The sequence below is a fragment of the Scyliorhinus torazame genome, chromosome 23 (assembly GCF_047496885.1).
Source record: "Scyliorhinus torazame isolate Kashiwa2021f chromosome 23, sScyTor2.1, whole genome shotgun sequence".
NCBI lineage: Eukaryota > Metazoa > Chordata > Chondrichthyes > Carcharhiniformes > Scyliorhinidae > Scyliorhinus > Scyliorhinus torazame.
This window is the reverse complement of record NC_092729.1, coordinates 29,325,346-29,397,434: the sequence shown is the minus strand read 5'-3', so window position 1 is coordinate 29,397,434 and position 72,089 is coordinate 29,325,346. Positions and strand designations below refer to the sequence as shown.

General features: G+C 45.8%; 1 protein-coding gene across 2 annotated transcripts; it reads right to left on the bottom strand.

Annotated features, from left to right (window-relative positions):
* Window positions 1-46,159: 46,159 nt before the first annotated feature.
* Window positions 46,160-53,554, bottom strand: LOC140399575 (G-protein coupled receptor 84-like). Of its 2 annotated transcripts, none has more exons than XM_072489112.1 (2): window positions 51,880-53,554; window positions 46,160-46,393 (listed from the first exon to the last, which is right to left on the bottom strand). In XM_072489112.1, the coding sequence occupies exon 1, from the start codon at window positions 53,505-53,507 to the stop codon at window positions 52,377-52,379; it is 1,131 nt and encodes a 376-aa protein (XP_072345213.1). In that variant the 5' UTR covers window positions 53,508-53,554; the 3' UTR covers window positions 46,160-46,393; window positions 51,880-52,376. The 2 variants fall into 2 exon arrangements, with proteins under 2 accessions (XP_072345213.1, XP_072345212.1); XM_072489111.1 differs by lacking the exon at window positions 46,160-46,393 and adding an exon at window positions 49,285-49,555.
* Between the last annotated feature and the right edge of the window lie 18,535 nt (window positions 53,555-72,089).

Genomic DNA, 72,089 nt, shown 5'->3' with positions numbered 1-72,089 from the left:
TTACTCATGCGGATAAAGCCTGGCATTTGTAAGAACCCAAGACAATTGGGAAGAGTCAGCATGATGTTTGAAAGGTAAACATGTTTCACCAATTGGCTGGAGGTATTTCCTGCAGTGGGTAAAACAGTGGGAACGGGCTGGAATTTGAATTCCAGATGATGTTTCATAATATGCTGCAGCAAACTTTATTAACGGAAATATACGCTGATGGTTTAATGGGTAAAGTAATAACAGGGATTAATGTATGGCTGGCTGGCTGAAAGCAGGCAGAATGAGAAATGTGTCTTTTCTTTCTGGCTGGCGCAATATGACGAGTGTATCTCTGCAGGTAGCCGTGCTGTAGCCTTAATATTTTACAATTAAGTTAGATTTGGATTTGGATTTTTGTTTATTGTCACTTGTACCAAGGTACAGTGAAAAGTATTTTTCTGGGAGAAGCTCAACACATCATTAAGTATATGAAACGTGAAGGAAATAAGAGAAAATACATCATAAAAGAAAATACATAAAAGGGCAATACAAGGTACACAATGTAACTACATAGCACCGGCATCGGGTGAAGCATACAGATGTGTAGTGATAATGTGGTCAGACTATAAGAGGGTCGTTTAGGAGTCTGGTAGCAGCGGAAAAGAAGCTGTTTTTGAGTCTGTTCGTGCGTGTTCTCAGACTACTGTAACCTCTGCCCGATGGAAGAAGTTGGAAGAGTGATTCAGCCGGGTGGGAGGTAATGCAGCCCGCTTTCCCCAGGCACCGGGGAATTAATATCCATGACTATAATAAAATGAGTGAAGGTATGTTGGCTGAATTTACAGACTGCACAAACAAAAGTAGGAATGTATGCTCAGAGGACCTGCACGTAGCACAGTGGTTAGCAAAGTTTCTTCGCAGCACCAGGGTCCAGGTTCGATTTCCGGCTTGGGTCAATGTCTGTGAGGAGTCTGCACTTCCTTCGTGTCCGCGTGGTTTTCCATAGGGTTCTCCGGTTTCCTCCCACAGTCCAAAGATGTGCAGGTTAGGTGGATTGGCAATGATAAATTGCCCTTAGTGTATAAAACCTTTGCGTGGGATTACTGGATTATGGGGATAGGGTGGATGTGTGGCCTTAAGTAGGATTATCTTCCCAGAGACGGCGCAGACACTATGAGCCGAATGGCCTCCTTCTGCACTGTAAATTATATGATTCTATGATGCTATGATACAATGAACAGCAGAGCTTGTAGATGGACGTGGATGTGTTGAGTGACTAATCACAAATCCGCAAGACGGTGCATAAAATGGGAAAATGTGCAGTGGGCCCCTTTGTAGGACGAATCAAAAAGCAGAGTAGTCCTGAAATGGAGAAAGACTACAACATTTTTGTGAGGTAGGGATCGTGCTCCCCTCGTCCATGATAGATTGTTACTATGTAGGTGATACAAATAATTCAGTGGCGTGCTGGTTTGCCATCCTTTACTGAAAGATAAATTGGACAATGTAATAAGGATATATAGGCATATGATGAGAACACATCCAGAATAATGTAGGAAGACTCGGTCTCATTCAAGCAAGATTATAAATTCATCGGAGATGGTTCAGATAAGGTTCACTTTACTGATACCTGGAATGAGCCTTATGAGGAAATGTTAGACAACATTGGTTTGCTTTCGCTGGAGCCCAGGTGTGACTTGACTGATGTATGAAACATCCTCTACCAGACTGATTACTGGGATGGCAGCATTGACGTTTGAGGAGAGATTAAATCGGGTAGGATTATATTAGCTGGAGTTTCGTAGAATGAGCGGTGATCTCTGATAAACCTATACAATTCTAATACGTCTGGACCAGGTAGATGCCGGAAGGATGTGTTCAAAGGTGGGTGTGTCCAGAACCAAGGGTCACAGTCTGAGCATACGGGATGGACCATTTAGAAAAGAGATGCGTAGAGATTTATTCCCGCAGAGAGTGGCCGGTCTGTGGAATCCATTAGCAGAGGAAGTACTTGAGGCTAAAAGACATTGTCTGTTTTCATGAAGCAGTTCTGTAAAGCACTTCGCGCAAAGGGGAATCAATAGAAATGGGGAGATAGCGGGATGAGGTTATTGAGTTGGATGATCAGCTATGTCATAATGAATTGCGAATCAGGCTGGAAGGGCGGAACGGCCTCGTCAGGCTCTTATGTTTTATTATTCTCCATGTCCCAGATAATAACAATTCTCTGTTAGTATTTATCAAGTTCCAGTGTGAAAATTACAGTTGAATCTGCTCGCACCGTGTCTTCAGACAGCGTTTTCCTGATGATAACAATCCCGTTTCAGCACTTGTCCATTTCCATTGTCAAACTTGATACTGACGGTCACCGAATAGATTAACCAGTAAATAATTTCGTAAAGTTATTAAATTAACTGGATTTACTTATAATTAGTGAAGGCCTCCTGAATGACGGAACAAGAATATGACATTGTTTTCTAAAATGAAGTAGGCAGGATACACGGCCTTCAGCAAAGATTTATGTGCGCCAGGAGGTCACATCCAAGTTTTACACCCATAACCTATGCCTTAAGCGAAAATATTGATGCTCAGTTTAAGCCAAGAGAAACTTAGGTCCCATTTATCTTGTTCAGTTTTCAAATTGGGTGGTTCCATTCATGCCGGTGGCAGATGGAGCCCTCAGAATACATGGAGTCGACAAACAAACAGTTAATCAGGCAGCCAGATTAGACCAATACCGAAAACGAAGAATTGAAGAATTAGGGCAGCACGGTGGCACAGCGGGTAGCAATGCTGCCTCACATTTCCAGGGCTACGGGCTCGATTCCGCCTACGACTTTGGGTGAGTGTCTGTATTGAATTTGCACATTCGCTGACGGTGCTCCGGCTTCCCCATTCAAAGGTGTGCAGATTAGGTCGTCTGGTTCGGATAAATTGCCTCTTGTCCAAAGGATTAGGTGGGGTTACAGGCAGAGTTTGGGGGCGTGGACCTCTGTACGATGCTCTTTTGGAAGGTTGCTTCCAAATCAATGGTCCGAACAGCTCCACATGTACTGTAGGGATCCAATGATTACTATTCTATGATTTCTGATTTTTAAGCAAAAATGGCAGGAGGCGTAACTTACCTCAAGCTTCATATGATACATGCAGGCCAATAAATAAAGTTAGGTGCAAGGTCCAGGAAATGTGTTACTATAAACGCCAACGGGCGTGTCTGCTGAATGGCTAGTTTAGCGACGCTGCAGCTGCCGAGAAATACCCAGATGTACAAATGCACGTTGCCATTTTTCTTATCCTCAGGTAGATTCTACTCGCCAAGGCTGCACGCAGAGGGATTTCTGCAAGGCGTTAAGCACATCGGGGCGCCATTCTAACCGCCTACCCCGAACCTCCCCTCCTCTTTCAATCCCTCTGCTTTTTGGTTTGATCCTCCTCAACCCCACAAGCATATGGAGGCACCCGGACAATCTTTCTCGTCCCCCTCTAGCTGGCAAGGCTTCCCCAGACACGAACACTGGCAGCGCCAACCTAGCACGCGGCGCCCTGTCACTGCCAGCCTCGCATCCTTTTACTGCTCCTGGCACCCTGGCAGTGCCAGCCGAGCACGCTATCCGGCCAAGTTAGCCGGATGCCAAAATCTTATACGACCCTGTCCCAGGCCACTCCGTGGTCTTCAAAGGCCCCCGAAGCAGTCTCATCTTCATGTATGATATTTCAGCGCTCGATGGAAAGTTTGCCTCAGGACTTTCGCAGGGTGCGTGTCTATCTAGACGATCTACTAATGGCAGGAGCACCTGTCGAGGTGTACCCAGCAAAGCCTGAAGATGTCTTAAAGTGGTTCAAGAAGGCTAGAGCAATTGAAAAGTAAAAATGGTACATTCCAATCTCAGGAAGTGATGTACTTGGGATCCAGCGATAACACTAAAGTGTTGACTCCATTGTATGAGAAGATCAAAGTGAGTAAGGATGGACCTGCCGCCAATAAAACAGAAGAATTTAAGTTATTTTGAATAACGGTGAACTATTACATCTGATTTCTTCAGAGCCTGTCCACATTTTCGAAACCCTTACACGGAGTACTCAAGAAGGACCGGAGGTGGTCTTGTAAATAGAATCAGAAAGAAGGTTTTGAACAGGCTAAATGATCTGGGAAATCATCCAGTCTTTTGTTTCAGTTTGACCAATCAAAACAGATAATCATTACTTGTGACCTTTCCCTTTCATGGACTAGGCGCTGTTTTGGCCCAGGAGGTGGAAGATGGTGCAGAATGCCCTTTTACAGATTCCTCGAGGACTTTGACCAGTGCTGAACAAGCCTACGTCTAGGGACTGGCCGTGCTATTCGGAGTGGAGAAGTTCCAACAATACTTCCCAGGACGACATGACATAGCTGCTACGTTCCACAAACATCTGTTTGGAATTGTTTAGGTAGGAAAACGTCATTCCCCCAAAGCTTCAGTCAACGTCCCACGCTAGGTTCCAATCTAAGGAGCATCCGAATATACATTTCAATATAAGTCTGACACCGCCATTGCTAGTCTCAAATAACGGGACTGGTTTTACACGTGAATATTTCAAATCAGTCATGAGGACCAATGGCATCCAACATGTCTTAACAGCTCTCATACCAGCGTGCATCACATGGACTTGCTAATAGAGACGTCCAAACGTTCAAGTCCATTATGTAACAGCAATTATCAGCCACTTTGCAACTCAGATTGACCTGACCCTTACTCACATATTGCATAGTTATGCAGGGCCTTATTGAAGCCACATCTTCAGTATTGTGTGTAGTTTTGGTCTCCTAGTTTGAGGAAGGACATTCTTGCTTTTGAGGGTGCCCAGAAAGGTTGACGAGGCAAATTCCCGCAATGGCAGGGCTGCCATATGAAGAAGGACAGGATCAATGGGGCTTGTACGCACTGTATTTTAGAAGAACGAGAGAGGATCTCATAGAAACATATAAAATCCTGATGAGACCAGACAGGCTTGATGCGGAAAGAATGCTCCTGATGTTGGGGACGTCCAGAACTTGGGGTCACATTCTAAGAATAAGGGGTAAGCCATTCAGGACTGAAATGAGCAAGAACTTCTGCTCCCAGAGAGTTATGAAATTGAAGGCTTGTGTTTTGGTAGATTTAATCTCATTTACTGTCTATGGTGTTTACTAAAAATAAAAGTTCATTCATTGATCCATCTGGTGACCACCCGTCTATCAGGATACCGCAATAGACAAAGAAAGATCAGTTCCCTTATCAATCCTCCAGATATTGTAAAACATAACTACATCATGAACACGATATGTGGATTTTTACAAAGATAGCCCAGTTTCAGACCACTGATAACACGATTTCCTCTCTAAGAAACAATATTCCCATTGTGACCTCCATAAATGTTCGCATGACTAAAATTGTACTGACTGCTCTGTCACTCCAGCGTTTTTCTCTATCTCCTTGTATAATCAGGACGTGCCAATAATAATCCTCCAGTCACCTGGAATATTATGGTCAGAGTTTGCACAATTTCCAACAATCCATCCCTCAGGCACTCTCATCCAGCCAATCTCGACCCAGTTAATCTTTAACTTCATTGTTATATAAAATGTGTCGGTTTGAAAAGGGGTTAACTGAACCTGTTTGTTCAGTGACTGTAATTAATGTCAGTCTCCATGGAACCTAATTGGATCACTGCAGTTTTCCGCTAATTTACTGATAAAGGTTTCCTTTCAATGTGTTATCCCATACTGTCAGTGGGAGCATAGACTCCAACACTAACAGAGGTCAGCGGCTCCCACAAAGACAGAGAGAAAAGGATCATAATCTGAGAACCACAGATTGGAACGTTACAACAGTGGAACAGAATCTGAGAACAGTCGACTGGAACGTTTCAACAATGGACAGCAGTTTATTACGGGGTCTTTACCATTTTTCTTACAATTATTTACCATTTCGGATCTTACGCGCACTTAAGGTTATTCAAATGGGTTATTATCCCATCCTGGCGATTATTGGTGTCCCCGGTAAGTCTCCCTGTCCCTTTATTTGTCGTATAAAGTACGCTATGTGTATTATTGCTTTAAGGATTTAAATATTGGAAAGATTGAATCTATATTCTTCAGTTCCAGTCATTGATATCATGCCCTATCTAATGACTGCACTCCGCTGTCTGGTTGATATCAGAGGTTCTTCACAATTTCCACACTCCGTTTGACACTGCAATGATTTATACACCGACGTTCTCTCCATTCCCAATCCTGCCCGCTTGCCATTGCCAGCTCTGCCTCATCGAAGCTGCAGAATATACCAGCATCTGTGTCTTTGTCAAATCCAGACTCGAATATTCCAGTGGAATTTTAGTCACGGAATTCCTGTTACAAATCGGCATGAAACACAGCTCTTTCAGTGCTGGCTACATACTAACGCTCACTCAATCTCGTTCCGCACTGATCTACCGGCTCCTCCAACAGTGAGATAGATAGTGCGGCTTTTAGCAATACGAGGGTGCCTCGAGGATTCGACCGCGACTTCGGCGACATCTCCCCCCCCCCCCCCTCCCCACCCCAGCCCACCTCCCTCAGATGTCATGGGTGGATCCTCCACAAAACTCCCAGGTTCCCTTCGTTCCAGTCCGAGCGCGTGGTCACTGGTTCTCACTGTTCAGCCACTGGGTATGTGGCCTCTTCGCTCCTTATGTGGTCAAATACTTCCTCGCTTGGCTGCACGTGGCGCAGTGGTTCACACTGGGACTGCGGCGCTGATGATCCGGGTTCGAATCCCGGTCCTGGGTCACTGTCCTTGTAAATGTTGCACATTCGCCCCGTGGCTGCGTCGGTTTCACACCCTCAACCAAAAGATCGGCAGGTTAGGTGGCTTCGCCACGCTAAATTGCCCCTTAATTGGAAAAAAATGAATTGGGTACTCTAAATTTAATTTAAAATAAAATACTTCCTCGATGGTTTCACTTGCAAGTCCACCAAGAATGACAGTAGAACAACTGTAGAATCAATACTGGTGAAACGACAGACATCCTTCCCCAAACACAGGCCAGACTTCACCAGAATACTGCTGGGTAACCAAAGTGGGACTGAAGCAAAGTGTCTTACAAAGACCCGATCGCCACCTTTAAATGACCTGTCTCCTTTTACCGAGTCCGGCTGCTTCTTTTACGAGGTCTGCTGTACCTGCGGTTTGCCCATGAAATCGGGGAAAACGAGGTCTAATCGAGTCTGGGAAAGGTGAACAGTTCATAACTCAGTCGGCGTAACTCCAGTGGTGGGAACTGAAAGACGCGGGCAGTGTGTGTGGGTGTGTGTGTGGGGGGGGGGCGGTTGGGGGGAGGGGGGGTAGTGATATACGAGAGAAATAAGTGAGGAAACGTAAGGTGTAATGGTCTGACGGGTTACTTCTTCACTGTTGGCTGAACGTCTGAACTGCTCTCTGCCAATCCGCCCGAGGCCTGGTGTCCCGGGGCTGTTGCAATGTGGCGGATGCCGTTTGCTTTGACAAACTGCTGACATTCCTCCCCGGTAAACGCAGTAACATTGTGAGCAACAATACTTCGCGCAGACCGTGGTTAGCAAATGTTCAACGTAAAGTGTCTATGGTGCCTGCTAGGATTGAGGTCCACATCCCCAGAATATCCTATAGCCCGTTGGACCTGGTTCACTAGGATAAGGAACATTATTTCCAGGAATGGGCCTGAAAATGAAAACATTAACTCCTCCACGCTTAACCAAGCTATTTCCTTGGATTCAGGTGGGCCGTGGGTGGCAATGTTTCCTGTGCCTGGCATGAAACTGGTGCAGCAGTTGCTAAATATCCTTAACGATGCCGGTACACCTTATGGAGCTCCTGGTCAATATTCCCCTCTTCGTTTAGCCGGTACATGCCATGGGCCGCTGTGACTGGGCCACGCTCAAGAAACCCGCTGCAATGTCCAAATGGCTCAAGGACATGGCTAACTGTGAGGCAGAACCCCTGTCCTGGGCCTCAGCCAGCGCCTGTACAGAATGCACCAGGCCTGTACATCCTGGTCCACTGTTAAAACTACCGCCCCCAAGGACTCCAACCGCGGAAGCCACCCGTGCAGTGTTGGCCTGGAATGCAACCATGGTCGGTGCTACCACCTGCTCATGCGCGCGGATGGCCTGCTTCAACTTCACCTGCCGGTGCTGGGTGCTCGCTGACAACCCCTCATGTAGTCCCTGACTCTGTGTCTGCACCTTGAGCTGCACCTCCAGGTGCTGGATGCTCACTGACAACCCCTCATGTAGTCCCTGGCTCTGCGACTCCATCTCCACAATTGATGGAACCATCTGTTCAGGAAGCCAAAAGCCTCTCTGGACGGCAACTCGTCCCTGGGACGGGCCGCCCTCGGACAGCCCACCCCTCTCCTGTTTCTACCTGCAACTGATTTACCGCAGTCTGTGTGGGTGCGTACTCGATAGTGCCCCAGGAACCTCTTCACTAAGGTTCCCAATCGAGATGAAAAAAATGACTTATAGATCAAAGCCAAAGGCTCACCAATCTCTGTTCTCTAGCTTCCCAGAGAATCCTAGGATAAATCACATACGGCCCTGGGGACTTATCTAATTTCACACTTTCCAGAATTGCTAACACCTCTTCCTGATGAACCTCAAGCCCTTCTCGTCTAGTAGCCTGTATCTCAGTATTCTCCTCGACAACATTGTCCTTTTCCTGTGTGAATACAAACGACAAATATTCATTTAGCACCTCTCCTATCTCCTCGGACTCCACGCACAACTTCCCACTATTGTCCTTGACTGGCCCTACTCATATCCTAGTCATTCTTTTATTCTTGACATATCTACAGAAATCTTTAGGATTATCCATGATCGACTTGCCAAAGACTTCTCATGTTCCCTCCTGGCTCTTCTTAGCTCTCTCTTTAGGTCCTTCCTAGCTAACTTGTAACTCTCGAGCGCCCTTACTGAACCTCCACGTCTCATCGTTACAAAAGCCTCCTTCGTCCTCTTGACAAGTATTTCAACTGCTTTATCAAACCACGGTTCCCTCACTCGACCACTTCTTCCCTGCCTGACAGGTACATACTTATCAAGGACATGCAGTAGCTGTTCCTTGAACAATCTCCACATTTCCATTGTGCCGATCCCCTGCAGTTTTCCTCTCCATCCGATGCATCCTTAGTCTTGCCTCATCGCATCATAATTGCCTTTCCCCCAGATATAACTCTTGCACTGCCGTATATACCTACCCCTCTCAATCACTAAAGTAAATGTAATCGAATTGGGGTCACTATCACCAAAGGGCTCACCTATCTCCAAATGTAACACCTGTCCTGGTTCATTACCCAGTACCAAATCCAATATGGCCTCGCCTATCGTTGGCCTATCTACATACTGCGGTAGGAAGCCCTCCTGCACACATTGGATAAAAACGGACCCATCTAAAGTACTCGAACTGTAGCGTTCCCATTCAATATTTGGAAAGTTAAAGTCCCCCTTAACAACTACCCTGTTACTTTCGCTCCTATCCAGAATCACCTTTGCAATCCTTTCCTCTGCATCTCTGGAACCTTTCGGAGGCTTATAGAAAACCCCTAACAGGCTTACCTCACCTTTCCTGTTTCTAAGCTCAGCCCATACCATCTCAGTAGACGAGTCCTCATCAAACGTTCTTTCTGCCACCGTAATACTGTCCTTGACTATCAATGCCACCCTCCCCTTCTTTTACCACCTCCCTGAGCTTACTGAAAGATCTAAACCCCGGCACCTGCCATAACCATTCCTGTCCCTGCTCTATCCATGTCTCCGAGATGACCACAGCATCGAAGTCCCAGGTACCAACCCATGCCGCAAGTTCACCCACCTTATTCCGGATGCTCCTGGCATTGAAGTAGACACACTTTAAACCACCTTCCTGCCTGCCGGTACACACCTGCAACTTTGAAACCTTACTCGTGACCTCACTACTCTCAACCTCCTGTATACTGGAGCTACAATTCAGGTTCCCAATCCCCTGCTGATCTAGTTTAAACCCTCTGGCTGAATACATTCCTGCTCATCTCAATTTTAAAGTACCGTCCCTTCAGTCTGAGGCTGCGCCCTCGGGTTCTACTTTTTCCTACTGATGAAAACATCCTCTCCATGTCCACCTTATTTGGGTCTCTCAGTATTCTATAATTTTCGATAAGATTTCATCCTTCTAAACTGCAACGGGTACAGACCCAGATGCTTCAACTGCTCCCCATACGACAAGCTCTTCATGCCAGAAATTATTCTTGTGGACCTCCTCTGGACGCTTCCCAAGGCCAGCACTCCATTCCTTAAATATGAGTCCCAAACCTGCTGGCAATATTCCAATTGGACCTACCGGAGCCTCAAGCAGCCTCAGAAGGATACCACTGCTCTTACATCTTCTCCCTCTAGACAAGAATATTAGCGTTGCATTTCTCTGCCTAACTGCCTCCTGTACCTGCACGTTAGCCTTCGGAGCATCTTAAACTCGGACTCCTAAGTCAATTTCTGATTCTGATTTCCAAAGCCTTTTCCGAGTTCGACAATATTTTATGCCTCCATTCGTCCTCCCAATGTACACAACCTCCCACTCGTCGACATTGTATTCCCTCTGCCACTTCTTTGCCCTCTCTGCTAGCCTGTCGAAGTCCTTCTCCAGCCTCCATGCTTCCTCAATACTATGTATCCCTCTGCATATCGTTGTGTCATCTGCAACCCTCGCAAACGTGTCCTGTGTTGCTTCTTCCAGATCGTTAATATATATTGTGAACAGTTGCTGTCCCAGCACCGACCACTGAGGCACACCACTAGTTACCGGCTGCCACCCTGAAGAATACCCCTTTATCCCCACTTTGCCATCTGCCAGTCAGCCAATCATCTATCCATGCCCGGATCTTACCCTTAACACCATGGCTCTTAACTTATTTAACAGTCTCCTGTGCGACACCTTGTAAAAGGACTTCAAGAAATCTAAATAAATCACGCCCACTGGTTCTCCTTTGTCTGACTTCCTTGTTACTTCCTCAAAGAAGTCTAACAGATTTGTCAGACATGACTGCTGCTTGAGCCGTCCTGACTCAGTCCTATTTTACCATGCACTTCCAAGTGTACCACAATCACACCTTTAATAATGGATTCTAAAATATTACCAATGACCTCAGTCTGGCTAACCAGCATACAATTTTCCTCTTCCATCTTCCTAAACACTTGTGTTGCATTAGCCACGTTCCAGTCCTCTGGGAACCTCCCTGTCTCTAGGGATTCCTGAAAGATTACCAGCAATGCCTCAACAATCTCCTCAGTTATCTCTTTCAGAGCCCTGGGGTGTAGTCCATCCGGACCAGGTTATCTTATTCACATTAAAACCCTTCAGTTTGTCCAGAACCTTCTCCTTATTGAAGACGACTGCAGTCACCACTGTGCGTTCATTCTCCTGAAGCTCTGGTTTCCCACTGATGTCTTCACCGTGGACACTGATGCAAACTAACGATTCAGTTCCCTGCCATTTCTTCGTTTCCTATTATTAGTTCTCCAGCCTCATTTTTCAGTGTTCCAATCAAATTATTGCCTCTGACTTACCTTTTTAGTGTTGAAACAAAACGCTTTTGCTATGTTCTTTTAAATTACTAGCTAGCCTGCACTCCTATTTCATCTTCTCCCCTGATTGATTTCTAAGTTGTCTTCTGCTCGCATTTAACGGCTTACCAATCCTCTGGCTTCCCACTAATCATCGCCACCTTGCATGTTTTTACTTTTGTTTTTATGCTGGCCTTGACGTCCCTCGCAGCCACAGATGCCTCGCCTTCCCTTCGCATGTTTCCTCATCCTCAGGGTCAATTTCTGTCCTATGTCTGCCGGTCCCCCCAAAAACCGAATCCACTACCATTAATGCGCCGCTGCCTTCCGTGATAGGCTCCCCTTCTAATCAACGCTGGCTCCTCCCTCATATATTTGTAGTCAGCTTCGATCGATTGTATTACCGTTATATCAGCGTCCAGCTTCTGACTATGAAACTGCAGGTCAATTCCATCATCTAGTGCTCACTACCCCCTTAGTGTTCATTCAACTTAAGTTCCCTGATCAAGTCTGCCTCATTACACATAAAATGTATGTGTGCGTCTATGTGTAGGTGTGTGGGTGCGTGTGTGTTAGAGCGAGCGTTTGTGTGTGGAGTGTGTGACTGTAAGTATATCTGTGTGTGTTTGGTGTGTGTGCTTGTATGTGCTGGAGTGCGCCTGTGTGGGAGTTTGTTCCTGGGTTTGTGGGGATGTCTATGCATGGGTATATGTCTGAGTGGGTCTGTTGGTGTGCATGTAGATGCGTGGGAATTTGTGTGAGTATATGGTTGTATGTGTGTCGGTGTGTGTTTGAGTATATGTGATAGTGTGTTGCTGCGTATGTATGTTGGTGAGTGTGCTTATCGGTGTGTGGATGTGATTGTGTGTGGATGTGTGTTTTGAGAGTGTTTGTGTGGGTTAGTGGGAGCCTATATATGGGTGCGCCTGTCAGCGTGAGTTTGTCTGTGTCTGGGGGTGTAGGTGAGTGCGTGTGTGGGAGTGCGTGTTTGGGTGTGTATTTATGATTGTTTGTTGGTGTGGGTGTGGTTGGTTTTGAATGTGTGTGTGGTTGCGTCTGTGTGCGTGAGGGAGAGAGCGAGCCTGTGTGTGCATGTTGTGTGTGATGTCTGTCTGTGACTGTGGGTATGTATGGGGCTGCGTGGGAGTGTGAGAGAGACAGTGCACGTGGGTGTGAGGATGTGTATGCCTGTGTGAGTGTATATGTGTAAAAGCGTGGATGTGTATGGGAGTATGTATGTATGCTGGTGTGGGAGTGTGCGGGTGAGTTCTGTGTGTGCGTGAGTCTGGTTTGAGATTTTATGTGTGGAAGGGAGAGTGTGTGCATGTGTGTATCTGAGTGTTTGTGTGTAATATTTTCGTTTATTAACAATTTGACAGTTACAGATCAAAAGCTGTCACAAGGCGCAACGCCTCAACACACTGAAACGGAGCAAAAACAGTCGTAAGATACAAAATCTTCAGTATGTGTATGTGTCTGAGTGGATGTGTTGTACGTGTGTGTGGGCATGAGAGTGTTATGGTGTGCGTGTTTTTGGTGTGAGTGAGAGTTTGCGTGTGTGCGTATGACTGTGTGTGCCCGTATGTGTGTGTGTATCCATGTATGTGCGAGTATCTGTGGAATGTGAATGTGAGTATGTGTTTGTGTGTGCGTGTCCGCATATGTGTGGGTGCGTGGTTGTGAGAGAGATTGTGTGTGTGTGTGTGTGTGAATGTTTGTGCGTGTTTGTGTGTGACTGCACGTATGAAAGATGGTGTGTGCGTTTTAGCACGGGAGCTTTCGTTGGTCTGTGTGAGTGTATGGATGTGGGTGAGTGTGTGTTCGTTCGAGAGACAGAGTTTATGTAAGAACATTTGTGAGTGTGTGTGGGTGTGTTTCCGTGTGTGTCTGGGATTGTGTGCGTGCACATTGATGTGAGTGAGTGGGGGGTGTATATGTGTGTGCGACTCTTCGTGCGTGTGTGCGTGTTGTGTGTGGCGGTGTGTTTGTGAGTCCGTGTGTGGTTGTGGTGGTGAGCGTTTGAGACAGAGTGTGAGTGGGGGTGTGAGTGGGGGAATGTTATCGGAATTGGGGCAGGATATATCTGTACCATTGTGATGGACTCCAACTGAACCGATCTGGGACTGGTGTTCCCGTGGAAAGGATAAATAGAGTTATCACAATGATTGTAATTTAAGAAATGCGTGTGTATGAGGTGGGAATGTCTAATGCTACACGACATATTCTGGTTAACAGGAACGAACGCAGCAGGTGAGCAGGTGACGACAACGTAGAGGTTAATAGGATGAATTGGCAGGGTCAGTCTAAAGACAATGGAGAGAAGAAATAAAATCTAAGGTGACTGTGGGACTGATAGTTGGGGATGAGGCTGAATGTTATCAGAGATTAACAGAGGAGATCCGGATGTATGAAAAGCGGACTGCACAAGAAAATCCTGGAAGGAAAACACAAATCAGTAGGACATATTTTTTGAAGAACTTGCAGCTAAACATGCAGTATTCAAAATAAGGTCAGTGAACTGACAGTAATAACAGAAGCAAGTGGGTATGATTTCGTGGGGATTCCTGTAACAAGGTCGCAGGAGGTCAGGAATGGAAGTTGAATACCCGAGGGTACTCAGGTTTCCGATAGGACAGACCACATGCAACAGGAGGTGGAATTGCTTTATTGGTTACAGATTACATGAAGTCTGTAGTAAGAAATGGCACTGGCACTGAGGGCCAAAATGTTGTATCCATCTGGGTGGAAATACATACAAAGAGGGGAAAAAAATCTTTGTTAGTAGTAATTAAAATGCTCCTGGAATGGGCCCAATGTGGGGTATAGTATAAACCTAGAATTAATGATGGCTTGTGAGAAGGTTGAAGCGGTGATTTTAATATGCATATTCACTAGATTAATAAAATTGACAAGGGTGGCCTCGAGACAGATTTTATAGAGTATATCATTGGTTGTTTCTTCGAGCAGTACGTTATGGAGCCTAACAGCGACCAGGCTACTTTGTATTTAGTATAATGTAGCGAAGAAGGGTTGATAAATAGTCTTGCCGTTATGGTTTTGGATGGAGTGATCACAACATGCTAGAAATTCAAATTCATGTTGCGTGAGAGAAGACAGATTTCCATTGTAGAGTTTTAGAGTTAGGCAGAGGTAATGATACAGACCTGAGTAAACAGTGGAACTAAATAGTCAGGGATCAGATAACTGAGATACGAAAGTTGAGGAACAATGGCGGATTTTCAGGGAGATATTAAACACCTCTAAAATAAAGTACATTTCAGAGAGAGATATTATAAAAAGGGTGAAAAAGGTGCCATGGCTTAAAAGGAACGTCAAGGAAGACATAAGGGCAAATACTGGGGCATACTATACCTCAAAGGCTGGTGGCAAGCTGGAGCATTGGGAGAACTTAAAGAGCTAAGCTAAACTATGAAAGGAAAATAGTTGAAACAAGAACACTGATGCCAAAATCTTTAATAAGTTTATTATAGCAGAAGAACAGGTAAAATAAATGCTGGCCCTTTAGCGAACGAAACTGGTAAGTTAAGAATGGGGAACACAGAGATGTTGGAGGCACTGAACCAATATTTTGCAGCTGCCTTCATGGTAGAAGAAAATTTAAAACATTACATCTAACTGCAGTTTGAGCAGAGGAATTTTGTGCAACGACCATCACTCAGGAGACCGTTTAAATACACTGATAGGATTAAAGTCAGACAAGTCGCTGGGAAAAGATGGCCTGCACCATAGGGTGTTCAGGGATTCGGCAGAGGCGATAGTGGACTCATTGTTTCTGGTATTTTAGCTTTCCCTGCGTTCTGGACGGGTCCATGTGGATTGGAACACGATAAGGTGATGCCCCAATTACAAAAGGAGAGAGGCAAAAAGTAGGAAACTATAGGCCGATTAGATTGACCTCTGTGCTAGGTTAAGTTGTTGGAATCAATGGTTAAGGAGGACATGAGGGAAAATTTCGAAAGGCAAAGCTCAATCCGCCATTGCCAGCATGGTTTTTTGGAGGGTAAGTCATGCTTGACAAACTTGCTTGAGTTCTTGGAGGATGTCACACTCAACGGTGAATAATGGAGAACTTGCTGACGTGGTATATCTGGGCTTCCAGAAGGTGTTTGACAAGGTTCTGCATGAACGATTGATTAATAAGGTGGGATCGCAGGTGATTGTGGGTACAGTATTAGATTGCATTGAGGATTGACTGACTGACAGAAAGCGGAGCGTCAGGATAAATGGGTCATTATGTGGGTGGCCGTGGCGTGCCGTGGGGTTCAGTCCACGGACCTCAACTGTTTACAATCGATAGAAACGATCCGCGAGCAGGGACATTTAACATAGCAAAATCTGCGAATGATACTGAAATAAATTTGAAAGCGGGCGGCGAAGATGAGATAAAGATTTTACAGACAGTTATAAATAGGCCAGGGTATTGGGCTAAAATTCGGCGAATTGAGTTTAATGTAGATAAGTGTGAGGTTATCTATTTTGGCCGAAAAAGCAGAAAGGGAAATTACTATCTAAATGGGAGATAGATTCAAAATGCTTCTGGGCAGAGGGATCTGGGTGTCTCTGTTCATGAATCGCAGAAAGTCGGTTTGCAGGTACATCATGCAATTAAAAAGGCAAATGGAATGTGCGCGTTCATTGAAAAGGGACTAGGGCAGCACGGTGGCTCAGTGGTTAGTATTTCTGCCGCACGGCGCCAAGGTCCCAGGTTCGATCCTGGGTCACTGTCCATGTGGTGTTTGCACATTCTCCCCGTGTTTGCGTGGGTCTCGCTCCCACAACACAACGATGTGGAGGGTAGGTGGATTGGACCGAACAAATTGCCCTCAATTGAAAAAAAATGAATTGGGTATTGGAAATGTATAAAGAAAAAGGACTGGAATATAAAAGTAGAGAAATGTCCGGCAATTCTCCAGGTTGTTGATGAGACCACACCTGGAGTTTTGAGTCCAGTTATGGCCTCCTTCTTTGAGAAAGGATGTGATCCCATTGGAGGCAGTTCAGAGGAAATACTTTTCGCAGAGGACGGTGAATTTGTGGAACTAATAGTCCAGTAGAATCTAAGCTATTAAACGGTTTCAAGAAGGAGATTGATATATTTCAGATTTTAAGAACGAGCTAAATTGATCTGGGGAACGGATGTTGTGATGATTTCGCGACCAGATACGGATATGATTGGATGGAAGAGCAGGCTTGAAGGGTTGAATTGCTTACTTCTGCTCAGCCATGATCTGGTTGAATGGCGGAGCAGGCTCAAAGGGCTCAATTGTCTTTGTCTACTCCGACTACTTTTATACTTATGTGCGTGGCTGTTGTGTATGTCTGTGAGCGTGTCTGTGCGCGTGACTGTGTGTGAATGTGGTTTTGTCTCTGTGTGTGTCAGTGTGCATGTTTGAGTCTGTGTGTGTGCATGCGTCTGTGCGGGAGTGTGTGTGATAGTGTTATGTCTTTGTGCGTCTGTATGAGGTTGTGTATTTACCGGGTTATGTGAGAGTGTGGGTTGGAGTGTGTGTGGGGGGCGGACTGCATGTGGGTGTGAGTGTGTTAGTGGGAGGGCATGTTTGTGGGTTGGTATATTTGCGTGCATGCGTCTGTGTGTGCATGGGTGCTTGTATGGTTGTGCATTTGTGTGAGAATGCTTGTGTGTTTGTGAGTCTGTGCAAATGTGTCTGGGGGTGTTTGGGTATGTGTATGAGTGCGTATGGCTACGAATAATTGTGATATTTTATAGGCTTGAGCATGTATCTGTGGTTGTGTGTGTATGTGTCCAAGTGTGTATGGGTTCATGTGTGGTGCTGCTGTGTGTGTCTATGTGTGTGAGTATATTTGGATGCGTGTGTGGGTGCGAATGTGTCTGTCTGGGTACGTGTGATATGTGTGTTACTGTGTGTGTTTGTGCAGGTGGAAGTCTGGGTGTGTGCGTATGTGAGGGCAAGTGTGTGTATTTGTCCCAGTGAGTTTGTGTGAGTGGGTGTGTGTGAGTTTGTGTGGCTGTGTGTGTGTGTGTGTGAGTGTATGTAAGGGCCTGCCTGTGTGTGTGAGTCCGTGTGAATATGTGTGAGTGAGTCTGGGTGTGTATGTGTGATAATGTGTGCTAATGTGTGGGTTTGTTAGTACATGTAGGGTTGTGTGTGTGCCAGAGCACATGTGGGGGTGAGTATGTCTGTGTTATGTGTGTGTGTGTGTCTATGCGGGAGTGTCTGTGCGTGGGTGTTGTAAATAGTGTGTGTGGTGATGAGTGTATGTGTGTGAGTGAGTGTGCGTGTGTGAGTGTGTCTGCGTGTGCATTGGAGCGTGTGGGATTGTTTATGGTGTTTATGTACGCCTCTATCTGAGTGCTTGTGTGTGACTTTGTGTGCGTCTATATGCCTGTTCGTGGGTGCATGTGTCGGTGTATGTTCTGTGTTAGTTTGCTTGTGTGGGTGGTTGTTTATGGGTGAGTAAGTGGAGATATGTGTGTGGACGTGTGTTTTTGTGCTTCTATGTGGCTATGTAAATGGATGGGTCCGTGTGTGTGTATATGTGTATGAATGACTGCGTGATTGTGTGTGTTTGTGCGTGTCTCGGTGTGCGTGTCGTTATGTTTGTGTGTGTTTGTGTTCCAGTGTCTCTTTGATTATTTTAGCATTTGTATATGTGTTCCTATGCCTCTGTCTATGTGTGTGTGAGTGTGTGCGTGTGTGTGAGTTTGTGTATCTCAGTGTCTCTGTGAGAGCACATATTGGGTCCGTGTGTGTCTTTGTGTTTGTGAACATTCGAGCATGCGAGTTTGTGTCCCTGTGTCTGTGAGTGTGTGCACTCATGTTTCTGTGTCTGCGTGAGAGTGTGCATTTATGTCTCTCGCTGTGAGTGTGTGCATTTATATGTATGTGCTTGTCTTTACAACACCGCCACACGAACCGTGATAATGTCTTCGGCATCGTGATTTCATTATTTATTTCCTTCCTTTCAGTGAACCTCATCACAATTCTGATTTTGAAGAGGAAAAACTGTGGACTGTCCAAATGTGTGACTTGTTACCTGGTGGCCATGGCAGTGGGGGATCTACTGGTCATTATTCTCGACCTGATATTGAGACACATTCCTATTGTTTTCAGTCAACAGTTTTATTTCCTGATGTCCATCTCCGTCTGTGATATGCACGCAGTCCTGCTGTTTGCAGCAACTGACTTTTCTGTCTGGTTCACCGTCACTTTCACCTTTGACCGATTTGTGGCCATTTGTTGCCCGAATCTTAAAAGTAAATATTGCAGCGAGAAAACGGCGACTGTGGTTCTGGGAACAGTGACTGTGCTGAGCTGTTTGAAGAACATTTTCTGGTGTTTTATGTTCACAGGTAAGTATCAGCTCGGGAACGTCCCTTGGTTTTGTGATGTCACAGAGGGTGTTCAGAACTCTCTGGTCTGGACAACAATCGAGTTCCTCCACCACATTCTAACCCCGTGTGTTCCATTCGCCCTGATTCTGCTGCTCAATGTTCTCACCGTCAGACACATTGTCCTGAGCAGCAGGGCCCGCAGGAGACTCCGGGCTCACAGCAGTGGGCACAGTCCCAGAGACCCAGAGATGGAGAGTCGGAGGAAATCCATCATTTTACTGTTCATTATCTCTGCTAATTTTGTTCTGTTTTGGTCAATGTTAACAGTATATTCTATTTGGTGGCGGATGTTTTTTCTAGGGAATTATGCACGGTTTTTAGATGATTATGTCATGGAATTGGGTTTCATGCAGCAGCTGTTGAGCTGTTGCACAAATACTGCGATTTACGCCTTGACACAGACGCAGTTCAGACAGCAATTGAAGAAGGCGATGATATTTCCCTTTAACCCAATTCTTTAATACATTAAGTCCTGAGTAAAACCCATCCACATGGCACCTATTACCTCCCATTAGCCGTTCAAACTCTCCATAAACAGCAAGCCTCACCCTGATTGGCCATCTTTCCTTACCAGGGAGACAGTTGGCGGCCATCTTGTGGTACCAGGGCATTCGATCGGCGGCCATTATATGTCGCCAGGGGAGACTGCCGGTGGCTGCCTTGTTACCAGGGGAGACGGTCACCGGCCATCTCGTGTTGCTGGGGAGACGGAGTGAGTGATGCGATGGCCCATAGTCTGCCGTCTGTGAGGGCTCCGCCGCACATGCGCACAGGCAGCTCTCTTTTAATCTTTATTTTTTAAATAATTATTATTTTTACTCACATCCTCTCTCGTCAGATTTTCGGTTCCCTCTCGATTCTGCAGCGTCGATTCTCCTGTTGTTTAGTTGATTTTGATTGAAATAAAATGCGCTTCCCTCTCAGACAAACGGTGGCGCATTGGCGATTCCGCCATCTTTATATGAAATAAACATTCATCATTGTTGCTTTTATTTTTCAAATTGTCCTCCTGGCCGGAATTGCCTCCATTCAGAATATTAGTCACTTTTATTCCATTTCTGAAGAGCCGCTTCTTCCCCTTTATTTAAAATTAGCGGTTGGTGGGAGGGGGACAGGCTGTCGGTGACGTCACTGAATCATGGTGGTCGGGCTGCTTCGCAACCTTTGACCCTGTGGCCTGCGTGTCCCGCTGAAGAGGAGGGGCGGGGGCAGATTTTGCGGGGCCAAATGGTGACACCGTGAGGAGTAGCAGCCGCCGCAGGAAGAACTCTAGCGGCGACTGGCGGAAGGAAGGAGCATAACGAGGAACAGCAGCAGCTACAATGGGAATGAAGCCTGGGAAAGATCGAAAAATAAATAAATCTACTGACACAAAAATTATTTCAATGTTTTAAAAAAGCCACATTTCTGAAATGGAATAATTTACCTTTCAGACATTAAGAAAAATAAAACAAAAAACAGCAGCAACTTTAGGAATGTGTGAGAATAATGAGAAGCAAGTCCCGTACTACGAAAACATGAATTAACTAATAATTCACATAACGTTTTTGAGATTTTGGCCTTCTATGGCTTCAGTGACTTCTAGGCACCCGATTTGTAAGTTAACCAAAAAACAACTGTTTGTTTCCAATAAGAGGAGAGATCAAAATATATTCCTGATAACAGAATAATAACCTATTAATCTAATTGCTCATCTGCACCCTTCACCGTCCCACCCTTTAACTGCGCAAACACACACACAACACAGGCACGCAGTGTGAAGGTCAATGATCAAAATAATGGGATTACAACGTTGTGAGATGAGTATACTTGCTGCTGAGTGTGTAAGCTTTGTAGTCGGCCATGTTCTAGGGACGCGAATTGTTGTAAATAAACAATAGCTCATTGGCCTATACTTCCCTGTTTTCTCTCCAACTCACTTTTTGAATAGCCGGGCAATATTAGCTATGTGCAATTGCGGAGCAACCAATCCGAGTACAAATAATTTTGGGAAATGAACAGCAATGGATCAATTAGAGCTAGGTTGGATGATTGATACACACTCATCCTCACGCAGACACATACCCTCACAAACTCACACAGGCGTCCCTACGTGCACACACACCTGCACACGCACTGAAGCACACACGCAACTCACACACACTAACATGTTCCTACGCACCCCCACACACCCAAACAATCATCCACACTCAAACCCACACATATATCAGCATAATTCACACACACGCATGCTCAGTTGTACACACACTGCAACACACATAAACACTATCGCGCGCACACTATCAACCAGGCACACACATGCTCCCATGATCACAAACACGCCAACCCCTGAAACACACAGGTACACACACACAGACACGCACTGGCATCCATACACACTTGCACACTACCATATACAGGCACAACCACAACCACGGACACGCAGAGACACTAACGCGTGCACACATCCACACGCACACACCCGCACACATGCACACACGCGCACAGTCACCCATTAGCGCATACCAACACAACGACTCCCAAACTGACACACAAAGACGCACAGAAACAATCTCAGCCAAAAACTCACACACACCCACACCAACACCCACACACACGCAAACTCACAACCCCACACATGCAAACATAGAGACACGCACCACACCCACATACTCACAGACACACACAGACTCACCCACGCATAAAAATACGCACGCAAACACAAAGCTAGACAGCCGCACTCTCACCCAAGCTCAAACCGACACACAAAGCAACACACGCAACCACACACACCCATATACTTAACTACACACACTGGCACGCATACAGCCACACACACACTCACACACACATGCAAACATATACACACTCCACACTCAAACATACCCAGGCACTTACAAACACTCACAAGCACTCACGGACAAAATCCCGCACACACACACACAAACACATACGCATACATACTCACATACACACCCACGCACACACTCGCACTCACACACACACACTCTCACAAACACACTCTCAAACACAGACGCACTCAAAAACACATCAGAAACACAAAATCACACACCAAAAGACATATGCTCAACCCAGAAACGCACTCATACATTCTCTCACGCACAAGCTCAGAACCACAGAGCGTCCCTCCACCCACTCACACACCACACATACGCACCTCACACTCACACACAGTCACTCGGACGCAAAAGCAATCACTCGCGAACACACTCATGCACAAACTCTCACATCTACATATGCACAAGAATATATATTAGAGTCACATATAGGCTTACATTAACACTGCAATGAAGTTACTGTGAAAAGTCCCCAATCGCCACATTCCGGCGTCTCTTCGGGTACACAGAGGAAGAATTCAGAATGTCCAAATTACCTAATAGCACAGCTTGCTGGACTTGTGGGAGGAAACCGGAGCACCAGAAGGAACACCACGAAGACACGGGGAGAATGCGCAGACTGCGCACAATCAGTGATCCAAGCCAGGAATCGAACTTGGGGACCTGAAGCTGTGAAGCAACAATGCTACCCACCTGTGATACCGTGCTGCCCACAGAAAGTACACTTCGACTTTTAAATGGACGCTAATTATTCGCAAACCCAGTGTCACTTGCAGAAAATATAGATACTGTTGTTACAATCAACGATTGCAATAATTATTCTGACGGGAATCTCTTGCATTCCGGGTTTGAAATGTCACTTTCAATGCGAATAGCTCGCAGTTCAGAAACCATCGGGCCTGCCAGCAAGGGTCTGTCTTCCGAGAGGCTGGCGACTTCCCAGACTCTAAACGGCTGTCCGGGGACAGCAGCAGGGTTGTGTGCAGGTGTCCTCTGCGGTCATCTCCCTCCAAAACAGGTATTCCGTTTTGGATACTGTTGTGGGAGATGGCTCACCAGGGGAAGGCAGCAGTGGCCAGGTTCATGGCACCGTGGCTGGCTCTGCTGTACAGGGTGGAAGGGCTATAGTCATAGGGGATCCAATTGTAAGGGGAGTAGATGGGCGGTTCTGTGGTCGAAAACGAAACTCCCGAATGGTATGTTGCCTCCTAGTTGCACGGATCAGGGATGTCTCAGATCGACTGCAGAACATTCTGAAGGGGGACGGTCAGCAGCCAGTTGTCGTGGTGCATATAGGCACCAATGATATAGGTAAAAAACGGGATGACGTCCTACAAGCAGAATTTAGGGAGTTAGGTGCCAAGTTAAAAAGTCGGGCCTCAGAGGTAGTGATGTCAGGATTGCTATGTGCCACGTGGTAGTCAGAGTAGAAATGAAAGAATAGGCAGGATGAATGCGTGGCTTGAGAGATGGTGCAGGAGGCAGGGCTTCAGATTTTTTGGACATTGGGACTGGTTCTGGGGGAGGTGGGTCTACTACAAATTGGACGGTCTGCACCTGGGCCGCACTGGAACCAAAGTCCTTGAGGGTGCTTTTGGGGAGGGTTTAAACTCATGTGTCAGGGGGCTGGGAACCAAATGAGGTAGTATGGGTTGAAGTCAGAAATAGGAAATGAGCAGTGACCTTGTTGGGAGTTTTATATAGGCCACCCAATAGTAGCATAGATTTGGAGGAACAGATTGGGAAACAGATTTTGGAAAGGTGCAGAAGTCACAGGGTAGTAGTCATGGGTAACTTCAACTTCCCAAACATTGAGTGGAAACTCTTTAGATAAAATAGTTTGGCTGGGGTGGTGTTTGTGCAGTGTGTCCAGGAAGCTTTTCTAACACAGTCTGTAGATTGTCCGACCAGAGGGGAGGCCATATTAGATTTGGTACTTGGGAATGAACCAGGGCAAGTGATAGATTTGTGGGGGAGCATTTTGGAGATAGTGACCACTATTTTGTAACTTTCACTGTAGTAATGGGGAGGGATAGGTGCGTGCAACAGGGCAAGGTTTACAACTGGGGGAAGGGTAAATACGATTTTGTCAGACAAGAATTGAAGTGCATAAGTTGGGAACATAGGCTGACAGGGAAGACACAAGTGAAATGTGGAACTTGTTTAAGGAACAGGTACTCCGTGTCCTTGATATGTATGTCCCTGTCAGGCAGGGAAGAGATGGTCGAGTGAGGGAACCATGGTTGACAAGAGAGGTTGAATTTCTTGTTCAGAGGAAGACGGAGACTTATGTAAGGCTGAGGAAACAAGGTCCACACAGGCCGCTTGAGGGGTGCAAGATAGCCAGGAGGGAACTGAAGAAAGGGATTAGGAGACATGCATCATCTTTGGCGTGTAGGATCAAGGAAAACCTCGTGGCCTTTTACACAAATGTGAGAAATATGACAATGACTAGAGCAAGGGTAGGTCCGATCAAGGACAGTAGCGGGCGATTGTGTATTGTGTCTGAAGAGATAGGAGAGGTCTTGAACGAGTACTCTTCTGCAGTATTTACAAATGAGAGTGGCCATATTGTTGAAGAGGACAGCGTGAAACAGACTGGTAAGCTCGAGGAAATACTTGTAAGGAAGGAAGATGTGTTGGGCATTTTGAAAAACTTGAGGATAGACAAGTCCCCCGGCATGACGGGATATATCCAAGGATTCTGTGGGAAGCAAGAGATGAAATTGCAGAGTCTTTGGCAATGAACTTTTCGTCCTCACTGTCAGCATGGGTGGTACAGGGGATTGGCGATTGGCGAATGTCGTGCCCCTGTTCAAAAAAGGGAATAGGGATAACCCTGGGAATTACAGGCCAGTTAGTCTTACTTCGGTGGTAGGCAGAGTCATGGAAAGGGTACTGAGGGATCGGATTTCTGAGCATGTGGAAATACACTGCTTGATTAGAGATAGTCAGCACGGATTTGTGAGGGGTAGGTCTTGCCTTACAAGTCTTATTGAATTCTTTGGGTAGGTGACCAAGCACGTAGATGAAGGTAAAGCAGTGGATGTAATGTACATGGATTTTAGTAAGGCATTTGATAAGGTTCCCCATGGTGGGCTTATGCAGAAAGTGAGGGGGCATGGGATTGTGGGAAATTTGGCCCGTTGGATAAGGAACTGGCTAACCAATAGAAGTCAGAGAGTGGTGGTGGATGGCAACTATTCAGCCTGGATCCCAGTTACCAGTGGTGTATCCCAGGGATCAGTTCTGGGCCTTCTGCTGTTTGTGATTTTCATTAATGGCTTGGGTGAGGGAGTTGTAGGGTGGGTCAGAAAATTTGCAGATGATACGAAGATTGGTGGAGTTGTGGATAGTGAGGAGGGATGTTGCCGGCTGCAAAGAAACATAGATATGATCCAGAGCTGGGCCGAGAAGTGGCAGCTGGAGTTTAACTCTGAAAAGTGTGAGGTTGTCCATTTTGGAAGGACAAATATGAATTTGGAATACAGGGTTAACGGTAGGGTTCTTGGCAATGTGGAGGAGCAGAGAGATCCTGGGGTCTGTGTTCATACGTCTTTGAAAGCTGCCACTCAAGTGAATAGAGCTGTGAAGAAGGCCTATGGTGTGCTAGCGTTCATGATTAGAGGGATTGAATTTAAGAGCCGTGAGGTGATGATGCAGCTGTACAAAACCTCGGTAAGGCCTCATTTGAAGAACTGTGTACAGTTCTGGTCGCCTCAGTTTAGTATGATGTGGAAGCTTTGGAAAAGGTGCAAAGGAGATTTACCAGGATGTTGCCTGGAATGGAGATTAGGTCTTACGAGGTAAGGTTGAGTGTGTTTTCTCATCAGAACGGAGAAGGATGAGCGGTGACTTGATCGAGGTTTATCAGATGATCAGGGAAATAGATAGAGTAGACAGTCATATACTTTTTCCCCGGGTGGAACAAACCATTACAAGGGGACATAAATTTAAGGTGAATAGTAGAAGATATAGGGTGGATGTCAGATGTAGGTTATTTGCCCAGAGAGTAGTGGGGGCATGGAATGCACTGTCTGTGAAGGTAGTTGAGTCGGAAACATTAGGGACCTTCAAGCAGCTATTGGATAGGTACATGGATTTCGGTAGAATGATATAGTGTAGATTAATTTGTTCTTAAGGGCAGCACGGTAGCATTGTAGATAGCACAATTGCTTCACGGCTCCGGGGTCCCAGTTCGATTCCGGCTTGGGTCGCTGTCTGTGCGGAGTCGGCACATCCTCCGCGTGTGTGCGTGGGTTTCGTCCGGGTGCTCCGGTTTCCTCCCGCGGTCCAGGTCTGTGCAGGTTGGGTGGATTGGCCATGATAAATTGCCCTGAGTGTCCAAAATTCCACTTAGTGTTGCGTGGGGTTACTGGGTTATGGGGATAGGGTGGAGGTGTTGACCTTGGGTAGGGTGCTCTTTCCAAGAGCCGGCGCAGACTCGATGGGCCGAATGCTCTCCTTCTGCATTGTCAATTCTATGATAATCGATGATTAATCTATATTCAAAGGTTCGGCACACCATCGTGGTCCGAAGGGCGTGTTCTGTGCTGTATTTTTCTATGGTCTCTGTTCTCTGTTCTAAATGAGGAGGTTAGTGGACAGTAAGGTACCCCAGGTAGCAACAAAAACCTGCAAGGAAATAGATCATGAAGTCAGAGTGGCTAAGGGGAATTGTCGGCAGGGAGCAGATGATGAACGCGAAGGGACTGGTGGTCTGAAGTGCATTTGTTTTAATGCAAGAAGTGTATTGGTAAGGCAGATGAACCTAGGGCTTGGATTAGTACCTGGGAGTATGATGTTATTGCTATTACTGAGACTTGGTTGAGGGAAGGCATGATTGGTAACTAAATATCCCAGGATATTGATACTTCAGGCGGGATAGAGAGGGAGGTAAAAGGGGTGGAGGAGTTGCATTAATGGTCAGAGAGGATATCACAGCTGTGCGGAAGGAGGGCACTATGGAGGACTCGAGCAGTGAGGCGATATGGGCAGAGCTCAGAAATAGGAAGGGTGCAGTTGGGGCTGTACTACAGACCTCCCAACAGGGAGCGTGAGATAGAGGTACAAATATGTAAACAGATTATGGAAAGATGTAGGAGCAACTGGGTGGTGGTGATAGGAGATTTTAATTTTCCCACATTGACTGGGATACACTTAGTGTCAGAGGACTAGATGGAGCAAAATTTGTAAAGAACATCCAGGAGGGTTTTCTAGAGCAGTATGTAAATAGTCCAACTCGGGAAGTGGCCATACTGGACCTGGTGTTGGAGAATGAGCCCGGCCAGGTGGTTGAAGTTTCAGTCGGGGATTACTTTGGGAATAGTGATCAGAATTCGGAAGATTTAGAAAACTCATGGACAAAGACGAGAGTGGTCGTAAAGGAAGAGTGCTAAATTGGGGGAAAGCCAACTATAACAAAATTCGGCAGGAGTTGGGGAATGTGGATTGGGAGCAGCTGTTTGAAGGTAAACCCACATTTGATATATGGGAGGCTTTTAAAGAGAGATTGATTGGAGTGCAGGACAGACATGTCCCTGTGAAAATGAAGGATAGAAATGGCAAGATTAAGGAACCATGGGTGACAGGTGAAATTGTGAGACTAGCTAAGAGGAAAAAGGAAACATACATAAGGACTAGGGGACTGAAGACAGACGAAACTTTGGAAGAATATAGGGAATGTAGGACCAATCTGAAACGAGGAATCAAGAGGGCTAAAAGGGGTCATGAAATATCTTTAGCAAACAAGCTTAAAGAAAATTCCAAAGCCTTTTATTCACATATAAGGAGCAAGAGGGTAAATGGAGAAAGGGTTGGCCGACTCAAGGACAAAGGATGAAAGTTATGAGTGGATCCGAGAAAATGGGTCAGATTCTTAGAGAGTACTTTGCATCGGTATTCACCGAGGAGAGGGAAATGACGGATGTTGAGGTTAGGGATAGATGTTTGATTACTCGAGGTCAGGTCGGCATAAGTAGGGAGGATGTGTTGTGCATTCTAAAAGGCATTAAGGTGGACAAGTCCCCAGGTCCGGATGGGATCTTTTTCAGAGTTTGATAGAGGAAATAGCTAGGGCCTTAACAGCATCCTTGAACACGGGTGAGGTACCGGAGGACTGGAGAATTGATAATGTTGTCCCCTGTTTTAAGAAGGGTAGCAGGGATAATTCAGATAATTATAGACCGCTGAGCGTGACATCAGTGGTAGGGAAGCTGCTGGAGAATATACTGAGGGAGAGGATCTATTCCCATTTGGAAGAAAATGGGATTATTCGGCAATGGTTTTGTGAAGGGAAGGTCATGTTTTACCAACTTAATAGAATTATTTGAGGACGTGACAAAGTTGATTGATGAGAGAAGGGCTGAAGATGTGATATACATGGGCTTCAGTCAGCCATTTGATAAGGTTCCCCATGGTAGGCTGATGGAGAAAGCGAAGTCTTATGGGGTCCAGGGTGTACTAGGTAGATGGATAAAGAACAGAGAGTAGTAGTCGAAGGGAATTGCTCAAAATGGAAAACTGTGACCAGTGATTCCACAGGGATACGTGCTGGGACCACTGTTGATTGTGATATACATAAATGATCTGGAGGAAGGTATAGGTGGTCTGATTAGCAAGTTTGCAAGTGACACTCGGATTGTTGGAGTAGCAGATAGTGAAGGGGCTGTCAGAGAACACAGCAGATTTTAGATAGATTGGAGAGTTGGGCGGAGAAATGGCAGATGGAGTTCAATCCGGGCAAATGCGAGGTGTTGAATTTTGGGGAATTCCAATTCAAGAGCGAACTATACGGTAAATGAAAAAGCCCTGGGGAAAATTGATGTACAGAAAGATCTGGATATCGGATCCATTGTACCCTGACGGTGGCTGCGCAGGTCGATAGAGTGACCAAGAAGGCATACAGCATGCTTTCCTTCATCGGAAGGGGTATTGAGTACAAGAGTTGGCATGTCATGTTACAGGTATATAAGACTTTGGTTCGGCCACATTTGGAATACTGCGTGCAGTTCTGGTCGCCACATTACCAAAAGGATGTGGATGCTTTGGAGAAGGTGCAGAGGAGGTTGACCAGGATGTTGCCCGGTATGGAGGGCGCTAGTATGAAGAGAGGTTGAGTAGATGAGGATTATTTTCATTAGAAAGACGGAGGTTGAGGGGGGACATCATTGAGGTCTACAAAATCATGACATGTATAGACAGGGTGGATAGCAAGAAGCTTTTTCCCAGAGTGGGTGACTCAATTACTAGGTGTCACGAATTCAAGGTGCGAGGGGAAAAGTTTAAGGGAGATATGCGTGGAAAGTTCTTTACGCAGAGGGTGGTGGGTACCGGGAATGCATTGCGGGAGGAGGAGGTAGAGGCGGGCACGATAGCATCATTTAAGATGTATTTAGACAGATACATGAATGGGTAGGGTGCAGAGGGATACGGATCCTGAGAAAGTAGGCGACAGTTTTAGATAGAGGATCTGGGTCAGCGCAGGCTTGGAGGGCCGAAGGGCCCGTTCCTGTGCTGTAATTTTTCTTTGTTCTTTGTTCGTAACAGCACATAGGTCGAAGTCAAATCTTTCGCCTGACTCATCCTCACCAACAGTCCTTATCCTTACTGTCGCCTTTGCTCTGAAAGTGCTCTGCATCTATCTCATTACCATGGTAACTTCATACATGCCTAAAATCTATGAACACCACTTTATAGAAATCTTCTAGTGCCTAATGGGGTTACCTGGCTCCTGCATGTCCTTTAATCCGCATTTCAGGTGCACACTTCAGTACCTTCCTCAGACACTCCGTGATCAAAGTTGAAGCTACAATCTTCACGCCTGCTAAATTGCTCCCAACACGATGTCTGTTCAATTCTCTGGGAATTCCCTAACCATTCCAGGATTGATAGCATCATACAATTTACAGTGAAGAAGAAGCCATTCGGACCATCCAGTCTGAACCGGCCCTTGGAAAGAGCACCCCGCGCAATCCCAAGCCTCCACCCTATCCCTGCAACCCAGCAATCCGACTTAAACTCTTTGGGCATTAAGGTAAATGTAGCATGGCTAATCCACTTAGCCTGCACACCTTTGGACTGTGGATGGAAACCGGAGCACCTGGAGCAAACCCAAGCAGACACGGGGAGAACGTACAGACTCCTTAGAGACACTGACCCAGGCAGGGAGTCGAGCCTCGGACCCTGGAATTGTGAAGCAACAGTGCGAACCACTGTCCTGCCGTGCCGGAAGTTCTGGACCTGCCACCATGTCACACACAAACTGCACTTTCTACAATGCAACTGCGATACGGCTTCCACCCATCCCAACCGCAAATACCTCAGCTTCTACTGAGGTTTCTGGAGGAAGGACCCGATTTTTCTGCAGCACAAGAGTTTCAGTAGCCCATGTGTCTCTTAAACGCGATACTGAAATTGGAGTGACTTTTCCCTGAGACACGAAACTGACATATCTCTCATCTACTTCATTGTCTACACCTGCTTGTACTGCGATGTTTACCTTAGTTTCCCTAATCCAGTCAGCGCTACCGTCTGCAGCAAAGCATTCATTACTTTTGATCCTTCTCAGAACCCCACAACTCCCATGGGCCTTCCTTGCAACTTCGAACAGGCTGTTCGAACAAGCCCCACATTATTCAAACGGTAACATCGAGGCTTGCCAATCTCACTTCCACCCCTTTTCTGGTCTGATTCAGAGAACTCGTCGCCCTCCCAGCTATGCATTCTTTACCTTGGATACCTGTCGGCCTCTCACTCTACCTCTTCGTAACTATTTTTAATTTATGGGGGTGAAGGAAGAAATGATTCAATTTCTGGATTCGCTCGTAATCATCTGCTATAACTGTTTCTTGTCTTTGTACTCTCTCGTCATCTACATGAGTTCGTATCATTGAAGGTACGGAATTCTTAAACTCCTCGAAGAGAATTAGATCTCTCAGAGGTCACAGGTAGTTGCAATTCCTACTTCTGGTACCCACCTCTTTAAAAGTATTCTGCTTAACCCTTTCTAACTCTGCAAAGTTTATCTCTGCAGTCTTTTCAAATTCCGGAATTTTACCAATCTTCTCCGGGAACCAATTCTTATGCATCTGGAATAGCCTTTTTCCGAGTCATAATCCCGCGAGTCCTGATCGGGCAAGTCTGCATAAACTCACTGTCAAATTACTCTGCAGGGTTAATGTCTACTTCTCTTTGTGGCCACTCCCTTTCTGAGGCTGGTTTCTCGAAACCTCTAAAGAATGTTTCTATCATTTTCTCTTCTAAAATTGGGAGAGCCGACATAAACCTCCATAAAAGTTCTGTTCGAGGACGTGGATCTACATCACCTTGTAGCAGCTTTCCACTCTTTTTCAGTGTGCCAAGCTGGAACTCGCACACCCTTTATCCGTCCTCTCGCTCCCTTTCTCTTAGTCTTTACTCATTTTCTCTTTCTGCTCTCTACGTTTCCTTTTCCATTGCGTTCTGCTTCATCTCCATTTGGATATGTTAATTTCCATTTGTTTTAACTCCATTTCATGCTCAAACTGTAACCATGTTCTCTCCTGATCCTCTCCCACCGGACAAAGTCTCTGATTCTGCACAATCGTGTCGGCTTCCCTGCGCTCTGGGCACCCGCGTCAAATTTTAATCGCATCAAGCGCATCCGCCTTTTTGGCTTTAGCTGGTAAAACCAGTTTTAATTCCCTTGTTAATTCGAAGAGCTGGTCTTTGCGAAGCTCCCCCAAAGAAAACAGAGATATGTCGTCTACCTGGAGGAACTTCTGAGCAGCTTCCATAGCCACCTTGTTATATTGCTACAACCCTGACGTCTCTATTATAGCTTACACTGTATTGCAAATTCGCCGCAAAACATTTCCAACCCCGGCCGAGTCCTGGATTTATGGCAGGACACCCAATTCCAGCCCCACACATCCTGGCTCCCACCGTAACTGAATGAAGCAAACATTTGCGTTTTTCCCGATGATCGTTAACCAACACTGCACCAAAAAGCTACAGGCGTTGGATTTATAAATAAAACATCTGGGACCTTTTTAGCATTAATGAGAAGACATTATGAAAATATAAAAACAGAAATAACAGGGAAATGGTCTACCAGTCTACCTAACTCCAGAACGGTTCCCACTCTGCGCCCGGAAACACTCAAGACAGACACAGGGTAAGTGTTGGACGACAAATAAAACGGGGGTCAAAGGGAAATTCTTGAGGTGAGGCTCCAATGCAGTGGTTGCGACCTCGAGGAATTGATTTGCGCAAGAATTTTCAGGTCGGCGCACATCCGTGTTTGCTCGCCAGATGGAGCGATATACAGGATGTTCAGGTGAGTGCAATCCAATCAGCCATCACCAGATAGTGCTGTACACGGGGTTTTCGGATACGTGTAATTCCGCGTTTCTGCCTCCAGCCGGACCTCCCGTCTCCCCGGGAATTCTGCAGCACCCTCAGTGATCGTTGTCCTTTAAATAAGAGCGCTTACACATATTCAGCTGGATTGCCTTTTTGATCGTCTGCCAAAGAAAGAGAAAGAGAGAGTCTTCAAGGTCGTTACTAGCTTTATTATTGTCTGGAGTCGGTTCACATTAACTGCAATGAAGTTACTGTGAAAATTCCCTCGTCTCCATACTCCTGCGCCTGTACAGGTAGACTGAGGGAGAATTCAGAATGTCCACATTACATAACAGCACGTCTTCAGGACTCATGGGAGTAAACCGGAGCAGCCCTAAGATACCGATGCAGAAACGGGGATAACGTGCAGACTCCGCACAGACAGCGTCCCAAGATGGGAATTGAACCCGGGACCCTGGCGCTGTGAAGCAACAGTGCTTGCTGGCTTCCTTCATCGTATTGAAAACAACATTGAACTTTTCAGAAGACGCGCTTCCTCTCCGGAAGTTTCGGTCTGGCTCCACCAATCACAGGAAACAATAGGAGATGGCTGAAACTGCCACAAATCCCGATTGGCTGACTGACAAGTCTATCGATTTGACAACACATGTTCCGCCACAGAATCAAAAGGGCCGCTCCGGATTAGTCCATCAGGATCGGGGTATTCAAAGGTCCAAAGACTGTAATGTAAACAGATATCGCAAAGGGCGCAGGAATGTTGTAGCAGCTAACGAAATGATTTTAGATTAAAGCAGACAGAAGAACGGAGATAAAAAAAGGTAACACAAAAGAGACAAAAGTTTTATAATAATGTCCTTACACCGATGCAATGTTACAACCGAGGTGTTTGTTTTCATGACTGCTGAGGGGGATGGCGGCTCCCTGACCTCAGGGTCTGTGCGTGGCATAGAGAGCTCCCTCTTTGCCCCAACTACCGACGACGGGCGCCACAATCTCCATCCCGGAGCTTTTGTCTGAATTGTACCGGCGTTTCATGAGGAGCGATTGTCCCTGCAGGCGCGTTCCTCTGGCACATAAACCCCGAGAGCAGCCCGCGTGGAAAGCGTTTGTGAATTATTCTTGAACAAGGGGACAACATTTGCTATCCTCCAGTCTTCTGGCACTATTCCTGTAGACAAAGATGACTTAATGATCAAAGCCAACGGCTCAGCAATCTCCTCCCTAGCTTCCCAGAGAATCCTCGGTTAAATCCCATCCGGCCCAGGAGACTTATCTATTTTCACACTTTCCAGAATTTCTAACACCTCTTCCTTCTGAACCTCAAGCCCTTCTAGTCTCGTAGCCTGAATCTCAGTATTCTCCTCGACAACATTGTCCCTTTTTGCGTGAATACTGACGTATACCCGAAGATCACATGCTGAATGTCCTTGACTGCTGAAATGTTCCCCGACTGGAAGGGGACATTCCTGCCTGGCGGTTGTCGCTCGATGTCCGTTCATCTGTTGTCGCAGCGTCTGCATCGGCTCGCCAATGTACCACGCTTCGGGGCATCCTTTCCTCCAGCGTATGAGGTAGACAACGTTGGCCGAGTCACCTGAGGATGTACCGCATATCCGGTGGGTGGTATTCTCATGTGTATTGGTGGTGCCCTTGTCTATGATCTGGCACGTCTTGCACAGGTTGCCATGGCAGAACTTTGTGGTGTCGCGGTCACTGTTCTCTTGAAGGCTGGGTAGTTTGCTGCAAAGTTTGCGCGATTGTTTGAAGGCAAGAAGTGTGGGTGTGGGGATGGCCTTAGCAAGATGTTCGTCTTCATTGATGACGTGTTGAATGCTCCGGAGAAAATTCGCTAATTTCTTGAGAATAACAGAGCTCCAGCAATCTCTGTCCAGTTCCGTTCAACAAGCTGCGTCGGCGATTCCACACTAGGGGTGAAGACCGCGAGACGATCCACTCCCTCGGACCTGGGAATTCTGCTGACAGCAAGAATAAGTGTCTCTCAGAACTGATCCTTGAAATCAGGGTGTGACTGACGGGTCGTAGTTAAATTAGGTAAATTGGACTGTCGCTTATTGACAAGTGAAGATTAAGACACCTTTCTGATCACGATTGAATTGATATATTTACTGTGAACCCGTCTGCAGTCTCCTTGGTTGCCTATTGGGTTTTCCCTTGTCACAATAATGTGTCATGTTTCTCTTTACAGGATCCACGTTAAGCGGGTCCAGCTTCTTACAGTTCAGAAATGAGCCGTGTAAATTCATTATCGATCAGAGCTGTCTTGTGTACATCACCAAACTGCGGAAGGTCATTGGTCAGAGCAGGACACTGGGTCATTTTGTTCCAGCTTGTGGTGTGAAAGACTGCTGTTTGTCTTTGTGGAGTTTGTCTCGCCTGGTGCACAGATTAACAACCTGCCTGTTAAGTGAGGGCTCCCTGAGCATCACTGATCCATTGAAACCAGGAGGCCGCGTGAGACAGCAGCTAACGGACAGGGGGCGATGGAAGGTCGCTGTTCACTGAAACTTGATGCTTTATCCCAGTGCCGACAGCAACCCCTGGTGCTCAGGCTCTGTGCCAATCCAGTGCGAGTTTATAACCGATAACTGCTTCCTCCTGTGTTGTGCCAGCGGCAACCACAAAGCTGGAGTGTCCTCTCCAGGGTACAGGCCTGGGTAAATAGTCTGGAGAACCTGAGTTGTCCAAGCATCAGGATCTCTCTCTGGCCATTGCTAGTATGTATTGTTCACAACAAAGGGTGAAATCAGTGCTGTCTGGTACCAGTTCTGCTGCTGGGCTTGTCAGAAAGCTGCCTGATAGATGGCAGATTCCCACCTACAGGAATTCACTCCGGAGTTTCTGTCAGTATTTACTCCATTAAAACTACCTCCTGAGACCCGCAGAATGCAGTGGAGTTATTGACCTGTAGCTGGGATATCGATCGAGGATACCATGTCGAAACCACATGTCAGTGAGCCAGCATTCCACATGTCTGAGGACCTCCGACTGCCCTGTAGCTGAGCCTGGGTCTGGGAGGTGCCCAGTTTCGGCAAGTCGCCACGGGGATCTACTAAACAGGACTTATTGATGAGGATGCCCCGTAATGACGGGAGAGACTGACACACACGTCTCATGCTGCAATAGTTAGACTGTTAGCCACTGGCGAGAGCTAGATGCAACTGGTGACAACCAGATTGAGCACGGCACTGTCACACTGACACTGTCAACCGCAGACACATAACCCTCCAGATTAGTACACCGCAACAGTATGGGAGGAGGCCATTCAGTCCCTCGAGTGTCTTAACCCGGAACAGGTGCAGGAGGCCAATCACTACCTCAAGTCGATTACACAGGAACAGGAGGAGGAGGCCATTCATTCCCTTGTCTTTGTTGCACTACAATAGGAGCAGCAGGCGGCAATTGCATTCCTCGAGCCCGAACAGCCGGTTGGAGGATATTCACTCTTTCAATCATTTACAGGATAACAGAAGGAGGAGGAGATGATTTGGTCCCTCAAGTCAACTGGGCCAGAACATAAGGATGACGAGGAGCCCATTCAGTCCCTCGAAAATGTTACAGCTTAACAGGAGGAGGAAACCTTCAGTATATCAAGTTAGCGCCACAAAGACAGGAGGTGGCCATTCAGCCCTTCGAGTTTGTTACAACAGAATCCGGGGAGGCCCTTCAGTCCCTAAAGACTGGTAAACAAGAATGGGAGGCGCAGCCCATTCGGTACCTCATCTGCTAGTCCGTAATAGGAGGAGGTTACCGCTCAGTCACTCAAGTCTGTTGTACGGAGACTGGAGCAGATCGTTCAATCTCTCGTGTCTGTCACACAGGAATAGGATGAGCTGATAATAATAATCTATAGAGTTCATTCAGTCCGTTGACTCAGTTATACAGTAACAGTTATTCGGCCACTCGCTCCTTTTGCAGAGTATTTAGCGACGATATATATACTCCATTCACCACCAGTATCCCTACTGATACACATCAGCCCAGACTACTGCTGCACATGTCAAGGTGGCACAGTCTGAATAGGAGCCCTTCAGTCCCAGAGCTGCTCGTCGATTTCCTGCAAACCATCTGCCGTCTTCCCCATTGAAAGACATTAGCCTTCGCCCACTGTGCTGCAGTTACTGGGGAAGCTCTGGGCAGGAGCCCTTGACAAGTCGGAAGAAGCCACTATACAGGAACCAGGGGAGTATAGGATGGCGGAGGGTTGTTCAGTTGGTAACATTGGGCATGTTGTTGTTATACATCAAAATTATCAGGTGTATTCGTTGTTTTTTATTCCAGGATGGTGGTCAAGTGGCAACTGTCCCAGGTCGGTCCCTGTGGTGGTCCCAGGTCAGTGTAACAGAGGAGATTGGGGGATTCATGGAGGGAAGGGGAAGTTGAACAATGAGAACATAATCTATAAGATTGAACAAATTCAGGAATTTACATCCTCTTCCTCGTCCTCGCGTATCTCCCAGTTCCGCCCTGGCCCCTGTTTTCCTCGTGGCATTGCCAGCTCAGGATAGTGTCCTCGGCCCATCCATCTTCAGCCGCTTCATCAATTATTCTCCTTCGACAATAATGTCTGTGATGCTTGACTTGTCTGTGAGACACTCACCCAATTTCCACACAAGCCCCAGATGTTAATAATGAGACCTTTGCAGGGTCCACAGAACTGTGTTTGCCGTTCTTATTTCCGGTTCCAAGGTCGATGCCGGGTGATCCACTTTTGTTTATTTGTGACATGAATGCACTTTGATACAACTCAGTAACTTTCTCGGCCCTTTCAGAGGACAGTTAAGATTCAACCACATTGCAGTGACACTGGAGTCACTTGTAAGTCAGAGAGGGTAAGGAAGTCAGATTTCCTTCCCTAAAGGACATTAATGAACCGATGGATTTTGACTACAATTGAAAATGAAATGAAATGAAAATCGCTTATTGTCACAAGTCGGCTTCAAATGAAGTTACTGTGAAAAGCCCCTAGTCGTCACATTCCGGCGCCTGTTCGTGGAGGCTGGTACGGGAATTGAACCGTGCTGCTGGCCTGCCTTGGTCTGCTTCAAATGCCAGATCTATAGCCGTATGCTAAACCAGCCCCTATTGACAATGATTTCAAGGTGATCATTAGACTTTTAATTCTAGACTTTGTTTCTTCTGTATTTCAAATTCCACCAACTTCCGTGGTGGGATTGGAACCTGTGCCCCCAGAATAGCCCTTCTTCAATGGATTACCAGTTAAGCGATAATACCACAATGTTCTTCTGAAGCACAAAGAAGGAGGTCGCGCCCCTCCTCCACTATCTTTCCAGAGCTACCACACTCTGCAGCCCCTGCACCATTTGCCGGTCATGTTACAGCCCCAGATGCTCCCTAACTACAGTCCCCATTCCTCGCCCAGGCCTGGGTCACCAAGTCCTCTGTCCTCCCTCAAAGTATGCAGCAGCTCACAATGCATCTTCCAGAAACCCATCTACAGGACCTCTACTTCCCACAATAGAATTAAGTCAACATCCCTTCAGCTGCAAGTCATATCCCTGGATCATTTGGAATAACACTAGACGGGTTAATCTTGTTGCTAAACACCTGAGGAAGGAGCAGCGCTCCGAAAGCTAGTGTTTGAAACAAACCAGTTGGACTTTAACCTGGTGTTGTGAGATTTTTTAGTGTGCTCACACCAGTCCAACGCCGGCATCTCCACATTCTGAACATATGTTCAGCAGAGAGTGTCTAACACAGATCCCCAGTGGACAGGCACGGGCCAAGTTTCAAAGACACGCGTCAGCGCTGCTGAAATCCTCTGTCCAACATGGCGCTGCACACTGGAGACGCGAGGAACTGAACCCAGGATTTCAGGTTGTCTGAACTCTATCACAGCAGCACAAGTGACTCTATGGAGGCAATATCAAAACTAGGGAAGATCCTGAGGGATTTACATTCACTGAAATCCTGGATTCGGACACATTCTTAAAGGCAACACATTGTGGGGATCTCTGAAAAAGTAATGCGACAAATTAGAGGTGGAGGTAATTCACAGGAATAGGGAAGGTAAAATGCAGGGACTGGTAGATTGATTGACATAGCTCATTGATGTCACATTCGGAAGTCACCTCACATTATCTACCCAAGTTGGATACACCCGGACACGATATCTGTCCAGCATGTGGCGATTGACAGGTCACTCTGGAAGTGACCAACAGTGTGGATGTACCATTTATGGATCGAGATTTCCGCAGCACAGGTTCAAGAGGGGCTGGATCAGTAAAAATAACGGTTTCAGGAAGACACATGGGGCTGGATTCTCCGATTCTGGGACTATGTCCCGATGCCGGCGAGGGAACGGTGGAGCTTTATGCCAGAAAAAAAAGAGTAAAACGGCAACCGAGGCTCAGTGCAGCTGGGACTGAGCAGGACGGCAGCATCGGGCATCCGGTCAGGACGGAGCATCGGGGAGAGGGCCTCAGGCAATGGCCTGTCACCGGTAGCCGAACGGGAATTCGGCGTCGGCGGCCGGATAATCCAGATGCACGGTTATGGAAGTGGAGATTGTGGAGTCGGGGAATATTTCCAGGCGTTGTTTCAATGGGAACCAGCAAGAACAGTTCGGGAATTGGACACAGATTTGGTTAATGAGATGGACACAGTCTTGGGGGGGAGGGGGGGAATGGGTCAGGTGGAGAGCAAATTAAGGGCTGTGCCAGGGCGGCATGTGATCGGGGTCAGTGAGCACAACGACAATGGATAACGGGAATGTCACCAGAGATTGGGATGAGCTTCGATCCTGCAGGTTTTTAACAGGAAGGATGTTCAGCAGAGAATTGGATAGTCGATCTTTAATTCACATTGACAGCTGGGGTTAGCCAGAGGGTGATATTCTGAATGTGACAGTGGACATGATTAACGATAGAATATATATGTTCTCAGAAATCAGCTCAGGGTAAAGAATAACAGAAGTTGTAATTAGTCTTGACAGTCTCAGGTACAGGAAGGGAGCCAGTGGATAGGGACCAGAGTCTGCGATGGGAACAGATGTCATTGTCCATGATCCGTGACTTAAATAAGAAGGAGAGCGATACTTGAAAAATGGATAACAAATATAGTAGCAGCATATAGGGACTTGTCAGCAATTCCACTGGGAGTGAGAGGAGAGAGTGAAGTATAAAAAATGTTAAAGTAATTTGCAGTGTTTTGCAGAGGTAATAACTGGATTCAGAGACTTAGCTGGTACAACAGCAGAAAACTGGGCGGAGTTAATGACAAGAACAGTAATGCAGTTAAACAGAGTTTATGTAATAAATATCTGGAAAGTGAGACTTACCAGACACACCGACCATGGCCACGATCGGATAGTATCCCGTTTGAATAAGCATAAGTACAACTTCAATCCTGAATGCTAATCGAATCGAGTCTTGGGAAATATAGTCAAGAGCCTCGAATAAACTCCTTCCCATTGTTGTGACGTTCCAATCTATAGTTTTCGGATTCTGATGCATTGTTACCACATCCCGGTCTATTGTTCTCAGATTCTGATGCATTGGGACAAAGTTTCAATCTATTGTTCTCAGATTTGTGTCCATGCTCCCCTTTTCCGTGGAGCTCTTGATCACTGTCAGTGTTGGAGTTGATGCTCCGACTGACTGTTTGGGGTAACTGTATAACTGTTTTCCTTGTATACATGATTGGCTCTTTTGTTATCAGTATTGTGGGTATTGTTGTGAGAACAAAGAAGAATGAAAAGTACAGCACAGGAACAGGTCTTCTAAGCCTGCAGCGACCATGCTGCCCGTCTAAACTAAAACCTTCTGGACTTCCAAGGTTCATATCTCTCTTTTCCCATCCTATTCATGTATTTGTCAAGACGCCTCTTAAATATCACCATCGTACCTGCTTAGACCACCACCCCGGCAGAGAAGTCTAGGCACTCACTACCCTCTGTGTAAAGAAAAATTCCTCGGACATCTCCTCTAAACTTTGTCCCTCGCACCTTAAGTCTATTTCGACTAGTAATTGACTCTTCCAGTCTGGGAAAAAAACTTCTGACTTTCCACTTAAACAAATGAACGACAATCGCTCTCCTCAACTCCTCTGAGACCTCATCTGTAGCTAATGAGGGTACAGCGATTTATGTCAAGGCCCAGAAATGTCATCCCTTGCCTTGCAAAGTATTTCTTTATTTCTTCAGGCCCTGTGGACTCATCTACTCTGATGATTTTCAAGACGCTTCACGGACAGGTATAGAATGGGGGTAGATACAGAATACAATGCACACTGCACTTTCGCTTCAAACACTCCAGGACAGGTACAGCACAGGGTGAGCTGAAGAGTGAAGATCTCTAGACACTGCCCCATCCAACAATCCCAGGACAGGTTAAGCATGGAGTTAAATGCAGAATAAAAATCAAACTGCACTGTCCCCATAAAACTCTCCCAGGACAGATACAGCACAGGGTTAGAAACAGTGTAAATCTCCCTCAACACTGCCCCATCAAACACTCCCAGGAAAGGTACAGCACAGGGTTAGAAACAGAGTAAGTCTCTCTCTACACTGCCCCATCAAACACTCCCAGGACAGGTACAGCACGGGGTTAGATACTGAGTAAAGATACCTCTTCAGTGACCCCATCAGACTCCCAGGACAGGTATATCACAGGGTTAGAAACAGAGTAAATCGTCCTCTACACTGCCCCATCAAACACTCCCAGGCCAGCTGCAGCACGGGGTGAGATACAGAGGAAAGCTCAATCTACATGTTCCCCATAATGCATTACCAGGACAGGTAGATATGAACAGGAGTAGGCTATTCAGGTTGTCGACGTGCTGTACTGTGCAACACGACCATGGATGATAATCCTCTTCAATGCCTTCCCACACTGTTGCCCTAATCCTAATGTCATTGGGATTTGGAAATTGCCAATCTGTACTTTAATCCTAGTCAATAGCGTTATATGACAGTGGATACATTCCCTGGAATGAGGGACTAAGTTCGACAGGGAATTGTTGGCCCAATCTCAGCTCGCCTCCATGCTATCAGCGAAACACCTCATACCCTGCCCGGGTCAATCTCGAACCAGACCAGGACAAGCCAGGTAACTCGGTCGCCACATCGGGCACTCATCGTGGATTGCCTAACCCAGCAAAGACAGACGCTGGCTTCTTGTATCTACGGATTGACTTCGCTGACACCAAACTCGTTTTTATTAAAGTCCATCAATGGGACGCGGGCTGTCGCAGAACTCCACAGTCTGTTGCCCATCCCCAGGTGCGTTTCCAAAGGCAATGGATGCGCTGCCTTCCTGAACCTGCTGCCTTCTCGACTGGGTTCGGTTCATCCGTAGCTCTGTTAGGGAGGGAGTGCCAGGATTTTGACCCAGGAACAGTGCCGACATATTTCCAAGATGGGGAGTTCAGTGACTTAGAGGGGAGCATCCAGGTGGTGGGGCTGCCGAGTATCTTTTGCGTTTGTCCTTATAGGAGTCGAGAACATGGTTTTGGAAGTTGCTGTCTAAGGAAACTTGTTGAGTTGCTGCAGTACACCTTGTAGATGTTACACACGGCTGCCAGTGTACATCGCTGGCGGAGAGTTGGAACATGTGTGGAATGGGGAACAATCGGGCGTGGCTCCTTCATCCAGGATGGTGTCGAGCTTCTTGAGAGTCTTAGGAGCCGCGCTCGGCCAGTCGAATGGAGTCTACCCCATCACACTCCTGGCTCGTGTCCTTGTCGGTGGCGGACAGGCTTTGGAGTGGCTGGAGGGGGAGGGGTCAGGAGATGAGTTCCGCTCCGCAGGATTCGCAGCCTCTCACCTGCCGTGGTAGCCGCCGTATTAATACTGCTGGGGCCAGTTCAGTTTCTGATCAATGGTAACACACATAATGTCGGCAGTGGGGAAGGGGGAAATTCTGTGATGGTGATGCCATTGAATGTCAAGGGAAGATGGTTCGGTCCTCTCTTGTTGGAGATGGTCGCTGCCTGCGAATTGTGTGGCATGAACCTTTCCTGAAGACGGTTCTCAAAATTGAGCGAGGAAGGAACGACGACAAAGTCCCCTGGAAAGGAAGTGGAAACCATCATTTGAAACTGGCCCCATTCAGTTCTCGGAAGCGCGAGACCTTTTTGGTCTTACCCCAGGACCAGCTGGCCACCGCCTGCGGGTTCATTGCCCGAGCCAGCCAGGCCACGGCACCGGAAGCTCTGCGGCCGTCTATCGTTCAGCCACTTCGCCGATCATGCATGGGCATAGACCAGGTGGGAGAACTTGCAAGAGAGACAGTTTATCAGCAGTATCTGAACGTTGACAATAAATCTGACCTCAAGAAGTGGGAACAAGTTGGAACAATGAACAATTTCTTTTTACACGACGTTCCCACACATGTAGTAATCCTGGGATCCAGATACAATTACAGCATCAATGAAACGTTTGGTCTAACGGGTTTTGAAATCTATTGAGAGGGTCCCTTGCAGAGTAGTTAATTAGAGACAGTGTGAGGTTTCGGGAGATGATGACGTGAACGGGAGGAGCCTGCGGGTCAAGCAGTCCGGTGGGGAGGTTCAGTTTTAGTTTTGTGGTTGGAAGGCGAGTCGAGAGGCTCCTGAAAAAATACGGCCAGACATTCTGCGTTGTTCTGTCAGGGGTTCAAGTCGACCTTTGAAAACAGTCTCTGAGGACATCTTCATACAGCATGTATTCCCGAGCGCTCACTGCATCGCAAAGTGGATTGAGAGGCGAGATGGTTTGGCCGTCTGAGTGGAAGTAACGATAGCAGTTAAGGATTACTATGGCGCTGTGTTAATTAGCATTGATTAGGGGTAATTGAGAGTTATTTTCTGGTGTGATAGTAAAGATATTTTACTGCTGCATTGGTAATATAGTTTGTTTTAATAAGCCCTGGGCGGGATTCTCCATTGCTCGACATCAAAATCGGTAACGGCGATCGGGCAGAAAACAGTTCCTGACGCCGAAACCAGGCAGGGCAATCGGGTGGAGAATAGCTTCCGACGCCGAAATTGCGGCATGCGCCGGTTTGGCGCTGAATCGCGATGTCTAACTCGGCGTCATTGCGTCACGTCCCGCACATAGTTGCAACCGCGTTCGCATCTCATTATCGGCCCCACCCGCGATGCTTCGCCTTCGATGGGCCGAGTTTGCGATGCGCGGTCCACATGTGACTCAACAGTCGTGCGCCTGGCCTGGTGGCTGCAGAGAGAGAGGGGGGGGGAAAGAGAGGACGTTCGGACAGTGTCCAGTACCGCCATACTTCGCCGACAGCTGTGTCGCTGGCCGGGTGACGTCTGCCCGGGCTGTGAGGAGTAATGCGGGATGGCAGCGAGGAGGGCTATGGTTTCGGGGTGGACGGGTACGCAGTCCAGCAAAACTGGCGCCATATTTCTGGGCGCGATCGCTGTGTGTGCGGTGCATATAAGTGTAAGTGCGGCTGCAGGTATTCAGCCCTGTGCATGTCCAGCATGGAGCCAGCGATTGTCCCTGAGTTTTTCACGTGTTCCGGGGTGTTTCACGCTGAGCCGGTGCTAGCCCCTCATCGGCAGCGGAATCCGTGCGGGTGCGGCGCCAATTATTCTGTCGTGGAATTCCATGGATCCTCAAATTGCATCGACCTTAGCCGCAGAAACAAAGAATCCAGCCACATATCCTCATGTCTTTGGAAATCAATCCTGGAGCGCGGTACCCTTTCCTCCCAGTCTGACGGAATTAAAGAGAGCTATTGGAGTTCCTATTCCGTGTGCCAGTGCACCATCGTCACCATCGACTGCTCAACCGAGTAGTCCAATGTCCACCATTTTTCGGCAAGCCCTTTCGGGGATTTGTGAGAAGTGGACTGTCGATCACACTTCTCCTTCCACGCCGAATGGATGATTTTAGGAACATTGGGTTCGAAGTATTGGGGCAATTAAAGGGTTAAAACCCTGCGGTAATAGTGTTTTCGCTTGCAGTGGTCATGTTTTTCTTTTAATGTGCATTGTTTGAAAATGAATGAAATGAAATGAAATGAAAATGAAATGAAAATGGCTTATTGTCACAAGTAGGCGTCAAATGAAGTTACTGTGAAAAGCCCCTCGTCGCCACATTCCGGCGTATGTTCGGGGAGCCTGTTTTGGAACAGGCTGGTGTTTGCAAGAGCCAGGAGGTGAAAGTGACCCAAAGGAATGTGGCTTTCAGTCTGGACCATTGGACTGTAGTTTGTCTGTTGAAAGTCTCCGAGGATCTCAGGTGCTTCTCGGAGAGAGGCGTGGCGGGGTAGATAAAGGGTTCGATATTGCATTGTTCGTGAAGTCTTGTTTTACGAAACGCGTGGCACAAAATTGCAATATTTGCAGTTGGACATGAATGTTCACGTCCAAGATCCCCGTCAAACCACAAGAGGCCGGAGCGGAAGTCGGCCGCTCGGCCATTCAGTGGCCGTGGCCGATCGAATGAGATAAACCCCAACTTGTACTTTCCCGTCTTAGTCTCAGTAACGCTCGAATCCCTCACTGTTCAAAAATTCGTCATTGAATCAGAGAATCCTTAGTGCAGAGGCAGGCCACTCAACCGATCGAGTCCACCCCGACCCCCCAAAAGAGCATCCTGTCCTCGTACAATCTCCGGAACCCAACCCAAACGATTAGACATTAAGGGGCAATTTAGCATGGTAAATCCACCTAACCTGCACATCTTTGGAATGTGGGACGAAACCGGAGCGCCCGGAGGAAACCCACGCAGACACGTGGAGCAAGTACAAACTCCACACGACAGTCACCCGAGGCCGGTAACGAACCTGGGTCACTGGAGCTCTGCGGGTGCTCCACAAAATACTGCGCTGTCCAAGGGTGTCTCTCTCAGTGTCGAACACATTTACCAACCCAGATTTAATCGAGGCGTTCCAAAGGACAAATTAGAGGTTTAGATAGAGGAGAGCGATCTAGATAGATAGATAGATAGTAGTTAGATAGATAGATAGACAGACAGATAGGTAGATAGATAGATAGAGAGAGTTAGATAGATAGAGACAGAGAGAGGAGGGAGACAGGGAGAGAAAGAAGATTCATAGATAGGTAGATAGCTAGATAGATAGATAGGTAGATAGATAAGACCATAAGACCATAAGACATAGGAGCGGAAGTAAGGCCATTCGGCCCATCGAGTCCACTGCACCATTCAATCATGGCTGATTTCAACTCCATTTACCCGCTTTCATTTAATATGTCCCAAGAGTAATTGGAGGAACTGTATGTCATGGCAGAGGTGAAACTCTTCACTGGTGTCGGGAGAATCCAGTAAGTGTGTTTTCTCATCTTCAGGAGCAATCTAACATATCTATTCACAATTCTCGTGATATTTCATGGAGACACAGAGATGATCTGTTTCATTTCATAAATGAGTCTGGAACAATTTGTAGAATATTTGCAAGCTGCTAAAGTAATCTTCAAAACAGATCTTCAGGTTACTTCCATTCTCATGCTCTCATTATTGGCAGGAGGTTATCAGCAAATCGTGCCCGGTTTAGCTGCATGACCTAAATGTTATTGAAACAAGGATATCAATCTGTGATTTCATCACAACTAAATCAGACACAGGGGACAATGTTCAGACTGAGATAATTTCACAGAATGTGCATGTATTTCACTCGCCTTTTTAGTCTGCTGCAGCTGAGAATATCACAGATGTCATTCTGAAAAATGAACAAACACTAACACCCTTCAAACTGTACAGCAGGGCTCAGAGTGCTCAGAGTTAATCTTTCAATCTCCTCATGTCCTATCCTCTTTGTTCTGAACAGTACTGTGGTTTAATGGTATCCGCCAATCTGTACATTATTCTGCGACATGTTTTTCCCCCTTTCTGGGTTAGGGGCCATTCGGGGAATGTTCAATAATTGCACGCTGCTGAATGAGTATATTTTGTATGGTGGAATAAATATGAACTAAATACAACACATAAATACAACAAATATCCTCTCGCTGCTGTGGTCTTCAAGACACAATACTTCTTTCGAAAAGTATACAAATGACTGAAAGCAAATAAAGCAGATTCTGATAGCTTATTTTAATTCGATATTGATCATTCGGCGCGTGTCTGCGAAGTTTCCTCATTTTCGTCAATGCAGAAGCTGGCCCTACCAATCAGCTCAGAGCTCTTGCAGTATTGACGGAAGCACCGGCCAAATGCGGTGACAGGTCCCCTTTGCGTCTGTTCCATGCAGGCAAGGGAGCGCAGGTAGGAGGGCGCAGCTCCGCCAGTCTCACCGCTGACGTCATATCCAGCAGCCCACTCAGAGTCTGCAGACAAACTGGAACAGTTTGAGGAGGCTGGGAATTTGTGAATCTGCATCGTCTGATGCTGTTGTACAAATTTTGTCTGAGAAGTTATATTCAAAGCATTGTGACATTGTTTACTTCATATTTCTTTCGTTCTGAGACAGTGTACTGCGTGACAGTGGCCATGTTCCCCTTTATTTGTAATTTCGAGTTGTAACTACAGTTTTCCTCTCTGATGTTCATTCTTTTTACTACCATTGTAACACTGACCCCTACCAGCATGCTTGGTAGGTTTTATGGCACTTTCTAGTCTTGTTCTAATCTCATTCACTTTGTGATCATTTGCAGCATATGCTTTGCTGTCTGTACTTCTCAGCGACCCTCAAGGATAATTTAGTCAGTGTTCAGATCAGGGAACTTTTATTAATTGTATCTCCTCATCCCGCCTGCTGCAAACGAGCAAAACACTGAGATATTTATCTGCAGAGGAGCAGATATCAAATGTATTTCATAAGAAACAGAGCTTCAACTTTTAACTGTCCCCAGCATTTTTCTCCCCATCTCCATCTCTGACAATATAATTATAACGTTCCACAACCCTCGCTTCGACACCGTCATTCAACTGCATCATGGCTGACCCGGTAGAACACCGCAATGTTCCCCCACAATCTCGTTATCCCGGTAATCTTTCAGATCGAGAAATATGTCGGCATCTGTCTTGAATATGTTCAATGACTGAGGGTAGTGGGTGCCTGGAACTCGCTACCGGAGGAGGTGGTGAAAGCAGGGACGATAGTGACATTTAAGGGGCATCTTGACAAACACATGAATCTGATGGGAATAGAGGGATACGGACCCAGGAAGTGTAGAAGATTGTAGTTTAGTCGGGCAGCATGGTCGGCACGGGCTTGGAGGGCCGAAGGGCCTGTTCCTGTGCTGTACATTTCTTTGTTCTTTGTTCTTGTTTGACTGAGCCTGCAGAAATTTCTGTGGTAGATTCTCAACACATTGAGGAAAGTGTTTCTTCCTCGTCTATGTCTAAAATGGTCGCATTGTAATTTGGGGATATATCCTCAGGCTGGGGGAAACTTGCATTCTGCATCTGCCCTTTAGTGTCCTGGAAAGTAATGCCTGTTTCAATTAGATAATTTCTCATTTTTCGCTACTCTAGACTATAGCATTAAACCATGATGCAGACTGGGATGCTCACTAACCTGCGTTGGACGTTTCTCAGATCCGCCTGAACAGGTATATTTGGAATCACTGGCTTTCGCTCCGAAGCATCAGGTGAGTCTGAAGGAGCTGTGCTCCGAAAGATAGTGATTCCAAACAAACCTGTTGGACATTAACCCGGTGCTGTAATATTTATTACTTTCGAAAATAACTCCAGTATCCTCAATTTCGCGTGGTATCATCCTATAAAATCGATGCTGTGCAATCTCGTTTACACATTTATGCTCCTTTACTTAAGGAAGCCCAAACTGTACTCGGTGGTCCAGGTGTTGTCTTACAATGGCTCGATGCAATTACAGCAAAACGTGTACATTTCTGTACTCACATCGTCTTGCAATGAAGGCCAGCATAATTCTGCCTTCCTAGTTGATTGCTGAATCCGCATGTTAGCATATAGTTACATATAAGCAATGATATGCAAGTCCCTTCGGATATCAAGCCTCCACAACCTCTCACGACTTTGGAAATACTCTCAGTTTTTCTCTGCTCCCTTTTCTTTAATGATAACATTACATGTTTCCACATCATTGTCCATCGTGGTAATCATCAATAGTCTTTGAGCCTGCCTGAATCCCTTGATACCTCCTTACATTGAAATCACTGATGATATACCCATCTACGTCTATGCCAGCAGAAAAATTGGAACGAACTATTGATATCTAAACACGCCCCCACCCTCGCCACATCAAAGACCTTTACATAGAATGTGAGCAGTTGGAGCCCAAGTCGAGATGCGAGGGTTGCCCCATTTTAACCATGCTCCGGTAACTTGACAATCACCCACGTATTGCTATATTTCGATTATGTATTTTATACTTTTTTGAATCCATGCCAGTGTATCATTGCAAATCCCAATTAACCCAAATGTTGCTCATTAACCTGTGTTGGACGTTACTCAGATCCGCCTGAAAATGCAAATGCATCACATTCAGGGGCTCCTCCGATCTATTCTGCCACTTAAGTTCCGGAAAAAAAGCAATAGTGTTGCCGAATATACTTTCTATTTCATATGCCCATGTTGGCTCTTTGTTGGAAGCCTGCCATGGGGCCCTTTAATATTTAGATTGTAACTGTGGTGATCATAGAATTTACAGTGCAGAAGGAGGCCATTCAGCCCATCGAGTCTGCACCGGCTCTTGGAAAGAGCACCCTACCCAAGGTCAACACCTCCACCCTATCCCCATCACCCAGTAGGGAATTGATTAATGACAAGGTGTATTAATTATCCAAAGATTACAGATACAAATATTGTTCCAATGTGCTCAGCTCCAATATTGGCTCCGGTGCCATTTTCATTATGTTAGCGTTAAACGTCTTATTTTTCTCGATGAAGAGCCTCTTTGCTGAAGCAACACCTTTTGGTGTAACCTTTTCCAGACACCACTTACATTTTCAAATTCTTGCTTCGATATTAAACATATTTATTTTCCCTCCAGATTTCGCACAGCTGAAGATATATGAACAGTTTTGACATATTATCTATGGACGATTTATGTTCAAACAAATGAGTTACTCGTTTACACTGCTCCGTGTGTAAGGTTTAAATTACATTGGATTAATGTGAAAGGTTCCGAAGCTGAATGCATAGACTTGCAGTTAATACATTTTGGAACGTTTCACGCCTGATACCAATTCAATATGTTTGCATTTACTACAAATAAAGAGGCCGAAACCGAACCCTTGGTTCATCCAACTTTATTCCCACTTCCGCATAATCTTTTATATCAAAGACTCACAAATCTCATTTAAATTACATGACTTTTATCAGTCCCAACTATTCCACGAAGTATCATATTGAGTATTCTGTCCTCTCGCTGGGAGAAAATACCTTCTCAATTCCACAGCTCATATTTTTAGGTCAACTCTGACTTCTCGGTTTTAAGCTTGGTGATGTCTCCATGTTATATTAATACAGAAAATTCTGGATAGGTTCAGCAAGTCCGGCAGCGTCTATGCAGAGAAATAGAGTTAGAGTGTTGGATCTGAATGAGCCTGGTAACAGACGGACTCTGCTCACTCTATGACATGTTTTGGAGGATGGGACAATCATCGAATGGAAGTTGGGAGTCTGTTGACCTGTGCGTTGCTTGGATGCAGTCGAGTCTGGTTGGCTCTGAATGCCCTCTGTGACGATCAATCAGTTAAGTGTCCCAAAGCCACAGAAATAAAGCAATGGGCAAGTGTGGTGACAAAACTGCTGTGAAGTGAACATGCAAGGAATTGGCAGTTACAAACATAGTTGTACAGGCCTTTTGGCCTCCAGCACCACTGTTTCCCTTAGGAAAGGCAATCAAATGGTAATCTGCTTTCAAGCTGGACCAGGTAATGGGTTGGGGTATTTGGCATCGACGGGGTGCATTCGTGAACGAGTGCTAGCAGGAGATTTTAAAAGTTAAATTAGAGGGCAGAACGTGAACCCAGTGCAAAATGTTTTGATGAATATATTTTGGGATATCCTGTTAGTTCTGAGTCACCGTCCTTCCTGCTAGTGGCGAAGTTCCTCTTTCTTTCAACTAAAGCATCTTCGAGTTGAAACCACTATTTTTTCCACTGTGACACCCAACTTGTACTGCTGTCGTCTCTAATACTGACCACAATATTGGCTGATTTTTGTGCCTTGTCTCCAGGTTTCTGGTCGCCTAAAGACACTGTGTGATATTTGGCGAATTGTTGCCTTTATCACTTAAACAACTAAACACTGTTCCTGAATAATTCAAGCAATGGTCACACCCGGCAGTAGTTAATAAAACAACTTCCTCATGCAGTCTGCTGGAGCTATGCACGTCACTGAGCTATGGATCTGGAGAGTGGGCCAAAACTAACGCTGAAAATATTGCAGTCATTGTGATCAGAATTTCACTTCCAGTTGCCATATATCAAAACGTCTAGGGCAGATGTGCAGCTTAGGTGGGGCTATGGAAAGAGGGAGGGCAGTGGGCCTTGGTGTCAGGCTCTATCGGAGGTGTCGCTGGAGACTTGATCGGCCAAATGGCCGCCTCAGGAGTTCTATGGATTCTATGGTTGAAATATAAAACATTGTGCAACACAGGCTTGAATGCATTAAATGATCGAATGTCGTACACTCGGTGAGAAATGTCCTCCACTCCATTTAAATGGGTTAATCTTGGTTGTATACTGTGCCCACTAAAAATATTTCCCCACTTGTTGTGAACATTCTCTCAACACCGAGCCTGTCTAACACCCTCTGAAATGTTTGTGCTTCTATACAATCACTTTCCATTCTTCTCAGCGCCATTAACTTTAGGCCCAACTGACTCTGCTTTCCCCCACAAGCCAACATCTTCATCGTGGGAGTCAGTGAAACTTCTCTGATCTGCAGCTAATGCAAGTTACAGGGTTACAGTTGCTCTGTGGAGTTCCATAAAAAGTTTATTTTTGCCATTCTACTCAATCGTCCAAGAACAAGAGTTCATTGTTGTTCCTCGCAATTTATTGTACCTTCAGTGTATTTCTTTATGACTCATGTACACGGGCACATTGATCCATCTCCGCCATTACATTCTTCGGTCTTCTTCCATTGGATTATATCCAGAAATATCCAGAACTCCCCGTTAATTTGCTAATACTCTGTTCTTGCTCATATGCTAACCACAACGATATGAATTTTCATCTTTTACTGCACTTCTGTCCACTATTTCCTCACTTGCAATTGCAAATGGAATATAGCCACACTTTCACTTAATTGGATCTGGCCGTTGCCGGCCATCGCTCTCTCTCTCTCTTCTTTCACTGTAAATCGCTCTCTCTCTCTCTCCCTCTCTCTCTTTCTCTCTTTATCTCCCTTACTCTATCCCCTCCCATCTCTCTCTCTCTCGCTCTCTCTCTATGCCTCCCTGTCTCTCTCTCTCACTGCCTCTCCCTGCCTCGTCTGTCTATGTGTCTTTCTCTCTCTCTCTCTCCCTCTCATACATACATGCATACACACACTGTATCTCTGTGTCTCTATCCGCCTCTGTCTCTTTCTCTGTTTGTCTTTCTACCTCTCCCAATACCTCTCTTTCCCCTCTGTCGCCCTCTCTCTTCCTATCTTTTTCACTTTATCTGTCTCTGTCTGTCTGTCTGTCCGTCTCTCTCTCTCTCTCTCTCACACCCTGTATTCCGTCAGCCCCTCTCTTCCCTCCGGATTTCAGAAAGCGATTGATCAGACAGCGTAGTCCTTATTAAGTGTGGCTGCCTGTGACGGGGCTGTCCATTTGCGCACAGCAAGATCCCACGAGCGACGGTACTCAATGTAATTTAAAATGCTAACTTACCAGGGTCGAGGATGGGAGGTAGAGGGCAGAAAATGGCCTCCTCCTACTCATGTATAACAGGCTCGACGAGGAGGAGGGGAAGCTGCATGGAATCCTCCTGTTATTTTGCAACATGCTGGTGGAATGGGGGAGTGAATGGCGTCCTTCCTTTTCCTGTGTAACAAGTTCGACGGGGAGGAGAGGAAGCTGAATGGGCTCCTCCTGTTACTTTGAAACATGCCTGTGGAGGGGGGACTGAATAGCCTCCTCCTTTTCCTGTGTAACAGGTTTGAGGAGTGGCGGCTGATTGACCTCCTCCTGCTCCTGTGTAACAGGTTTGAGGAGAAGAGGGGCTGATTTAACTTCACCTGCTCATGTGTAACAGCATGGAGGAGAGTGGCCGAATGGCCCCCTCCTGTTCCTGTGCAACAGCCTGGAGGACAGGGGCTGAATGGCCTCCTCCTGTTCCTCTGTAGCAGGCACTTGGATGGGATGAGGGGAGGGAGAGGAAGAACGTCCTACTGCCTCCCCGGGCGGGTGAATAGTTTAGCAGCCTTGCGGAAGACCCCCCAGTAGGCGTCCTTGAACTGCCGGTTCATTATGGCGTAGAGTATGGGGTTGATGCAACTATTCAACCAGGTGAAGTTGGCGGCCACCATGTGCACGAGTACGGGGGCCCGCTTCTTCCCGTCCACCACATGCAGGAAGCAGAAGGGGAAGTAGCAGGTCACGTAGACGAGGAACATGGCGAAGCACATGCGGGTGACCTTCTGAAATTCGCCACTGCTGCTCCTCTTGGACTGGGAGCTAGAGGTCGCGCACTCCCCGCCCTGGGGAGCAATTTCGCCGCTGGGGGCCGCGACATCGGCGTTGGTGGCATCTGTCGACCGCGCGGCCGCCTCCCCGGACAAGGAATTGACGCTGGGTCCGTCAGCGATCCCGCTGTCGGCGGCGGAGGCATGGGCCGCATTGGGAATCCTACCGCCCCCTTCGGCCTCTAATCGATGACCCTTCAGAGCCTGATCCACCGCCTTCACCTCACGATGGATGAGAAAATAGAAGATCCCGATGCAGCCCAGGCCCAGGCCAAACATGAAAATGGTGAGGATGGTGGTGTAGGGCCTCCCGCGCTCCCGGTGGAAGCTACACGTGCAGACGGACGGAAGGAAGACATAGATATTCCAGAGGGGCCCGATGAGTGCCAGGCCCAACAGCCAGCTAAGGGCGACGAAGAAGGGCATCGTGTGGCGGGAGAAGACCCGGCCAAACCTACGGGTGTCCGAGATGAGGACGTAACGGCTCATGGCGATAAGGATCAGGCTGAAGATGGAGACGGAGTTAGCCAGAAAGAGGACCAGGCCGAAGACCCGGCACATGGTCGCGCCCTGCCGCCAAGCGAAGTGGACGTAGGTGTCGGTCGTCACCGGCTGGAGGAAGGCGCAGTAGATGAGGTCGGCCACCGTCAGGTTGAGGATGAGCACGTTGAGGCGGGTGCGGATCCTCCTGTCCGTGGCGAAGGCCAGCACGGTCATGACGTTGCCCACGGTCCCCACGGCCGTCACCAGGATCCCCAGCAGGGCGCCAAAGTAGCGGTAGTTGACGACAGCCGGGTGGCAGGTCACGTTGCTGAAGGAGGAGTTAGGATCCATGGAGCTCCCCTTATGAGGAAGGCCGCAATCGAAGGCCACAATTGAAGATCACAATCAAAAACGACAATTGAAGACCACAATCGACAACCACAATCGAAGACCAGGACCGAAGAGGGAAAGAGCTTCTTGAGATTTAGGACGAGCAGCGATGGTGCCTGGACCAGTAAGTGCAGTGGGTGTGATGCCTTCACTGCCTCTGCTCGGCACTTGCTCGGAGCCCCTTTATAGAGCAGTGCGGTTGCGAGAGAGTTTGCGCAAACAGTTCCTCTGACGCCAGGTTTGTTCCAGAGCTGCTTCCCTTTTCTGAAGCTTCCTCTCCAAATCACCCAGAGACGGAGAGGGAGAGATAGAGATGGAGAGACGTAATTTCCACGGGCCACAATTTGACAATACTTGGTACGATTCCGCTAAATGATAAGAGGGTTTGCAATCAGATCCAAAACTCCGAGATCAATCAGCTGAGCACCAAACCGTGCAGGGACCCAACCGACGTCTTCCAAACAGACCAGTTTGGAAAAGGTCGACGTAGGGAAGGTGCTCACTCAGAAGTGGCAGAAAGACGAGAACTGGGGAGAGCGGGGGGGGGGGGGGGGGATCATTATCACATGAAAATCCACTCGGGTTGGGGGAGGGTCGGGGATGCTGGAATTCAGGATATACCGCTTCACTCAATGAGTATATTATGGAGGATAGCGGCCTCTGTGCATATCATAGAAAATAGCAGTCTCTGTGGATATGATAGTGAATAATAGACCCAGCGTGTATTCGAGAGAATAGCTATCCTGTGTAGAAAAGAGAGAATAACAATCCCAGTGTATATCATGGAGAATAACAGACCCGTGTCTATTATAGACAAGATCAGTTTCTGTATATATTACAGAGAATAACAGTTCCTCTGTGTATTATAGAGGATAACAGTTCCTGTGGATGTGAGAGAATAACAACCGCAGTGTATATTATAGAGAATAAGTGTATATGTGTATATTATAGAGGATAACAGTTCCTCTGTATATTATAGAGGATAACAGCTCCTGTGGATATTATAGAGAATAACAGTCCCAGTGTATATTATAGAGGATAACAGCTCCTGTGGATATTATAGAGAATAACAGTCCCAGTGTATATTATAGAGAATAACTGTCTCTGTGTATATTATAGACGGTAACAGTTCCTCTGCATATTAGAGAGAATAACAGTTCCTCTGTCTATTATAGAGAATGACAATCTCTGTGTATATGATGGAGAATAACTGACCCAGTGCATATTATACAGAATAACTGTCTCTTTGTATATTATAGAGGATACAGTTCCTCTCTATATTATGGAGGATAGCGGACCCTGCGTATATTATAGAGTATAATGGCTCTATACCTATTATAGTAAATAACAGCCACTGCACATTACAGAGAATGACTGTCCCTGTGTATATTAGAGAGAATACCAGGCTGTCTATGTAACAGAGAATAACAACCCCAGTGTATAATAGAGAATAACAGCTTTTGCGTATGTCATTGAGAATAACGCCCCTGTGAATATTATAAAGGACGGCAGTCCCTTTGTATGTGACAGAGAATAACAGTCCTGTGTATATTATAGAGAATAACAGCCCCTGTGTATATTATAGTGAATAACAGCCCTGTGTATATTATAGAGAATAACAGTCCCTTTGTATGTCATAGAGAAGTACATTTCCAGTGTATGTTATAGAGAATAACAGCCCCTGCGTATATTATAGACAATAACAGTCCCTGTGTATATTATAGAGAATAACAGTCTCTGTGTATATTATAGACAATAACAGTCCATGTGTATATTATAGAGAACAACAGTCCATGTGTAGAATATAGAGAATAACAGTTCCGTGGTTATTATACAGACTAACAATCCCTATGTATTTTATCGAGAATAACACACCCTGTGTATATTATAGAAAATAACAACCCCTGTATATATTACGGAGACTAACAGCCACTGTTTATGAAAAATGAAAATGAAATGAAAATCGCTTATTGTCACAAGTAGGCTTCAAATGAAGTTACTGTGAAAAGCCCCTAGTCGCCACATTCTGGCGCCTGTTCGGGGAGGCTGTTACGGGAAGTGAACCGTGCTGCTGGCCTGCCTTGGCCTGCTTTCAAAGCCAGCGATTTAGCCCTGTGCTAAACTTATTTTATAGAGAAAGAGAATATCAGCCCCTGTGTATATTATAGAGAATAACCGTCTCTGTGTATATTGTAGAGGATAACGGCCTTTGTGCATTATAAATAATATCGGTCCCTGTGTATATTATGGAGGACAACAGCCTCTGTGTATATTATAGAGAATAACAGTCCCTGTGCTTAATATTGAGAAAAGTAGTCCCTGTGTATATTATAGAGAATAACAGTCCCTGCTTATCACATAGAAAATATCTGTTCCTGTGTATAGTATAGAGAATGGCAGTCTCTGTGTATATTATAGAGAATGACAGTTTCTGTGCTTATTATAAAGAATAACAGTCTCTGTCTTTATTATAGAGAATAACAACCACAGTGTATTTTATCGACAATAACACACCCTGTGTATATTATAAAAAATAACAGCCCCTGTATATTTAATAGAATTTACAGTGCAGAAGGAGGCCATTTTGCCCATCGAGTCTGCACCGGCTCTTGGAAAGAGCAACCTACCCAAGGTCCACACCTCCACCCTATCCCTATAACCCAGCAACCCCACCCAACACTATGGGCAATTTTGGACCCTAAGGGCAATTTAGCTCAGCCAATCCACCTAACATGCACATCTTTGGACTGTGGGAGGAAACCGGAGCAGCCGGAGGAAACGCACGCACACACGGGGAGGATGTGCAGACTCCGCACAGACAGTGACCCAAGCCAGAATCGAACCTGGGACCCTGGAGCTGTGAAGCAATTGTGCTATCCACAATGCTACCGTGCTGCCCACAATATTATATTATAGAGAATACCAGCCACTGTTTATTTTATAGAGAAAGAGGATAACAGCCCCTGTGTATATTATAGAGAATAACAGCCACTGTTTATTTTCTCGAGAAAGAGAATAGCAGCCCTGTGTTTTTTATAGAGAATAATATAGTCCCTGTGTATATTGTAAAGGATAACACCCTTTATGCATTATAAATAATATCAGTCCCTGTGTATTTTATAGAGCACAACAGCCTATGTGTATATTATAGATAATGACGGCCCCTGTGCATATTATAGAGAACAGCAGTCCCTGTGTATAGTAAAACGGATAATAGTCCCGGTGTATATTATAGAGAATAACAGCCTTTGTGTATACTATAGAGGACAACGGCATTCGTTTATGTTACAGATAATAAGGGCAGCACGGTAGCATTGTGGCTATCACAATTGCTTCACAGCTCCAGGGTCCCAGGTTCGATTCCCGGCGTGGGTCACTGTCTGTGCGGAGTCTACACGTTCTCCCTGTGTGCGCGTGGGTATACTGCCGTATCCAAATTGCCCTTAGTATTGGATGGGGTTACTGGGTTATGGGGATAGAGTGGAGGTGTGGACCTTGGGTAGGGTGCTCTTTCCAAGAGCCGGTGCAGACTCGATGGGCCGAATGGTCTCCTTCTTCACTGTAAATTATATGATAACAGTCCCTGTGAATACTGCATAGAATAACAGTCGTTGTATATATTATGGAGGATATCGGCGTCGGGTTATGTTATAGAGGATAACGGTCCCTGTGTATATTATAGAGGATAACGGCCCCTGCATATACGTTTGAGAATAACAGCACCTATGTATATTGTAAAACACAACAGTCCCTGTGTTTTGACAGAGAATAACAGCCCTTGTGTATATTATAACGAATAACTAACGCTGTGTCTGTTATAGAGAATATGATCCCCTGTGCATATTATAGACAACAATCGTCCCTCTATATATTATCGAGAATAACAGCACCTGTGTATATTAGAGAATAACAGCCCCTGTGCATATTATAGAGAATAACATTCCCTATGTATATTATAGAGAAAAACATCCGATGTGTAAATTATAGAGACTAACAGTCTCTGTGTATATTTACTGTATAACGTCCTCTGTGTATGCCATAGAGAATGACCGTGCTTGTGGAGTATTATATAGAATAACCACCCCTGTGTATAGTGTAGAAAAGAACAGTCCATCTGTATATTATGGAGAAAACAGCCCCTGTTTATATTATAGAGATTAATAGCCCCTATATATGTTGTAGTGAATAACAATCCTTGTGTATATTATAGAGAATAACAGCCCCTGTGTATATTATAGACTATGTGTATATTATAGAGCCCAGCAGTCCCTGTGTATATTATAGAGAATAACAGTCCCTGTGTAAATTATAGTGAATAACAATCGCTGTGTATATTATCGGAAATAAGAGCTCCTGTGTCTATTACAGGGAATATCAAATCCTGTATGTATTTTAGTGCATAACAATCACCGTGTATATTACAGAGAATAACAATCCCATGATGTATTATCGAGAATAACAGTCCCTGTGTATATTATAGAGAATAACAGCCCCTGTGTATATTATAGAGAATGACAATCCCCGTGTATATTATAGAGAATAACAGTCCCTGTGTATATTATAGAGAATGACACTGCCTGTGTATATTATAGAGAATAACAGTCCCTGTGTATATTATAGAGAATGACACTGCCTGTGTATATTATAGAGAATAACAGTCCCTGTGTATATTATAGAGAATGACACTGCCTGTGTATAGTATAGATAATAACAATTCCTGTGTATATTATAGAGACTAACCGTCCCGTGTATCTTATAGATAATAGCAGTCCCTGTGTATATTATAGACAAAACTGTCCCGGTGCATATTATAGATAATAACAGTCCCTTTGTATGTTGTCGTGAACAAGAGATCCTCTGTGTATTTCAGAGAATCTGCTTTATGTTGCTAAGATTATTGCCAAAGGGTTTATACCATTTTGTCCTGATTTTCGGTTCACAGAGGGGTAAGTTTTGGTTTAGTAGCTCAACGTCGTCACCGTGTCCGAAGCTGCAACAGCTTCCCGAATGGATGCCAACCCTGCCCGCAATGCCGACAGGGCCGCCGAGTTCAAATAGACTGTTCCCCAGCCGTGGTCACGAGAGCCTCTGGGCCCCCGAGCCTCCGTCACGAGACCGCTGAATCATCCGCTCCAGCTGGACAGGTTTCCTGCAGGGGCTGCTGCGCCTGCCGCAGTTGTGAAATAAATGTCAGCATGTTTCCTGCTCGGCAGAAACCGCTGCTGGTGACCCAAGGCTGCCTTTCCTCATCTCAATCTGCACAACATTACGCCATTGGTAACAGGAAACTCCAGTTTCTCCCAATCATTCTATGTGCGTAGAACAAAGAACAAAGGAAAGTACAGCACAGGAACAGGCACTTCGGCCCGCCAAGACTGCTGTCCATAAGGCCCGTGTAACCGAAAAGCTTCTACTCATCCTGTTCATGTATTTGTCACTTCAAAACGACACTATCGTAGCTTCTTCCACAACCTCCTGCGGCAGCCAATTCGCGGCTCCTACTACCCTCTGTTTAAAAACCCTCCCTCGCACATCACCACTAATAGTCAGCCCTCGCACCTAAAACCGACGTCCCATACTAATTTAATCTTCCACCCTGGGAAAAGGATTCCGACTATCTAGTCTGTCTGTTAAATCTCCCTCCCCTGTCTCTCCCCTCTCTCTCCTCTCTCCTCTCTCTCCCTCTCTCCTCGCGCTTCGCTCTCTCTCCCATCCCTCACCGCTCTGTCTCGCCTCCCTCGCCTCTCTCTCCGTTCTCTCCCCTTGCAGCTCTCTCCCCACTCTCCCCTCTCTCACCTCGCTCTCCCGTTTCTCCTCACTGTCACCACTCTACCTTCTCTCCCGTCACTCCCCTATCTACCCCTCTCTCTCCGCTCTCGTCTCTCACCTCTCTCCTCTTCTCTCCGCTCTTCCATCTATCTCCCCTCTCCCCTGCCATCTCTCTCCTTTCTCCTCTCTCCCCTCTCTCCACTCGCTCTACCCTCTCTCTCATCTCTGTCTCCCCTCTCTCTCGTTTTTCTGCTCCCCCACAACACTCTCCTTTTTTTCCTCCACCTCCATTCTCACGCTCCTCTCTATCACATCTCTCTTCACACCTCTCCTTTCTCATCTCCTCCCCTCTATCTCTATCTCTCAATATGTCTATTATCTATCTATCTATCTATCTGTCTATCCCCATCTATCTCACTCTCTGTCTCTCTCTGTTTCACTTTCTCTCTTTCACTCTCACTATTTCTCTCTATATGTATCTATCTATCTATGTCTCTCTCTGTCTTTCTCTCTCTCTGTCTTTATCTCTCTGTCTCTCTCTCTCACTCTATCTTTCTCTCTCTCTCTCTTCTTCAATCTCTCATCTCGATGAGGACTGTCGGAGGATACAGCAGGATTTAGATTGTTTGCAGACATGGGCGGAGAGATGGCAGATGGAGTTTAATCCGGACAAATGTGAGGTAAAGCATTTTGGAAGGTCTAATGCAGGTAGGGAATATACAGTGAATGGTAGAACCCTCAAGAGTATTGAAAGTCAAAGAGATCTAGGAGTACAGGTCCACAGGTCATTGAAAGGGGCAACACAGGTGGAGAAGGTAGTCAAGAAGGCATACGGCATGCTTGCCTTCAGTGGCCGGGGCATTGAGTCTATGAATTGGCAAGTCATGTTGCAGCTGTATAGAACCTTAGTTAGGCCACACTTGGAGTATAGTGTTACATTCTGGTCGCCACACTACCAGAAGGATGTGGAGAAGAGAGGGTGCAGAAGAGATTTATCAGAATGTTGCCTGGTATGCAGGGCATTAGCTACGATGAGCGGTTGAATAAACTCGGTTTGTTCTCACTGGAACGAAGGAGGTTGACGGGAGACCTGATAGAGGTATACAAAATTATGAGTGGCATAGACAGAGTGGATAGTCAGAGGTTTTTCCCCAGGGTAGAGGGGTCAATTACTAGGAGGCATAGGTTTAAGGTGAGAGGGGCAAGGTTTAGAGTAGATGTACGAGGCAAGTTTTTTACGCAGAGGGTAGTGGGTGCCTGGAACTCGCTACAGGTGGAAGTGGTGGAAGCAGGGACGATAGTGACATTTAAGGGGCATCTTGAAAAATACATGAATAGGATGGGAATAGAGGCATACGGACCCAGGAAGTGTAGAAGATTGTAGTTTAGTCGGGCAGCATGGTCGGCACGGGCTTGGAGGGCCGAAGGGCCTGTTCCTGTGCTGTACATTTCTTTGTTCTTTGTTTGTTGTTCCCTGTCTCTCTCTCTCTCGCTGTATCACTTTCTCTCTGTTCAACTCTGTCTCTGCCTGTCTGTCTCTCTATATAGTTCTATCAACTCAGTCTGAAAATATTTACCTTTTATTCTCAAACTATGACCCCTAGTTCTCGACTCCCTCTCCATCGGGACCATTCTTTCTGAATGTACCCTGTCTAATCCTCTTAGAGTTTATAAGATTTAACGAGACACCCCGCCCCGCTCTTCGAAACTCCAATGAATATAATCCGCACCGACAGTTTCCTCTCATATAACCGCCCGGCCACCCCGGGAATCAGCCTGGTAAACCTTGGCTGCATTCTCTCCGCAGCAAGGACAGCCTCTCCTCGGGTTAGCCCGGCCACCCCGGGAATCAGCCTGGTAAACCTTGGCTGCATTCTCTCCGCAGCAAGGACAGCCTCTCCTCGGGTTAGCCCGGCCACCCCGGGAATCAGCCTGGTAAACCTTTGCTGCATTCTCTCCGCAGCAAGGACAGCCTCTCCTCGGGTTAGCCCGGCCACCCCGGGAATCAGCCTGGTAAACCTTGACTGCATTCTCTCCGCAGCAAGGACAGCCTCTCCTCGGGTTAGCCCGGCCACCCCGGGAATCAGCCTGGTAAAGCATGGCTGCATTCTCTCCGCAGCAAGGACAGCCTCTCCTCGGGTTAAATAAATGGACGTCAGCACGAGGGGATCGGAACACGGCAGATTGAAGGATCGTGCAGGGGGTTTACGGTGGAAAGTTGTTCTCTGGCCTCAGAGGGGTTGTGGAACATCCCATCGCTGGACCGGGTTGCGGGGGCTCCTTGGTTCGCACCGTGCCGCCTCAGAGCTCCATGGATCCCAGTTCCATTCTGCCCTGGGGTGACCGAGATCCTTTGTGGAGTTTGCAAGTTCTCCCCTGATTCTGCGAGGGTTCCCACCACAGTCCACAGACGTGCAGGTTCGGTGGGGTTACGGAGATAAAGCGGGGAAGGTGCGAGGAGGATCTGGGTAGAGCACTCTTTCAGAGGATCAATGGAGACTCGATGGGCCGAATTACTTCGTTCTGCGCTTTAGGAATTCTGTGGATTCCATGGAGCTAAGGTTCCCCCGATGCCCGCGCCCCCCGACGCCCGCGCCCCCCGACGCCCGCTCCACCCCCCACCCCCCACACACGCCCGCTCCCCCCGACGCCCGCTTCCCCCCCGACACCCCCGAGCGACAATAGCCAATCTGCCGCTGGCCACGCTGCTGGTCGAAGGCCCCAAACCTCCGTGAAATCTCGCACCTTTCAGGAAAGTATTCTGGCTCCTCACACTCCATGTCTGGATGCACAAGGCAAGGAGCATACATGATGAACGGCAGGAGCCGGGGAAGTATCGAGGATCATCAGGACCGTGATGTGCATGTACACCGGTTCCATAAGGTAGCAGAGCAAGTGGATACAGTGTTAAGAAGACATATGGTACTTGCCTTTATTAACCGAGGCGGAGAGTTTGAGAGCGGGCAGATTATACTGGAAATGTATAAAACTTTGGTTAGACCACAGCTAGAAGTATTGTGTGAAGTTCCATATTAAAGGAGGGATCGGTAGCGCTGGATGGGTGCAGAGGAGATTTACCAGGATGTTGCCTGGGCTGGAGAGTGTTGGTGAAAAGAGAGATTGGATAGACTGGGGTTGTTTTCGTTGGAGCAGAGGAGACTCAGGGGGGACATGATTGAGATGTATAAAATTATGAGGAGCACAGATGGAGTAGACAGGAAGACATCTTTCCCCTTCGTGAGGGGTCAATGAACAGGGGACGATGGTTTAAGGGGCAGGCGTTTCAGAGGAGATATGAGGAAGAGCATTTTTACCCAGAGGATGGTGGGAGTTTGGAACTTTCTGCCTTAAAGGGTGGTGGAGGCAGGAACCCTCATCATAATTAAGAAGTGTTAAACATAAATATGAACATAAACATAGACAATTGGTGCAGGAGGAGGCTATTCGGCCCTTCCAGCCTTTACCAAAATTCAATATGATCATAGCTGATCATGCAAATTTCAGTATCCCACTCCCGCTTTCTCTGCATACCCGCTGATCCATTTAGCGGCAAGGGCCACTTCCAGCTCCCTCTTGAATATATCCACCAAACAGATCCCAATAGCTTTCTGTCGTGCTCCACAAGTTGACAATTCTTTGAGAGAACAAATGCTTCCTCATCTCAGTCCTGAATGGCGTACCCCTTATTCTTAGGCTGTGCCCCCTCGTTCTACGCGTCCCCAACATTGAGAACATTCTCCCACCATCTAGCCTCTCCAGTCCCATCAGGATTTAAGATGTTCATGACATCCCCTCTCATTCTTCGAAATTGCAGAAAGTACAAGCCCAGTCGACCCAGTCTTTACATGTCAGTCCGCCCATCCGGCGAATTAGTCTGATGAACCTTTGCTGAACATCCTCAATGGCAAGAATGCCCTTCTTGAAACTAGGAGACCAAAACTGCACACAATACTCATGGCCCTGAATAACTGCTGCAAGAGATCCCGACTCCCGAGAGAGACAGAGAGAGATTCACACACACAGCAACATGCTCTCTCACACACATTCTCTCTCTCACGCACTCCCTCACACAGACTCTCTCTCACACTCTTCACACACACACTCACAGACTCACTCACACACATACAATCTCGCACACACTCCTTCACACTCCCTCACACACGCTCTCGCACACACCCTCACACAAACTAACACACATACTCACACACTCACTCTCTCTCACACATACTCTCTCTCACACATACTCTCTATAACACAGTTTGTGTTGATGTGATGGTGATGTTTCCAGACAATCACCATCTTCTGTGTTAAAACAGTGCCTCTCTGGAATATTTAGTATCTCTCCGCTCTCACCTTAAACCTCTCCACTATAGTTTTAGACCCCCTACCTTTTGGAAAACAGGTTGACTGCCCAGGGACCTCTGTAAAGAATGCTATACTACATAGGGACCACTGTACATAATGATATACTACACAAACACCACTGTAAATAATATTATACAGGCCAGGGACCACTGTAAATAATGATAGACTACCCAAGGGACAACTGTAAAGAATGATATACTACATAGGGACCACTGGACATAATGATATACTACACAGACACCACTGTAAATAATATCATACTGCCCTGGGACCACTGTAAATAATGGTAGACTACCCAAGGGAGCACTGTAAAGAATGATATACCACATAGGGACCTCTGTACATAATGATATACTACACAGACACCACTGTAAATAATATTATACTGCCCAGGGACCACTGTAAATAATGATAGACTACCCAAGGGACCACTGTAAAGAATGATATACTACATAGGGACCACTGGACATAATGATATACTACACAGACACCACTGTAAATAATATTATACTGCCCTGGGACCACTGTAAATAATGATACACTACTCAGGGACCTCTGTAAATAATGATATAATGCCCCGGGGCCAATGTATGTAATGATAGACTACCCAAGGGACCACAGTATCGAATGATATACAACACAGGGGCCACTGTAAATAATGAAGTTCAACCCGGGGGCCGTTGTAAATAATTATGTATGAGGCAAGGGTCACTGTAAATAATGAGATACTGCCCAGTGACCACTGTAAATAATGATATACTACCCAGGCACCACCATAAATCATGTAATCCCACCCTGGGACCGTTGTACATAATGATGTACTACACATGGACCACATAAATAATGATATACTACATAGGGACCACTGTAAATAACGATGTACAGCCCAGGGACCACTGCAAGTAATGATATAGTACCCAGTGTCCACTGTAAATAATCTTATACTACGCAGGGCACACTGTAAAACATTTAAATACTCTCCAGGGACAACTGTAAATAATTATATACTACGCAGGAGCCACTGTAAATAATAATATTCTACCAAGGGACAATTGTAAATAATGAAATACTAACCAGGGACCACAGCAAATAATGAAAGTCCCCCCCCAGGGACCACTGTAAATAATGCTGAACTGCACAGGGACCACTGTAAATAATGATAGACTACCCAAGGGACCACTGTAAAGAATGATAGACTCCATAGGGACCACTGTACATAATGATATACTACACAGACACCACTGTAAATAATATTATACTGCCCTGGGACCACTGTAAATAATGATACACTACTCAGGGACCTCTGTAAATAATGACATACTGCCCCGGGGCCAATGTAAGTAATGATGTACTGCCCAGAGACCACTGTAAATTGCGATACACTGTCAAGAGATCACTGCAAATATTGAAATCGTACCCTTGGTCCGTAATAAAGAATGATGTACTACACATGGTCCGCCGAAAATAATGACATACTGCCCACGGACCACTGCAAATAATGATGTACTGCACATGGATCACTGTAAATAATTATCTCCTACTCAGGGACCACTGCAAATAATGATATACTACACAGAAAATACTTGAAATAATGATGTACTATCTTGGGACCGCGGTAAATAATGAAATTCCGCTCAGGGACAGTTATAAATAAAGATGGACTACCCAGGGACCACAGTAAATATTGGCATTTCACACTGGGACCATTGTAAGCAATGCTGAACTACACAGGGTCCACTGTAAATAATGATAGACTACCCAAGCGACCACAGTAAATAATGACATTTCACACTGGGACCGTTGTAAATGATGGTACCACAGAGGGACACTCGAAATAATGACATGCAAAAAGAAACACTGTAAATAATGATATACCACACAGGGACCACTGTAAATAATTATATACTACACAGGGACCACTGTGAATAATAATGTACTATCCAGGGACAACTCTAAACAATGATATTCCTCACTAGGTCCGTTGTAACCAATGATGTACTACACAGAGATCACTGTACATAATGCAATACTGCCAAGGGACCGCTGCAAATAATGATATGCTACCCAGAGACCACTGTAAAAAATGATATACGAGAAAGACACCACTGTAAATAATGATATATTACACAGCAACCACGGTAAATAATGACATACTGCACAGAGACCATTGTAAATACTTATATACCACCCAGGGACCGTTATAAATAATGATGTACTACACTGGGACCACTGTACATAATGATATACTGCACAGAGATCACTGTGAATAATGATACACTAAACAGGTACCGCAGTAAATAATGATATACCACCCAGGGACCGTTATAAATAATGACGTACTACACTGGGACCACTGTACATAATGATATACTGCACAGAGATCACTGTGAATAATGATACACTAAACAGGGACCACAGTAAATAATGATCTACCATCAAGGATCACGGTAAATAATGATATTCTACCCAGGGATCACTGTAAGTGATTATATACTAGACAAGGATCCAATTAAATAATGATATACTATCTATGGCCACAGTAAATGATGATATCCTATCCAGGGACCTCTGTAAACAATGAAATTCCACCCTAGGATAGTTGGAAATGATGATGTACTACACAGGAATGACTGTAAATTATGATACACAAACCACGGACCACATTAAATAATAATCTACTACCAAGGAACACGGTAAATAATGTAATTCTGCCCAGGGATCACTGTAAATAATTACATACTACACAGGGACCAAGATAAATAATGATAAAATACCCAGGGACGATTGTAAATAAATATATTCCACCCTGGGACCGGTGTAAATAATGATATACCACCCAGGGTCCACTGTAAATATTGATATAATATCCAGGCACAACTGTAAATAATGATGTTTCAGCCTGGGACCGGAGTAAATAATGATGCACTACACAGAAACCACTGTAAATAATGATATACTGCACAGGCACCACGGTAAATAATGACATACTGCCCAGAGACCACTGTAAGTACTGATATACTACCCAGGGACCACTGTAAATAATGACATACGACCCAAGGATCACTGTAAGCAATGATACACTACCAAGGTACCACTGCACATAAAGATATAATATCCAGGGACCTCTGTAAATAATGAAATTGCACCCTGGGACCGTTGTAAATAATGATATACTGCCCAGGGCCACAGCCAATAATGATGTCCTACACAGGGACATCTGTAAGTAATGACGTACATACCAGTATCCACTGTCAATAATGATATGCTACCCAGGGACCACAGCAAATAATGATATACTACCCAGGAACAACTGTAAACTCTGATATACTACCCAGGGACCACTGTAAATAGTGATATACTACCCAGAAACCACTGTAAACAATGATATTCTAGCCAGCGACCACAGTAAATAATGATGTGGAAAAGCCGGCGTTGGGCTAGGGTGAGCACAGTACAAAGTCTTACAACACCAGGTTAAAGTCCAACAGGTTTGTTTCGATGTCACTAGCTTTCGGAGCGCTGCTCCTTCCTCAGGTGAATGAAGAGGTCTGTTCCAGAAACACATATATAGACAAATTCAAAGATGCCAAACAATGCTAGGAATGCAAGCATTAGCAGGTGATTAAATCTTTACAGATCCAGAGATGGGGTAACCCCAGGTTAAAGAGGTGTGAATTGTCTCAAGCCAGGACAGTTGGTAGGATTTCGCAGGCCAGATGGTGGGGGATGAATGTAATGTGACATGAATCCCAGGTCCCGGTTGAGGTCCCACATGAGAGCGGCCTCAACCGGGACCTGGGATTCAGGTCACATTACATTCATCCCCCACCATCTGGCCTGCGAAATCCTACCAACTGTCCTGGCTTGAGACAATTCACACCTCTTTAACCTGGGGTTACCCATCTCTGGATCTGTAAAGATTTAATCACCTGCTAATGCTTGCATTCCTAGCATTGTTTGGCATCTTTGAATTTGTCTATATATGTGTTTCTGGAACAGACCTCTTCATTCACCTGAGGAAGGAGCAGCGCTCCGAAAGCTCGTGACATCGAAACAAACCTGTTGGACTTTAACCTGGTGTTGTAAGACTTCGTACAGTAAATAATGATATACTACCCAGGGACCACTGTAAACAATAAAATACGCCCCATGGACCACAGTAAATTATGATGTACTATGAAGGGAACACAGTAAATAATGATGTACTGCCCTTGGACCAGTGTCAATAATGTTATACAACACAAGTAGAACTGTGAATAATGAAATTCCACCCTGGGACCGTTGTAAATAATGATGTACAACACAGGGAGCACTGTTACTAATGACAAATTATCCAGGGACCACTTTGACTAATGATATGCTGCCCAGGGACATTGTAAATTATGATATTCCACGCAGTGATCACTGTCAATAATAATATACTACCCAGGGACCACGTTAATAATGATATACTACCAAGTGACCTCCTGAAATAATGATTTCCAAATCAGGAACCACTGTAAATAATGATATACTACCCAGGGACCACTGTAAATAATGATACACTACCCAGGGATCACAGTAACTAATGAGATACTGCCCAGGGACCACTGTAAATAATGATATACTACCCAGGAACCACTGTAAATAATGATATACAACCCAGGGACCACTGTAAATAATGATTTACTGCCCAGGAACCACTGTAAATAATGATATACTACCCCGGGGCCACTATAAATAATGATATTCTACCAGGGGCAACCGAAAACAATGATATACTACACAGTGACCTCTGGAAATAATGATAAACTAGGCAGGAGCCACTGTAATTAATGATATACTACCCAGGGACCACTGCAAATAATGATATTTTACCCAGGGACCACTGTTAAAAATGATATACTACCCAGGATCCACTGTAAATAATGATATTCTACCTAGGGGCCACTGTAAATAAAGATTTACTTCCCAGGGACCACTGTATATAATGATATACTACCCAGGGACCACTGTAAATAATGATATACTACCTAGGGGCCACTGTAAATAATGATATACAACCCAGGGACCACAGTAAATAATGACATTTCACACTGGGACCATTGTAAACAATGCTGAACTACACAGGGATCACTGTAAATAATGATAGAGTACCCAAGGGACCACAGTGTCTAATGATATACAACACAGGTACCGCTGTAAATAATGAAGTTCAACACGGGGACCGTTGTAAATAATTATGTATGAGACAAGGATCACTGTAAATAATGAGATACTGCCCAGTGACCACTGTAAATAATGATATACTACCCAGGCACCACCGTAAATCATGTATTTCCACCCTGGGACCGTTGTACATAATGATGTAATCCACATGGACCACTGTAAATAACGATGTACAGCCCAGGGACCACTGCAAGTAATGATATAGTACCCAGTGTCCACTGTAAATAATCTTATATTACGCAGGGCACACTGTAAAACATTTAAATACTCTCCACGGACAACTGTAAATAATTATATACTACGCAGGGGCCACTGTAAATAATAATATTCTACCCAGGGACAATTGTAAATAATGAAATACTATCCAGGGACCACAGCAAATAATGAAATTCCCCCCAGGGACCGCTGTAAATAATGCTGAACTACACAGGGACCACTGCAAATAATGATAGACTAGCCAAGGGACCACTGTAAAGCATGATATACTACATAGGAACTACTGGACATAATGATATACAACACAGACACCACTGTAAATAATATTATAGTGCCTTGGGACCACTGTAAATAATGATACACTACTCAGGGACTTCTGTAAATAATGATATACTGCCCCGGGGCCAAGGAAAGTAATGATGTACTGCCCAGAGACCACTGTAAATTGTGATACACTGTCAAGGGATCACTGAAAATATCGAAATCGCACCCTTGTTCCGGAATAAAGAATCATGGACCGCTGAAAATAATTACATACTGCCCACGGTCCACTGCAAATAATGATGTACTACACATGGATCACTGTAAATAATTATCTCCTACGCAGAGACCACTGCAAATAATGATATACCACACAGAAAATACTTTAAATAATGATGTACTATCTTGGGGCCGCGGTAAATCATGAAATTCTACTCAGGGACAGTTATAAATAAAGATGGACTACCCAGGGACCACAGTAAATAATGACATTTCACACTGGGAACATTGTAAATAATGCTGAACTACACAGGGACCACTGTAAATAATGATAGACTCCCCATGCGACCACAGTAAATAATGACATTTCACACTGGGATCGTTGTAAATAATGCTGAACTACACAGGGACCGATGTAAATAATGATAGACTACCCAAGGGACCACAGTAAACAATGACATTTCACACTGGGAGCGTTGTAAATGATGATGTACCACAGAGGGACACTCGAAATAATGACATACAAAAAGAAACACTGTAAATAATGATATACCACACAGGGACCACTGTAAATAATTATATACTACACAGGGACCACTGTGAATAATAATGTACTATCCAGGGACAACTCTAAACAATGATATTCCTCACTAGGTCCGTTGTAACCAATGATGTACTACACAGAGATCACTGTACATAATGCAATACTGCCAAGGGATCGCTGCAAATAATGATATGCTATCCAGAGACCACAGCAAAAAATGATATACGAGCCAGACACCACTGTAAATAATGATATATTACACAGCAACCACTGTAAATAAGGTTTACTTTCCAGGGACCACAGCAAATAATGAGGATCCACCCTGGGACCGTTGTAAGTAATGATACACTACGCAGGGATAACTGTAAATACAGATATTCTGCACAGGGACCGCTGTAAAAAATGATATACTACACAGAAACCACTGTAAACAATGAAATACCATCCAGTGACCACTGGGAATATTGATATAGGACACAGGGACCACTGTAAATAATGACAATACTACCCAGGGAAGACGGTAAATAATGAGATACTACCCAAGGACCTCAGTAAATAATGAAAGTCCACCCTGGGACGGTTGTAAATCATGATGTACCACACAGGGACCACTGCAAATAATAAGGTACTACCCAGGGATCATTGTAAATAATGAAATACTATCCAGGGACCACAGCAAATAATGAAATTCCCCCCAGGGACTGCTGTAAATAATGCTGAACTGCACAGGGACCACTGTAAATAATGATAGACTACCCAAGGGACCACTGTAAACCATGACATACTACATAGGGACCATTGTACATAATGATATACAACACAGACACCACTGTAAATAATATTATACTGCCCTGGGACCACTGTAAATAATGATACACTACTCAGGGACCTCTGTAAATAATGACATACTGCCCCGGGGCCAATGTAAGTAATGATGTACTGCCCAGAGACCACTGTAAATTGCGATACACTGTCAAGGGATCACTGCAAATATTGAAATCGTACCCTTGGTCCGTAATAAAGAATGATGTACTCCACATGGTCCGCTGAAAATAATGACATACTGCCCACGGGCCACTGAAAATAATGATGTACTACACATAGATCACTGTAAATAATTATCTCCTGCGCAGGGACCACTGCAAATAATGATATACTACACAGAAAATACTTTAAATAATGATGTACTATCTTGGGGCCGCGGTAAATAATGAAATTCCACTCAGAGACAGTTATAAATAAAGATGGACTACCCAGGGACCACAGTAAATAATGGCATTTCACACTGGGACCATTGTAAATAAAGCTGAACTACACAGGGACCACTGTAAATAATGACATTTCACACTGGGACCGTTGTAAATAATGCTGAACTACACAGGGACCAATGGAAATAATGACATGCTATACATGAACACTTTAAATAATGATAGACCACCCAAGGGACCACAATAAATAATGACAGATCACATGGGAACGTTGTAAATGATGATGTACCACAGAGGGACACTCGAAATAATAACATACAAAAAGAAACACTGTAAATAATGATATACCACACAGGGACCACTGTAAATAATTATATACTACACAGGGACCACTGTGAATAATAATGTACTATCCAGGGACAACTCTAAACAATGATATTCCTCACTAGGTCCGTTGTAACCAATGATGCACTACACAGAGATCACTGTACATAATGCAATACTGCAAAGGGACCGCTGCAAATAATGATAGGCTATCCAGAGACCACTGTAGAAAATGATACACGAGCCAGACACCACTGTAAATAATGATATATTACACAGCAACCACTGTAAATAATGGTATACTTTCCAGGGACCACAGCAAATAATGAGGATCCACCCTGGGACCGTTGTAAGTAATGATACACTACGCAGGGATAACTGTAAATACAGATATTCTGCACAGGGACCACTGCAAATAATGATAAACTA

Bases quoted from the DNA above. Each gene is read 5' to 3' on its own strand.
- LOC140399575 (XM_072489112.1), bottom strand. From the start codon at position 53,507: ATGGATCCTAACTCCTCCTTCAGCAACGTGACCTGCCACCCGGCTGTC.